At 36.5% G+C, this 72,089-nt stretch overlaps 4 protein-coding genes and 4 pseudogenes across 4 annotated transcripts in view; 1 reads left to right on the top strand and 7 right to left on the bottom strand.

The window, feature by feature from the left end:
* The window catches only part of LOC116599876 (olfactory receptor 4A5-like), a 993-nt gene extending 39 nt beyond the window's left edge, over positions 1 to 954 (bottom strand). Inside the window, 1 exon segment of the mRNA XM_032359828.1 lies at positions 1 to 954. This exon segment is cut by the window's left edge and continues 39 nt beyond it. Within this exon segment, the coding sequence (XP_032215719.1) occupies positions 1 to 951 (951 nt within the window). The 5' untranslated portion in view covers positions 952 to 954.
* Positions 955 to 16,297: 15,343 nt separating this feature from the next.
* Positions 16,298 to 17,215, bottom strand: LOC116599056 (olfactory receptor 4A47-like). Its single transcript, XM_032358706.1, has one exon. The coding sequence runs from the start codon at positions 17,213 to 17,215 to the stop codon at positions 16,298 to 16,300; it is 918 nt and encodes a 305-aa protein (XP_032214597.1).
* A 2,603-nt stretch (positions 17,216 to 19,818) lies between these two features.
* LOC116599875 (protein SET-like) lies at positions 19,819 to 25,368 on the top strand. The gene is made up of 3 exons (XM_032359827.1): positions 19,819 to 19,914; positions 20,613 to 20,743; positions 24,906 to 25,368. The coding sequence occupies exons 1-3, from the start codon at positions 19,819 to 19,821 to the stop codon at positions 25,351 to 25,353; spliced, it is 675 nt and encodes a 224-aa protein (XP_032215718.1). The 3' UTR covers positions 25,354 to 25,368.
* A 2,704-nt stretch (positions 25,369 to 28,072) lies between these two features.
* LOC116599403 lies at positions 28,073 to 29,081 on the bottom strand (annotated as a pseudogene).
* Positions 29,082 to 35,719: 6,638 nt separating this feature from the next.
* Positions 35,720 to 36,643, bottom strand: LOC116599400 (olfactory receptor 4A15-like). The gene has a single exon (XM_032359215.1). The coding sequence runs from the start codon at positions 36,635 to 36,637 to the stop codon at positions 35,720 to 35,722; it is 918 nt and encodes a 305-aa protein (XP_032215106.1). The 5' UTR covers positions 36,638 to 36,643.
* Positions 36,644 to 42,536: 5,893 nt separating this feature from the next.
* On the bottom strand, positions 42,537 to 43,483 carry LOC116599391 (annotated as a pseudogene).
* A 19,947-nt stretch (positions 43,484 to 63,430) lies between these two features.
* On the bottom strand, positions 63,431 to 64,465 carry LOC116599390 (annotated as a pseudogene).
* A 1,039-nt stretch (positions 64,466 to 65,504) lies between these two features.
* On the bottom strand, positions 65,505 to 66,433 carry LOC116599392 (annotated as a pseudogene).
* Positions 66,434 to 72,089: the final 5,656 nt, after the last annotated feature.

Raw genomic sequence — 72,089 nt, 5'->3', positions numbered from 1 at the left:
GGGTTCACTGTGACACATTCTTATTCTTTCTTTGGTTAAATTGTTACACCAGAATTTTTTCATAGCATTTTTCATCTCTGAATATCGTAAAGTGTATATTAAAGGATTTAACGTGGGAGTGATCACTGTATAAACCAGAGTTACAGATTTATCAATGGGAAAGTTGGAAACAGGTCTAACATACATGAAAATGCAGGGAATAAAAAAAAGGACAACCACTGTGGTGTGGGAACTGCAAGTAGACAAGGCTTTATGCCTCCCTTCCAGACTGTGGCTTTTAAGAGAATTGAGAATGACTCAATAGGAGATGAGTAGAAAGATAAAGATGACCATGCAGATTGTTCCACTATTGACAACCACAGTGAGGCCTATCACATAAGTGTCAGTGCAGGCAAGTTCTGATAATGGGTACATGTCACAGATAAAGTGGTTGATGACATTGGGGCCACAAAATGGGAGGCTATACACAAAAAGAAGCTGAAGCATAGAGTGCACAAGACCTCCAATCCAGGCTGCCACTAACAGCAGGATGCAAACCTGTCGATTCATAACAGTCAAGTAATGCAGTGGCCTACAGATGGCCACATAGCGATCATAGGCCATGGCCACCAGAAGGAAGACCTCCGAACCCCCAAAGAGGTGTTCTAGGAAGAGCTGGCCCATGCAACCTGGGAAGGAAATGGTTTTTCTGTCCCAGAGTAAGTCTATAATCAGTTTGGGTGAGATGACAGTGGAATAAACAGCATCCATAAGTGACAGGTAGGCGAGGAAGAAGCACATGGGGTAGTCCAGAGAGGGGCTGCCAAAAACAGTCACCAAAATGAGTAGTTTGTCCACCATTGTCACAATGTAGATGAGGAAAATAATGACAAATAATGTGTTCTGTCCCTCAGGATCCTGAGTGAGGCCAAGAAGGACAAATTCTGTCACATTATTATTATTATTTCCCATGTGCTCTTTCTATAAGGACTGTTTCAGGAACGAGAGCTCAGGAGAACAGGACCTGTAATGAAATCATAAACCATAAATATGTCCATTGTTAAGAGAACATCTTCATCATTATGTCATTTTCTATAGCAGTTCACATACAATAAATATTTAATGATATCTATTGAGTTCTTCCTCCAAAAAGCTCATTACACCTTCCCTTGACAACCCTATTTTTCTTCAGATGATATTTTTGGCTGGCAAGTAAGTTCTTTCTCTAAGTCTTAAAGGAGCATCTACAGAAAAGAATAATCAAAAGCCCAAATGTAGTAATAGATTTACATTATATATTTATATTAATTGAATTGATATTTATTTATATTATATTTTTATTTATATTATTTTATGTATAATACATACTATTGAAACTATGTCAGTTTTTGGCACAGAAATCAGCAGTCACAACCAAGGACATGATTCCTGCTCTCCAGAAATTTACTTTTGGTAATGGCAATAAACTACACAAATCAGCATAGAGTCAGTCCTTTGAGGCAGTAGTATTTGCAGTAAGTACCTTTAGAATGTGATTTATCTAGCACCAAAAGTAGCATCTTCTCTGGGACAATTCATTTAATACTATGCTATCCCAATACTAGATGTTCAGACTAGACTTTGACATAACAACTAGACTGAAGAGTATCCAACAACTACAAAATTATTTAGTACATCATTCCCTTTCACAATGACTTGGTCTGATTCTCTATCAGCTTTTTAAGGAGTTGGAAGTTCTTTCCCTTTAATTTTTGCCTACCCCACAATTTTCAGCACACATACACTATCTAGATTTTCAGCAAATATATTTGAACAAAGATGAACTGACCTGCAATTTTCACAAATTGGTACATCAGTTTCTGGTATTTTTTTTTTAATTCTTTGTGTAAGCAAGGTAGTGAGGGAGGAAAAATAGATCCTGAAATCAGAGGCAGGGGACAATGCGGCATTGTTTTATTTATAATGCTTCTTAGGTACTGACAGCACTCAAAACTAGAACTTCAGAGGTGCCTGGGTGGCTCAGTCGGTTAAGCATCTGACTTTGGCTCAGATAATGATCTCAGGGTTCTGGGATAGAGCCCCACCTGGAGACCCACCTTGAAACCCACCTAAGGCCCTGTGCTCAGTTGGGAGTCTTCTTCTCCCTCTCCCCCTACCTGTCCCCAGCCCTCATGCGCTCTTCCTCTCATAAATAAATAAGTAAAATCTTAAGAAAAAAAAGAACCTCAATGCCCAGTTTGCAAAAAAACGGCACATTGAGGGGAGAAGTCTAAGCCCAGGGTAAGAAGGCATGTGTTTGAGTCATCTTCTAAATGTAATTACAAGCCTGTCTCAGTCTGCTCACTGGAAAATAAAGTGATTGAACTAGGTAATCTCAGAATCCTTTCCAGTCCAACTATTTGTGATACTTTTCATGCATCCCCACCTCTTCAATTATATGACATTTTAAACAATTTTTATTTTGTTCAGTTAATTAACATATGGTACTTCATTAGTTTTTAATGTAGTGTTCAACAATTCATTAGCTGCGTAAAGCACCCAGTGCTCATCACAATACATGCCTTCCTTAATACCCATCACCCTGCTGACATTTTTTCTCTTTTCATATTTTTATAATTAGATAAAAATTTCTGAGCTTATCACTGTTACTTAAAAAATGCTATTCAGTGGCAAATGGGATTTAATCATTGCAAAGACAAGATAATGATTATGAGTCTCTTATTCAGTGTACCTATTTAAGACCCAAAACAACCTTGTAGAAAGAACATAGCACAGTGGCGAATAATATGGTCTCTGGAGCTGCACTGCCTGTGTTGGAATCCCAGCTCCACCACTTCCCATCTAAGCGACCTTGGGCAACCTAACCTCTCTGGGTCTAAGTTTCATGATTTTTAGAATGGGGATGACAACAGTTTCTACCTCCTAAGACGATTGTTTTATTACAAAGAAATCACCTAGAACATGCCTGGCACCTGGTAAAAGCTCAGTAAATTATAGTATTATTAATGTTCTTGAATCTTTCACTATTAAATTGCATCAGAACAAATCATCTGGATTTTTGTCAGTTTGACAAGAATTATAGACAACATTGTCTCGATAAAAAGAGAATAGTGCATCCATAGCTCATGAACCCCTTTTCTGTGCATAGGATAAGGTTTTATGCTGTAGGAATTACCTATTTTCTTGCATATGTGTAGTAATAATTATCTATGATGAAATGTATCTTGACTAGATGCAAACATAAATCTAGAGGGAAAAAAAGAGAAGAAGTATCAAATCAGGAAGGAAAAATTATATTTAAGAAATGAATATCCATAGGTAAAAAAAAAACTATTAATGTGATAATTATATAACCTTACTATTCTTTGAAAAATCTTATTCAGAAAGATCTCCTTTAGTGAGAGAATACTAGAAGCTAAAACACCAGAGGCTTACAGGGGTCACTCAGGAGGCATTTGGGGGAATCATAACAATTCAATGCACAGTACTTCTCAGTAAAGGGCGGGGGAAGGAAAATTCAAAAAGAATAAAAACACTCTTTTCCCAGAGACCCTACATCTGATAGTAAGGACAAAATTAAAAGAGAAAAGAATTGTACAGCTACAGATACACCTAAACTTTTGGGTTATTCAATGGTCAGGAAAATTGCAGAATTACTAAACCTTAAATATTGATAAGTTGATTCTATTCCCATGGCCATGTGCTGGAGAAGATTGAGCTTTCCTTACTAGTCACATATGACGAATAGTCCACATGCCTCATTCACATGGCTATTCCATTTGGTTTAAGAGTTCTATCACTGTTGAAGCTGTAGATTGACAAAGCCACACCTGTTGAAGAACATAAGGTTATAAGGCAGTCTATATCCAGTTATTATTTTTCAGTCCTTACTTTCTTCAGGAAATAGTGTTCTCTTGTTAATCACCGATGTTGGATTTCACCAGAATAAATCTTCTATTAGTCAGTTAAATTATTTACACGTACAAACTAGGTATTCAAACTATTCTCCACAGTTTATGTCATCGAAGATTTGATACTATAAAAACTGACAGATGGTGTTCCAGGACTTTAATAACTAAAACCACTGAGTTAACATGGCTCTATTTTAAAAATATAATTTACATAGTTTCTTACAGATATGCCTTTAAAAAGATCAGTTAAAATCCCATGGTACAAAAATAATATAGTACTTTCTAATTACAGCTTTATGTCTAAGTAGCCAAAACTTACTTCCCTGAACACGAGTTTCTTCATGAATATATACAAATATGGTTTCTGTAATAATTTTAAGATTCATATATAACAGCCCACATCAAACGTCCAGAAGAGAATATATTTTCCTTTATATTCCAACATACTTGATATGATATACAATTCTTAAATAATCTAAGAGTAATTATAAATATTGGCATATTATGTAAAATACATCCCATGAACCAAGGTTATTTATAAATCCATTAGTTCACTTTAAACTAAAATAAAGTCTGTTTGAGGTTCTCTCCCTTCATCCCCCCACCAGTGTGCTCTCCCTTTCTCTCTCTCCCTTTGTCTCTCTCTCGAAATAAATAAATAAAATATTTTTTAAAAATGTTTTGCCTGGGACACCTGGGTGGCTCAGTTGGTTGGACAACTGCCTTCAGCTCAGGTCATGATCCTGGAGTCCTGGGATCAAGTCCCTCATCGGGCTCCCAGCTCCACAGGGAGTCTGCTTCTCCCTCTGACCTTCTCCTGGCTCATGTTCTCTCTTGCTGCCTGTCTCGCGATTAATAAATAAAAATCTTTAAAAAATAAAAACTTAAGTGGGTAGGAGAAGAATAAATGAAACAAGATGGGATTGGGAGGGAGACAAACCATAAGTGACTCTTAATCTCACAAAACAAACTGAGGGTTGCTGGGGGGAGGGGGTTTGGGAGAAGGGGGTGGGATTATGGACATTGGGGAGGGTATGTGCTTTGGTGAGTGCTGTGAAGTGTGTAAACCTGGTGATTCACAGACCTGTACCCCTGGGGATAAAAATATATGTTTATAAAAAATAAAAAATTAATTTAAAAAAAATTTAAAAAAAGAAAAAAATAAAAACTAAAAAAAAAATTTTACCTTTTCCCCTTTGTTATTTGTCAAATGGACAATAAACATCTGTCAGGCTACAATAGTAAAACCAAATACATTTATATACACTGGCTAATTTCAGTTTTGCTAGCTTAATTCAGAATTCCTCCAATGAAAATATATGGTATATAAGACACTACCTATAGTTAAGTAAATCACATGAATTTTCATTGAGTATACCTTGGCTGTTTTAAGGACTAACTTCTTGGGTCTTTTCTTTGGTCTTTAAAATCAGTGCTTCTTTCAATGTGGATAACTGTAGATACTTTGCATATCTGTGTGTGACCATAGAACATATAATAATGCATGGTTAATCAGTACATCTAGAAATGGTTCCAAGTGGTCACATTTTCCACATTTCCATGCAGGCTTCCCATCATCTCAGTCTTTCAGATGAGTGCAAAACTACCCATGTGGATGTCTAGAATATAAACACACTTAAATACAAAATATATTTACTGTGCAAAGATAGCTGAACTACCCGTTTTCTGGGAAAATGTCATCAGAGAAAGAAAAAGCTGCTATGTTTAAAAACTATGCAAAAAATTGGCCTAATTAGTAGAAGTAAACTTGGCCAAGCCCTTATCTGCCAATACAAAAACCCTCAATTTTAAAAATAACCTTAAACTAGTTACTTGAATGAATCTCTTATTAGGCAGTTATGGTGAGGTAACCAAAAAATTATTTCATTCATGTGTTTGGACATTAATATGTCTCTGTCGATCAAAATTCCACTGGTATTCTTCAAAGAGCTGGAGCAAATAATCCTAAAATTTGTATGGAATCAGAAGAGACCCAAAATCGCTAAGGAAATGTTGAAAAGCAAAAATAAAGCTGGGGGCATCACCTTACCTCATTTCAAGCTTTACTACAAAGCTGTGATCACCAAGACAGCATGGTACTGGCATAAAAACAGACACATAGACCAGTGGAACAGAGTAGAGAGCCCAGATATGGACCCTCAACTCTATGGTCAATTAATCTTCAACAAAACAGGAAAAAATATACAGTGGAAAAAAGACAGTCTCTTCAATAAATGGTGCTGGGAAAACAGGACAGCTATATGTAGAAGAATGAAACTCGACCATTCTCTTACACCATACACAAAGATAAACTCAAAATGGATAAAAGACCTCAACGTGAGACAGGAATCCATCAGAATCCTAGAGGAGAACATAGGCAGTAATCTCTGTGCCTAATAAAACGAATTCTGGAATTTGCTTCCCAGAAGATCAATGACTGAGCAATGTCTCACATAGAAAGAGAACTCTTTATCTATTCAGTCATTCAAAACATATTCCTAAGGCTGCTTCCATAATGAAAGTCATGTTTCTACCTTTCCCCAGCTTCATCCCAGAGAACCAGAATCTCCCATATGTTTGCACAAGCAATGAGGGATATCTATGCACAGGAAAATATATCAAGGAAACATCTAGGGAATGAAGAGAAACTCCAGCCTAGGCAGATATTTGAGTTCTCTGAAATCTCTTGGGCCATTATACCAGGAAAATAGTCCTTCCATTTATATGTGCAGACACAACCTAGAGCTTTACACATCACTACTGTTTTCAATGAAAGAGAATGTAAGACCATTATAGATTAGCTTATTAGAATATTGGGAACAAATTCAAATACAGTAAACTCCTCTGGACAGTTTTCTTTGCAGGGCAATCCCTAGAGAAAAAAAAGACTAAGTTTTTGCCAAGGACGATTAGTGAGGTAGTAGTGGTTAAGCAATGGCCTTTGGCTCAAGTCATGATCTTGGAGTCACAGAATGGAGTCCTGACTCCCTGCTTAGCAGGAGTCTGCTTCTCCCTCTGCCTCTCAACCCACATGTGCTCTCTCTCATTTTCTCTCTCTCAAATGAATAAAAATATATTTTTTTAAAGTAGCAGGCAGTCAAATATGTGAAAAATCTCTAATTTGAATAGAAGAAAAAATTAAACAAATAATAAATTGTGAGTTTCATATAGCAAAACTAAGTAAGGCAAATCACATTTAAGCCAATGTGAAAGGATAACCAGTGTTGGGTTCACTAATCCAATCATGTCCTCAGCCAAGAAAGTCCTATCTCTAGCTGTTAGCATCTCTACTCAGAGGCCCTGGTGCTGAGGCAGAAGGCCTTAGGATGAGGGAATCTGCTGAGGTCGAAATTGAAACTCATTAAAAGGTAGTCACAGTTCTGTAGGTCTGTGTTGGAATGGATGCAGTTGACCAAGACCTGAATCTATGTCAACTAACACTGTAATGATTTTCAGTTCATTAATTCAATCCTTTAATTTTAGTTCAATATCCACTGAATGTTTATACAAGAAACAAATTATTTTCCAACAAGAGCCTGCCTCTACATCAAAACTCCGGGGGCTTCCACTCTAATTTGTTTTCTCACAGCTTACAATGAGCTCCAATGAGCATCTTCATCTCCACATGTCTTGAGTTGTGAACTGTATTTTCTATGTCATAAGAATCATTGATAATGAGTGATTAAATACCTGTATGAATCAGTTGAAGATCTTCCTTACATGCTAAACCAAACAACAAGTTGCTTATTTCAGCTTACTTAAATTTATGGAGAGCTTTATACTTATGCTAAAGATAAAACTTTAAAAGCAACTACACCTTTAATTTAAGAAGTTACAAAAAGAGGAATAAATTAAAGCTGGGGAGGGAGGGGGATGTAATGAAAGAAAGATCAAAAATTAATACAATAGAAAACATAAAATAAACAAAATAGTCAAAAGTTGATACTTTCATAGTACAATGATAAATTTCTAGCAAAAGTGATCAAGAGAAAATTACCAATATCAAAAATTAAAAAGCAGATGAAATCATACATATGCTTTAGTGTTTTTTTTTTAATGTTTAGATAGATCTTTATTGATTGATTGATTTTTTTGGTGGTGTGTATTATAGAGGGCACAGATTGCATGGAGCACTGGGTGTGGTGAAAAAATAATGAATACTGAATATTATGTTGAAAATAAATTTAAGAAAAAGTATATGCTTTAGTTTTTGAAATGGTAATAAATGGTTCTTATGTAAAACATAATTGTAATAAATTTGATACCTTAAGAAAATGGGTAAAATAAAGGAAAAACACAAACTTCTGAAAAAAGACTAAAAAATAAATCAAAAAGTTAAATACTCCTGTATCTTTCCAAGAAAGGGACTGTTATATTTCTGAAGATTTTATTTATTTATTTGACAGACAGAGATCACAAGTAGGCAGAGAGGCAGGCAGAGAGAGAGGAGGAAGCAGGCTCCCCGCTGAGCAGAGAGCCTGATGTGGAGCTTGATCCCCAGGACCCTGGGATCATGACCTGAGCCAAAGACAGAGGCTTTAACCCACTGAGCCACCGAGGTGCCCCTGTCCAATTTTTGTAAATGGGATTGTGTCATAGAAAACCCTAAGGAATCTACACAGATTACTAGAATTAATAAGTGAATTTAGTCAGTTTTAGGATACAAGATCCAAATAAAATATTAAATTACAAAAACTACTGGATTCAAGTATAAAACTGGCTCTCATTCCTAGCCTCTCCAAAAAACAAAAAGCTCTGAAAATGAGAAATGGTACCAAAATAAATATAATCTCAAAGTTGTAGATATAAGACCCTAGTGAACACTTCAGAAAGATTTAAGGTATGTCTACTAAAGTCTCTTAACCAGTAAAAAAAATATGTCTAAGATTTAAGGGTGTTAATCCACAGACTTCTTTCAGCCCAATCCTGAGAGGAACCAGTCTCAAAAGTATTTCTGGGTGAGGCACTTTTATAAACTTTAATGAAAACATATAGAAATTTTTAAGATAATTGCACAAAAGGAAGCACATGGACTTTCCTTGTAAACCAATACCCTTGGTTATATTGTCCACCCTCAAATTGTATGTAGGGCATATGGAAGAAATAGCATGTTTCTAGTTTATAGAGTTTCTTTTTCAAGTCATAAAATATAATTTTATTATTTATTTATCTTTTATGTGCTTATTTATTTATTTATGTTTTCCCACCTTTATTAAAATAAAATTGATATATAACATTGTATAAGGATATGATGTACAACATAATGATCTGATATATGCATATATTGCAAAATGATTACCACAATGAGGTTAGTTGATACAACAGCACCTCACAACTAGAATTTTTAGGTGGAATGAAAGCACTTAAGATTCACTCTCTCAGCAACTATGTTTATAAAAAATTGTTGTTCACTACTGAACCCTGCTATATGTTAGCTCCCCAGAACTTACTCATCTTATAGCTAGTACTCTTTAAGAAATATCTCCCATTTCCCCCCACCCTTCAGTTCTTGCCTTCTATATGTCAGATTTTTTAATTCCACACATAAATGAGATCATAGAGTGTTTGTCTTTCTCTGTCTGACAATTTCACTTCAAGAGAAAGCAAAGAAAAAGAAGTTGCTGTGGCTGATATCGAAGAGATTACCGCCTATGTTCTCCTCTAGGATTCTGATGGATTCCTGTCTCACGTTGAGGTCTTTTATCCATTTTGAGTTTATCTTTGTGTACGGTGTAAGAGAATGGTCGAGTTTCATTCTCCTACATATTGCTGTCCAGTTTTCCCAGCACCATTTATTGAAGAGACTGTCTTTTTTCCACTATATATTTTTTCCTGTTTTGTCAAAGATTAGTTGACCATAGAGTTGAGGATCCATATCTGGGCTCTCTACTCTGTTCCACTGGTCTATGTGTCTGTTTATATGCCAGTACCATGCTGTCTTGGTGATCACAGCTTTGTAGTAAAGCTTGAAATGAGGTAAGGTGATGCTCCCAGCTTTATTTCTGTTTTTCAACATTTCCTTAGCGATTTTGGGTCTCTTCTGATTCCATACAAATTTTAGGATTATTTGCTCCAGCTCTTTGAAGAATACCGATGGAATTTTGATCGGAATAACATTAAAAGTATAGATTGCTCTAGGCAGTATAGACATTTTAACAATGTTTATTCTTCTGATCCAAGAGCATGGAATGGTCTTCCATCTTTTTGTGTCTTTTTCAATTTCTTTCATGAGTGTTCTGTAGTTCCTCAAGTACAGACCCTTTACCTCTTTGGTTAGTTTTTTTTTTTTTTCATTTATTTATTTTCAGCATAACAGTATCATTATTTTTTACACCACACCCAGTGCTCCATGCAATCTGTGCCCTCTATAATATCCACCACCTGGTACCCCGACCTCCCACCCCCCTGCCACTTCAAACCCCTCAGATTGTTTTTCAGAGTCCATAGACTCTCATGATTCACCTCCCCTTCCAATTTGCCCCAACCCCCTTCTAACTCCCCATGTCCTCCATGCTTTTTGTTATGCTCCACAAATAAGTGAAACCATATGATAATTGACTCTGCTTGACTTATTTCACTCAGCATAATCTCTTCCAGTCCCGTCCTTGCTACAAAAGTTGGGTATTCATCCTTTCTGATGGAGGCATAATACTCCATAGTGTATATGGACCACATCTTCCTTATCCATTCATCCTATGAAGGGCATCTTGGCTCTTTCCACAGTTTGGCGACCGTGGCCATTGCTGCTATAAGCATTGGGGTACAGATGGCCCTTCTTTTCATGACATCTGTATCTTTGGTTAGATTTATTCCCAGGTATCTTTTGGTTCTTGGTGCTATAGTAAATGGAATCGATTCTCTAATTCCCTTTCTGTATTTTCATTGTTAGTGTATAAGAAAGCCACTGATTTCTGCACATTGACTTTGTATCCTGACACGTTGCTGAATTGCTGTATGGGTTTTAGTAGTTTGGGGGTGGAGTCTTTTGGGTTTTCCATATAAAGAATCATGTCATCTGTGAAGAGAGAGAGTTTGACTTCTTCATTGCCAATTTGGATACCTTTTATTTCTCTTTGTTGTCTGATTGCTGTTGCTAGGACTTCTAATACTATGAAAAAATAATGAATACTGTTTTTCTGAAAATAAATTAAGTAATAAAAAATATTTTTTAAAAAATTTTAAAAAAAAAGAGAAAGCAAAGAGAGAGAGAGATCTCAAAGTCTCTCGTGGTGTTGCAGTTGGTAGGATTGTCTTCTTTTTGATAGCTGAATGACTTTCTCTTATATTCTCTTATATACACTTTTTCTTTTTCCATTCATCCATCATTGGATGGTTAGGTTGTTCCAATATTGGCTATTGTGAGTAATACTACCATGAACTTAGGAGTGCAGATATCTCCTTGAGATGCTGATTTCATATGCTTGGATATACTCACAGAAGGGGCATTTCTGGACCATATTGTGGTTTTATTTCACTTTATTGAAGAATCTCCATGCCATTATGCACAGTGGCTGAAAAACTTTACATACCCAACAACAGTGAACTAGGGTTCCCTTCTATCTACATCCTCTCCAGCACATTATCTTGTAATTTTTTGTAACATCCATCCTAACAGGTATATCTCATTGTAGTTTTGATTTGCATTTCTCTGATGATTAGTAACATTGAGCACCTCCTCATGTTCCGCTTGACTATTTGTATGTCTTCTTTAAAAAATATCTATTCAGACCCTTTGTCAATTTTTGACCAGTTTCTTGTTTTTATTTGTTTTTTTCCTATTTAGTTGTATAAATTCTTCATACATTTTGGATATTAACTCCTTATAAAATAAATGACTTGAAAATATTTTCTTCCATTCCACAGATTGCCTTCCTTTTGGTGCAGAAGCAGTGTGGATTTAGAACTTGAGATCCTGAACTTCAAGATCATGTCAGGATGAGATGAGTCCTTAACTGGCCTAATCCCTTCTGTGTCTTCCCTCTGGAAACCCTGAACTTTTACAAGTCTCACATACTTACTGGAAAGACAGACTACATGGGGAAGGAGAAGGAGCCAGAATATACCAGGCTTCTCACCATCCCTGCCAAGGCACAGCTCACATGAGTAAAGTCATCTTAAACACTCCCTAACACCCCCTAATCAGCTGAATACCAGAGAAAAACCTCAGTCCATGCTACATGGAACAGAATTGTTCTATCAAGTCCTCAACAAATTCATATCGCTCAGATACAGACCTTTATATAAAAAAGCCCTGTGTGTAGATAAATACAGGCCCGTGTATGATCATATCAAACACACACACACACACACACACACACACACACACACAAACACATATAAGTTCTGTATTCCTATGGGTCATCAAATACTATGCCTAATGTTGTCAGATATACACCTCTGTATGTTCACATGTGTCTTTTGTCTGTATTCCTATGGGTCATCAAATACTATGCCTAATGTTGTCAGATATACACCTCTGTATGTTCACATGTGTCTTTTGCCTCGCTCCAGCCATTCCTTGGGACAGTCATGCCAGTTTGCCAAGTGTCATGAGGTCCATTTTCTCAGTGCTTCCCAGGTGCTATATTACACTTCACCTTCAATATTGATGGTACATTGTCTGCCGGCAATCAAACATTTGTCCTTTTGTAGTTGACTTACTTTATGTGTGCCTTATTTTTTCCAATGGCAGCTTTTAAGCATATCTATTCTTAGTAAAACTTTATACTGATGTATTTGCATATGTATCCTTTTTCATTCTTCTACTGAGCTTTTGGGGGACACATTTCATTCTGAAGATGTTAATTTGGGGGGACTCTGGGAAATGTATATGTTTTTAATTCCTCAGTTGTGTCCTTTTTCAGGTACTGGATTCAGTTTTTCTGGGATGGATGTTGGATGCCTGGTTTGGTGCTTCGTGTCTTTTCTTTCATGTTTTGTATCCTTTTTCTTTTGTTCCATGTATGTTCACATATAGACACATATATGAAGTTGGATACAGACCTTCAGATCATTGACTATGTACCTACATATGGTTATACAGAGCTACATGAGGTCAGATACAGATCTCTGTGGTTGGATACATACTTGTGTATTGTCGAGTGTAGGCTTATGAACATTTGCATGCAAACAAACACCAGTGCCTACAAAAACTGTGCTCTAACTCATTCCAGCAAAGACATGGAGCCCTTTCTTATTATCTCACTGAAAATGTGAATCAAATGTAAATAAGACAAGCTCCTTCTTAAATAAGGAATTCAACAGGCAAGATTTATATATTCTATGGAAATTATTGCAATTTTTATTGAGACATTGATCAAGCCTTCACAATTTATGTCTCATTCTGGATGGGGAAAACAAGATATGAAAACATGCCAGTTTCCTTAAAATCAATGTGGAGTGTCATATAAAACTAAATATAGCTTTATGGGAGGATTTCAAACTTCACAAAATATTCAAAAAGTTTATAAGGAAAAATTAATATTTAGAAATTGCAAAAGACTTAAAAAGGCTGAGTAATTTAGGGAGATTATCCCTACCCGGTATAATACACGTTAAAATCCTTGGCTATTGACATAGAATGTTAGTCGTAGGAAAATACACCAAAAGAAAAGGAAGAGGAGGAGGAGGAGAGGGAGAGACAGCAGCAGAGGAGGAGAGGAAATGGGACCCAAATCAAACATACTATTGTATAAAATTTGACATGTTAAATAGAAAAATTTTAAATTATTACTGAAATTAATAACTTTAGCAGATTATTTTTCCTGTTAGAGGAAAACAAGCTTAGATATGCCCTCATCACAAACAAAAATAAATCCTAGATTATTTGAAAAGAAAACTTTTGGGGGAGTTATTTTTTTTTAAATATTCAAATTTATAAGTTCACTGAATGACAGTAAATGACATTTCCCAAGTGATGTGCTAGAAGAAATCAAAGTAAAAGAATGTTAAAAGATGACATCCTTATATAAAACACCCATAGTTATAACAAAACAACATACTGTAGCAAATATCAAAGAAGATGAAATGTTTGTTGCGAATGTATATAATAAAAAAAAAGACTCAAAATTCTCACTCCAGTAGTTTTAGAATTTGAGAATGCAAGTAACTGACAAAGTTCATGGAGTGGATTCTATGTCCCAGACATTCTGTAAATACAGAGTACAAAGACTGTTAAGTAACATTCTCTGCCTTAAGGGAACTTACAGACTGATGATCAGAGACAATTAACCAGGATTTTTTTATCTCAGTACTTGAAATAACAATAAAAATTTGGAAATTAACTAAATGTCTATCTAAGTCCATTTGGGTTGCTATAGCAGAATACCATTGATTAGCTTCAGTATCGTTTATTTCTCATGGTTCTGGGGTCTGCAAGTGTCCTGAAGTCCAAGATCAAGACACTTGCAGATCCTACCATCTGGTGAGAGCCTGCTTCCTAGTTCATAGATTACTACCTTTTTTCTGTTTCCTCACATGGGAAAAAATAACAAAAGGCAAGTGAGGTCTGTGGTGTCCCTTTTTTACTCATTTTTTAAAGATATTACTTATTTGTTTGAGAGAGAAAAAGAGAGAGAATAAGCAGCGAGAACAGCAGGTAGACAGAAAAGGAGGCTCCCCCGCTGAGCAGGGAGCCAGATGTGGGGCTCAAACCCAGCCTGGGATCATGGCCTGGGCCAAAGGCAGAGACTTAACCCACTGAGCCACCCAGGTGCCCCGGGGTATCTCTTTTTATCTTTTTTTTTTTTTTTAAGATTTTATTTATTTATTCATGAGAGACAAAGAAAGGGGCAGAGAGAGAAGAAAAGAAGGTAGTGGAGTCCCATGAGGGATTCAGTCCCAGGGCCCTGAAGTCAGGATCTGAACTGAAGGTAGACTCTTAACAGACTGAACCACCCAGGTATTCCTGTGGTATCTCTTTTTTAAGGAGACGTTAGACCCATTCATGAGAGCTCTGCCTTCATAACTTAATCACCTCCCAAACCCTCCACCTCTAAATACCATGTACTATATAGGATTTACCTCCTGAATTGCGGAGGGAACAAATATATTGAGTATATAGCAACATCCAAAACATGATGACTTCATTATACAACTTCTGATAAAATCAAATGTTTACTATCATTTAATGAATAACGTCATGTTTGGGAAGACTTTGAGATGACGTGAAGTATCTCTAGGTAATACTAACTGGGATAAAAACTGGGATATAGAGTTTTTCATACACGGTGACTTAACAGTGAAAGGCTCCATTCCCCAAAGCCTGAGTACCTCATGAATCCAGACTAAATAAGGGAGGCAAAGCCAGGAGTTTCTTTGACTGCATGCTTCCTACATTTTTAGAGGCAATTAATATTGTCTCTCATACCTCATTCAGAGGGAGGGATGTTTAAGAAAGAGGTCTCCATTACGGAAATCAATATATATTATGGCCTCTTTATTGCCGAATAATCTGCATTCCATCCACAACAGAGGTAACAATGGTTAGCCATGTTGTCAGCATCTTTCTGACAATGATATCATCCAAAATATCTGTCAAGCTCCATATTGCATATTTGAAGGTCATGAATTATGCATTATGGTAATTCCTCATAGGAAAGGAAGGGTCTAGGTCCTTAAAAAATACTATGAAACACTGTAAGCAGAAGAAGAGATGGGGATGCTAAAAAAATGACAGAGATATTATCAGATATTCCAAATGATCAGGGAGTGTTAATGGGTCATCTCAGTGAAAATATAACACCAAACAAAGTTTCTCCACATGAGGAGATAATAGGATTCCTTCCTCAGAAAAATAAGTGCATCTAACCTATTACATCTATGTATTTTTTTCAATTTTTTTTTCTTCACTGACTTTCTTTATGATTAATATTATAACTTGGAAACAGCATTCCCTTTCAATCTTATATGCTAAGCAATGAACAAAATTACACAATTAAATATCTTGCAAATACAAAAATAAGACATATACCTCAAGTATTAATAGGATTGTCTTTGTAAAGAAGGAGTAAACCAAGTGCTAAGGTCCCATTCTTAAAATGCTTCTCAGAAATATGTAATGAGCACTACTAATTCTGAAAAAGAACAACTGGGCAAAAGAGAAGCAAGTGAAAATTGTCCAGTAATGAAAATAAAGGTACAGTATTAACTATAGCATAACTTACCACATAGAACCGAAACCCATAGTTTCAACAAAGACATTTCATACCCAAAAGCTAAAGACTTATTTTCCTAACAATTTATGAAAGTCTTAGAAATCTTTTTTGATCACTGTAAATATTTACACCTTAAATGTTTTCATCATACACAAGTTCATTAAACCTGAAGAGAAATTCATTACAAATAAATAATCCTTTCCTGGATGGAGCAACTCTTCATTGAAAAGAGGTGACAATTTCTCTTCAGCATCATTTTCTTCTTCGGGTCCACAGCTTTTTCATGGCATTTTTCATTTCTCCATTTCTCAAAGTATAGATCAGAGGGTTTAACATAGGGGTGATAACTGTGTAAAACACAGTCAAGAATTTATCAATGGGTAAGGTGAAAGGAGGTCTCACATACATAAAAATGCAAGGGACAAAGAAGAGGACCACCACTGTAATGTGAGAGCCACAAGTGGATAAGGCTTTGTGCCTCCCTTCCTGACTAAGAGTCTTCAGGGAGTGCAGAATGACCCCATAGGAAATGAGTAAGACTGTAAAGATGCCCACACAGATTGCTCCATCATTGGCAACTACAGTGAGGCCAATAATGTAGGTGTCAGTGCAGGCAAGTTTTAATAATGGATACATGTCACAGCCAAAGTGGTCGATGACATTGGGACCACAGAAGGGAAGGTTGTAAACTGAGAGAAGTTTAACAACAGCATGGAGAAAACCTCCAACCCAGGCCAACAGCAACAACAGAACACAAGCCCTTTGATTCATGATTGTCAAATAATGCAAGGGTTTGCAGATGGCCACATAGCGGTCATAGGCCATGACCACCAGGAGCAAAATCTCAGCACCACCAAATAAGTGCTCTATAAAGAGCTGGGACATGCAAGCTTGGAAGGAAATGGTTTTCTTCTCATAGAGTAAGTCTATAATCATATTTGGTGTAATTGTAGTAGAATAAACAGCATCCATAAATGATAAGTAACCAAGGAAGAAGTACATAGGGGTAGCCAGGGTTGGACTGACTGCCACAGTCACCACAATGAGTAGGTTGCCCACCATCGTCATGATGTAGATGATCAAGAACACAACAAATAGTATTTTCTGACCTTGGAGACTCTGGGTGAGCCCCAAGAGGACAAACTCAGTCACATTGTTCCTGTGTTCCATATGTTCTTTTGCATCTCTTTATTTCACAGTTCAAGAAAAAATTAGCTATAAATGTGATAATTAATTACTGGTGACTTCCTGAAATCTAACACAATCTGTTTATTCATTTACCTAATAGGCATTGTAGATTCTTATATTCCGGTACTTTCAGAAATTATAAGAATACAAGGTGGATGAAAACATTCTCCCTAACCTCACCAGTTTTGCTGACTTGGGCAGAGATAAGTCACTAAAAACACTGTGGGGAAAGGATACAGTAATAAATAAATGGAGGGGCACAACCAACTTTCCAACTGGAAGCTAGTAAAATTGTACATGTAATGAACTCTTCATATACAAATTTTTAAATTCATTGATTTAATGAAAAACTACAGCAAGATTTGTATTTACTTCCCAGCTAATGCAAGAGATGACTTTCTAACTTCTGGAATCCTCTTAACTCATAAATGAAATTGGTACATTTTATGATATCAAAACATCTCAAGGTCTTTAAAAGGATACCATGACATCAGTAGATAAAAGTAGATGGGGGGAAAGACTTGCATTACAGAGGACATACACAGAGTTAATATCAAAATACACTCAGAGTAAGAAACCAATGGCAAGTGGGTAAATCATATAAAGAAGCATGTATAGGAATAGCCAACAGACATATGCCATGATACTAAACTTAAAAGTAAACAGAAACATAGGATCAGAAGTAAGAGCTTGATTATGAAAGTGTCACCTTGGATTCCTCAAAATCACTCATTCAAGTCTGAGGATGCTACACCATATTCTAAACTTCCATAGATCAGCAAACAATGCTCAGAGAACATATCAATTGGGATCATCTGTAGAGTTAGAAATATCTGTCCCATTAAAAATATCCTTAAGCCTGAAACTAGTTTCTAAAAATACTGATGTTAGAGATGTTAGAGAAAGTACATTTATTCTGTATCTTTACATATGAAAATAACCAAAAGCAGTATTACAGAACTGAGCTAATTCCCATATATTCTAAGAACCATAAAGAATCGCTAATATGGCTGATTATGAGATTCACACAGCAGGAATTTTAAAAGACTGAATCCCAGCACCACCAAGATGTAAAATATAAAGTCTACTTTGGAATCTTACAACTAGTTACAATTCCTGGGTTACCTGTTCTGAAACTCCTTTCAATTCAAGGTTGCAGTCCCTTGTCCCTTCTCTTTTGTGCACTGATACCATCTCTGAGCACATAGACCAAGAAAACACATGCATCATCACAGGATCTTTAACTATTTCCATGTGAACAACACTTTCTATGTTTGCATAAATTCTTATTCACTTCAGTCTTTCAGAAAAAGGTTACCTCTTAAATTTCTGGGATTTTCAAAATGAATAAAAAGTCCCTGTAATCTAAAAAAGTCTGAACATTGGCTATGAACAAAGAGAACCAAAATCTTCATTGTTAGCCTAATTTGCCATAATGCAAATGTTAAACCAACATCTTGATGACAAAAAAAAAAAAAAAGCCACTTTGTCGGAGAAAAAATTGTGAATTTCTTAAATAAAGATTGAGTGGTTTATTTTTCATGTCAATATAAATAAAATAGTGAAATATCCTTTATGACTTTATGACAGTCACTTCTCAATAATTTATCCTGGTCTATCTGCACAAAGCATAGTTAAAGTTTGGATTCCCTGAATGATGGAAAATAAGTTCTAGGTGAACTTAGTGAAGTTCTGACTCCATCATTTGATTCCTGAAAAAGCTAGTCATATGAACATGGATCCAAATACACATTGAGATCCAGATAAAGGTCTGTAAACACTTTATCTTCATTTGAACCACAACAAGCGTTATTGAGTCATTCCACTGGTGCATCTCCACGAGTCATTCTTCCCTAATTAAATTCATTGGGACTCTCATCATAATTTTGAGGGTAGACCTGCATCTCCAGAGATGCCACCAGGATAATTACCATGTACAACAGGACTTGAAGAAACATGTCCTCTGGGGGCTGGAGGGGGAGGATGTAGAATCCCCAAAGAACAACTTAAGATTGAATCACCAAAGGAGAAATGTCCAGTGTGGACAGAATTAAAATATGTAAAATTTCTCTTCTTTCAAGCATGACTTTCAAAATAGGCAAAGCTATTTCATTTAGGTTTAAGCTATGTCTTTGCACATGGACACCTAGAACTGACTTTCAGAACATCATGAGAGCAAATTTCATACTACCCATTTTAATGTTGTCTCAAATGTAGTAAAGCAAGTTTCTCATGCAAGGGGAAGAATCTTGATTTTGTCACATAGGGGCACACAGGCAAGTAGATAGAAACTGTGTTAGTATGGGAGAGGGGAGGAAGAAAACACTGTGGGAGGAGTCCACTTACCTCAGAGAGCTGAGAGACAACACTTAGCCAAAAAAAAAAAAAAAAAAAGAAAGAAAGAAAAAGAAACAAAACAAAACAAAAAACATAAAAACAAAAAACAAGTTGCAATGCATTTCAAAGGACTTAAATCATACAGAATATATATATAGTGGAATCCAACCCCAATATAACGGTGTTTCCCAATTATTTAAAGGAGTGTGTAGAATGGAATTAGTGGCTTTAGTGACAAGTATTAGGAAATGAGAGATATTGTAAGAAATGAGTTAACATTTCATCTCAAGAAGCTGGAAACAGAAAAGCAAAATACACCAAGAGAACACTGTAGAAAGGAAGTAGTAAATAAAAGACAGAAATCATTGAAATTTAATTTTATTGAAAAAAAGAGAAAATACATAAAGCCAGGATTGGCTCTTCGAAAGATTTACAAAATTAATATTCCTAGCAAAATGGGTGAAGAAAAACTAAAAGAACAAATGATCAGAATCAAGAATGAAGACATTGTTAACAATGTATTCTACATATCTGAAAAAGAAAAATAAATAAAAAATAATAAATAAAATAATAAATAAATAAAAGAAAAGAAAATCAACAATGAAATTTATGACAATATACTTGCCTGTTTAGAAAGTGGAGCTCTGTTATGAAAGACATAGATTTCTGAAGAGACAGAAAAATAATTAAAACCTGGAATTACCTAACACTTTTAAGTAAATAAATCATTTGATATATTTCTTCTCTTTAAACAAAATTCTACTCCCATATAACATTATCAATGATACTACATAACAATTAATCAAAATGTAGTACCATACATAAATGGCTCAGGGCTGAGGAGAACTTGAAATACTTCCTGACTCATTTTGTGCACCCAGCATAACCCTTAAACCAGAATGAAACAAGAGCATCACAGGAACAATAATCAGACCAATCTCTCATGTTAGCAGAAACATAAAATTCTAAACACATTAGTTTCTCTTGGATGTTTTCCTTGGAAATTTTTTCTTTATTCTTACTGTTATGGTTTATTCGACAGGTTTGGAACAGTGCTCAGTTTAGGGACAATTGTGTCCCATTACTGACGCAAGATCTTCCTAAGACCTCAGCCAGTGCCCCGCCCTGTGATCCAGAACCTGCTCAAGTTGTCCAGCTGAAAGACAGGCCACTGTGACTGACGCAGGGAGCACTGGGCAATCCTCCCTAATGCAGCCAGGTCAATCACCACCCAGTCCCAAGCAGTTTCCTCAAATGCACATGCACACACTGATCGCTACTCTGATGAACAATCTAGGAGGATCCTTGCAGCTCTCCAGCACTGATTCTTTCCTTTTCTTTTTCTCTCTCCTGTTGTCTCTCACATAGTCTCACTAATCTCTCATGCTCTCTCTCAAGTCCCCTCTCATCTCTCACAAGTTCCCTCTAATATTCTCTCTTATTCTCTCTCCCCTTTCTCCCTCCTTTTTTCTCCCTCCTCCGTCCTCTCTCTCTCCATTCCCCCCTTCCTTCTCTCCTCCTCCTTTCCTCTCGCTCTCCCTTTTCCCTCCTCTCCCTCACTTCCTCCCTCTTCTTCCCACTCATTCTTCCATTCTCTGTCTCTGTCTCTCTCTGTCTATCTCTCTCTCAATCTCTCTGCCTTGGTAGCTCTATCATCTCCAGAATATCACCCTCTGCTGCTAGCTCCCTTGGTGCCTTGCTGTAGGACTCTCAGTTCCTTGCCCTCAACTCAAAGGCTGTGCAGGATTTCCTAAATATTCCTGTCTGTGCTGCAGCATGAAAACTTTTCAATGCAAAGCTGGGACAATCCTAGGACTCAACTTGTTTTCTTCTCATCTCTCAGTGATCACTCCTTCTGATATCTAGTCTTGAAAACCAGTATTTTGCATATTTTCCAAACTTGTTTGATGTTTTAGGCAGAAGGGTAAATTTAGACACTTTTGCCCCTTCTTGTGCTGAATGAACCTTCCCAGTACAATGATAATTATATATTTTTAAATTTACCTAGATCAGATGAAAATAGGTCAAGGAAAAAAAAAACACATGATTGTATTTATAAGCTCTTAAAAATAGTTAATTAATTCTATCTCATAGTTAATTAATTCTATCTCACTTTCTAAAAGAGTGGCAATTCATAGTGTCTGGCTAGATAATATTTAATAAACCCATGCCTCCCTGGATCAGACTAGTAGAAAATCAAAGAAAGAATGTCCAGACAACTGGGCACTAGGTTTTGGGGCTTGGTTTTTTTTTAAGGTTTTGGGGCTCTAACTAACCAGATCCTCATTGTAGCTCAATGCACTCATCCAGAGATAAATGCTTGATTTAGGAGAAGCACTTATCTTTGGAAGTCACATGCTCCAGGCACTCCCTATATGCATGTCCATCAGGAGCACAGCTTGTTCTATTCACAAGATAAACTCCCAATAGCACTGTCTGGATTATTACAGCTTCCCATTCCCTCCTTCCTTTCTTATTCCACTATTGTCTTAATAACATTCACAATAAAAGTGGAAGAAGTCTGGCCTGGGAGCTTTTGCCCCTAAAGTGTCTGCTTCCAGGCCCTCTCCTTTCTCCTACTAAGGTATCTGGAGCAATCTTATTTGCTGCTTCAGAGTTTGCTGGCCAAACCCGACAAAATGTACTGTTATATTATGAGCATAGATGGGTATTTCCTAATATGTAATAAAAGTGTAAGTCTTAAATCCAAAATCAGTATTATGCTGAATAAAGTAATCCTAAACCACCTCACTTACTTCATGGTGATTTTAAAAGCAGAATTTTCTTCCTCTTTATGTGATGCTTTATGGTATAATTGAAATACAACATACAGTGAGAATAAGAATGTTCAAGGCTAGGGGCGCCTGGGTGGCTCAGTGGGTTAAGCCGCTGCCTTCGGCTCAGGTCATGATCTCAGAGTCCTGGGATGGAGCCCTGCATTGGGCTCTCTGCTCAGCAGGGGAGCCTGCTTCCTCCTTTCTCTCTGCCTGCCTTTCTATCTGCTTGTGATCTCTCTCTGTCAAATAAATCAATAAAATCTTTAAAAAAAAAAAAAAAAAGAATGTTCAAGGCTACCTCTGACCCTTGCCGCAGAGACTAGCTGAAAATAGTGAAGAAAAGACATGAATCCTAGCCAAGAAGCAGAATCGGAGGCATCATGATGGCTCAGTTGGTAGAGTGTCCAACTCTTGATTTCATCCCAGATCACGATCTCAAAGTCATGGGGTCAAGCATTGTCTCAAGTTTGCTCAGTGTGGAGTCTGCTTGGGATTCTCTCTTTCCCTCTCCCTCCACCTCTCCCCACACTTGCCCCAAATACATACATACATACATACACACATACATACATACATACATAAATCTTTAAGACCAAAAAACGATTATCAGGTGAATTCTTGCAACTGTCGGCATGATGTTACTGCTTTCACTGTGGGAGGTGAGGATGGGGCTCATTCTTAATTCCTGCAGGGCTCCTGTCTCTTCTCTGGCCAACATCTCTGCCAGAATTTCTAGCACTCACAAAGTGCATGGTACACACAACTGCCCGTCCTGTTATTTTACAGTGCTCAAGAGGACATTTGACTCTTTGGGGGAAAATGTCATTTGAAACTAGAGAAAGATAACACCTTGGCTGTCCAAATTTGAAAATCCCTTGACCCTTTACAAACTTCTCATTCATATTTTGGAATAATCAGGGCTGTATAAGTTTGAAATTATGCCTAACTTACTGTTTATAAATTTTAAAAATTATAAATATCACTACAGCACAGTAAAAAAATGAATCACCAGATACAAATTACTCAATTTATGCAAATAATGGCAAGAACCTGAATGAAATGGACAATTATCTAAAGAAACATAATTTACTGGAACTAACAATGGCTGAGAAAGAAATATCAATGGATTAATATCTTTGAGAGAAATCAGTAATGTGGATGAAAAACTAACGATCAGCGATGTTTCTAGGAAGAAGTTACTGTGGCTAAGGTTGAAGAGGTTGCTGCCTGTGTTCTCCTCAAGGATTTTGATGGATTCCCATCTCACAATGAGATCTTTCATCCATTTTGAGACTATTTTTGTGTGTGGTATAAAGAAATAGTCCAGTTTCATTCTTCTGCATTTCTGGGCTCCCTTTTCTGTTCTGCTTATCTATGTGTCTGTTTTTGTCCCAGTACCATACTGTCTTTATGATGACAGCTTTGTAATAGAGATTAAAGGCTGGAATTGTGATACCACTTGTTGATTTTCTTTTTCAACATTCATCTGACTATTCAGGGTCTTTTCTGGTTCCATATAAATGGTAGGATGATTTGTTTCATTTCTTTGAAAACATGGATGGGATTTTGATAAGGATTGCATTAAACGTGTAGATTGCTTTAGGTAGCATAGACATTCTCAAAATATTCATTCTTCCAATCTATAAGTGTGGAACAGTTTTCCATTTCTTCGTATCTTCCTCAATTTTTTTTCATGAGCATTTTATAGTTTTCTGAGTTCAGATTCTTTGCCTCTTTGGTTAGTTTTATTCCTAGGTATCTAATGGTTTTGTGTGCAATTGTAAATGGGATCAACTCCTTAATTTCTCTTTCTTCTGTCTTGCTACTGGTGTATAGAAATGCAACTGATTTCTGTGCATTGATTTTATATCCTGACACTTTACTGAATTCCTGTCTGAGTTCTAGCAGCTTTGGGGTGGAGTATTTTGGATGTTCCACATAACATATCATACAATCTACAAAGAGTGAGAATTTGACTTCTTCTTTGCTGATTTGGATGCCTTTTACCTCTTTTTGTTGTCTGATTGCTGAGGCTAGGACTCCTAATACTATGTTGAATTGCAGTGGTGATAATGGACAGTCATGCCATGTTCCTGACCTTAGGGGAAACGCTCAGTTTTTCCCCGTTGAGAATGATATTCACTGTGGGTTTTTCATAGATGGCTTTGATGATACTGAGATATGTACCCTCTATCCTTATACTGTGAAGAGGTTTGATTAAGAAAGGATGTTGTACTTTGTCAAATGTTCTTTCAGCATCTATTAAGAGTATCATATGGTTCATGTTCTTTCTTTTATTAATGTATTGTACCACAATGATTGATTTGCAGATGTCAAAACAAAGGCATGGGAAGCAAGGGCAAAAATGAAATATTGGGACTTCATCAAGATCAAAAGCTTTTGCACAGCAAAGGAAACAGTCAACAAAAGCAAAGACAACCAACAGAATGGGAGAAGATATTTGCAAATGACATATCAGATAAAGGGCTACTATCCAAAATCTATAAAAACCTTGTCAAACTCAATACCTAAGGAACAAATAATCCAATCAAGAAATGGGCAGAAAACCCTTACTTCAAAAATAAAGTTTTCTCCAAAGAATTTCATCTGAATGAGAGTGGTGATCCATCTTCAAATTCCACTGAAATCAAATGGAAATCTGGAAAGGATTTGATGAAACATTCAAGTCAAACACAGAATAAATCCAGCAGGAAGAGACAGCATGAGGAACCAGAGAACTTCTTCACCTGGTTTACTGACCATTCTGATGCAGGTGCAGATGAGTTAGGAGAGGTCATCAAAGATGATATTTGGCCAAATCCATTACAGTACTACTTGGTTCCCGATATGGATGATGAAGAAGGGGAAGGAGAAGAGGATGATGATGATGATGAAGAAGAAGAAGGATTGGAAGATATTGATGAAGAAGGAGATGAGGATGAAGGTGAAGAAGATGAAGATGATGAGGGGGAGAAAGGAGAGGAGGATGAAGGAGAAGATGACTGATGGAACACTGATGGATTCCAGCCTTCCTTTTTTAATTTTCTTCAGTCCCTGGGAGCAAGTTGACGTCTTTTTTTTTTTCCTTTTTCTTTTTCTTTTCTCCTCTCATGCTCATTTGCCCTGTTTTTTGAAGTCTACTTTTTTTTCTCTCCCTTTATACCATGGTTCTCAGCTTATTTTGGGGGGAAATACCTTGAGCAGAATACAGTGGGAAAAGAATCTCTACCTCTATTTGTTCCAAATTCATTTTTGTCCCTTCCTGTCTCAACAAAAACAAAAACTTTATGAAATCAACACCACCATGCTCTGTGGGAAAAAAGAAAAACCTTCTGCTCCCTTAACTCTGCTGGAAGCTGGAGGGTGCTAGGCTCCTGTGTAGTAGTGCATAGAATTCTAGCTTTTTTCCTCCTTTCTCTGTATATTGGGCTCAGAGATAACACTGTGTCTCTATGTGTATATGGACAGTTAGCATTTACCAACATGTACCTGTCTACTTTCTCTTGTTTAAAAAAAATAAAAAATTTTTTAAAATGGGGTTATAGAAGGTCAGCAAAGGGTGGGTTTGAGATGTTTGGGTGTGTTAAGTGGGCATTTTGACAACATGGCTTCTCCTTTGGCATGTTTAATTGTGATGTTTAACAGACATCCTTGCAGTTTAAGATGACACTTTTAAAATAAAACTCTCTCCTAATGATGACTTGAGCCCTGCCACTCGATGGGAGAATCAGCAGAACTTGTAGGATCTTATTTGGAATTGACATTCTCTATTGTAATTTTGTTCCTGTTTATTTTTAAAATTTTCTTTTCGTTTCACTAGAAAGGAAAGATGATGCTCAGTTTTAAATGTTAAAGTGTACAAGTTGCTTTGTTACAATAAAACTAAATGTGTACAAAAAAAAAAAGAAATGGGCAGAAGACTTGAACAGACATTTCTGCAAAGAAGCCATCCAAATGGCCAACAGATACATGAAAAATTGCTCAACATCACTCGACATCAGGGAAATACAAATAAAAACTGCAGTGAGATACCACCTCATACCAGTTAGAATGGGGTAAAATTAACAAGTCAGGAAATGACAGCTGTTGGTGAGGATGTGGAGAAAGGGGAACCCTACTACACTGTCAGTGGGAATGTAAGCTGGTGCAGCCACTCTGGAAACGGTTGAAAGCAAACTCAAAAAGTTGAAAATAGAGCTGCCCTATGACCCAGCAATAGCACTACTGAGAATTTACACTAAAGATACAAATGTAGTGATTCAAAGGGGCATGTGCACCAGAATGTTTATAGTGGCAATGCCCACAATAGCCAAACTATGGAAAGAACCTAGGTTTCCATTAACAGATGAATGGAAACAGAAGATATAGTGTATATATATATAATGGAATACTATTCAGCTGTCAAAAAATGAAATCTTGCCACTGGCAATGATGTGGATGGAACTAGAGGATATTACACTAAGTGAAAGAAGTCAATAAGAGAAAGACAATTATCATATGATCTCTCTGATATGAGGAACTTGAGAGGCAGGGCGAGTGGTTTTGGGGTAGGGAGGGAGAAAAATGAAACAGGGTGGGATTGGGAAGGAGACAAACCAAAAGAGACTCTTAATCTCAGGAAATAAACTGAGGGTTTCTGGGGCAGAGGGGGTGGGTATGATGGTTGGGTTATGGACATTGGGGAGGGCATGTGTTATAGTGAGTGCTGTGAATTGTGTAAGACTGATGAAAGACCTGTACCCCAAGCAAATAATACATTACATGTTAATAAATAAATAAAATCAGATAAGAAAAACTAACCATCAAGGAAACACCAAACCTGAGATGCCTTTGTGAGAGAATTCCACCAAAGAAGCAGCTGTAGAGATGTGATTAGTAACGTAGGCTTAAGTCTGGGGATTGACTTTGGCATTGACACTCTCACAATGTGGTGGCCATGGGGAAGCTACTTAACCCCAATGAACCTCCATCAGTACAATCAAAAAATGGGTCCAAGTATAGAATCAACCTCATAGTGTCTTTAAGGAACAGAAGAATAAACACACATAATGTGTTAACAAAAAATCCCCACAAAAAAGATAAAGAATAAATTCTAGGTGCAATTTTACTCACAAAATTTCAAATACAATATCAGAAAAGGTAGAAGAGAAAGAGAGATATCAAGAAACAGACTCTTAATCTTTGAGAACAATCTGATGGTTACCAGAGAAGAGGGGGGGTGAGTTAAATAGGTGATGGAGATAAAGGAGTGCACTTGTTGTGAGCACTTGGTGAGGAATAGAACTGTTGAATTATAATATTGCACACATGAAGCTACTAAAGCATTATATGTTAAAAAAAAAAAGGCAGGAACCCAACTAAACATGAAAATAATAGTGAGAAAATAAGTAATAATACTAAACATAGCAATTAATTAAAATTAATGTAACTACAAAAATTCATCAATATCCAGCCCATATGGAGATTAGGAGTTTACTCATGGTGACCACTATGTGTAGAACTGTTTTAAATCGTGCTATTGTGTATATGACAATAAGAAAACACTATATATTAATTTTACCAGAATGAAAAAATTAAAATTAAATAACATTTCATGTAACTATAAAACTGCATTGACTACTTCATTACAAATTATTGACTCAGACTGTAAAGGCATTTACACTAAAATGGACTTTAACATTGAGAAGATTGGCTCTAATGATAAACTATGATCTTGACAATGTATTTATTTGCTATTTGATATGATGTTTCTCTTCCAGAGCTTCTTCATGGCATTTGTCATCTCAGAATTTCTCAGTGTGTAGATCAGTGGATTCAACATGGGGGTTATGACTGTATAAAACAGTCAATGATGTGTCAATAAGGAAGGTCTTAACAGGTCTTGCATACATGAAAATACATGGAACAAAGAAGAAGACCAACACAGTGATGTGGGAACCACAGGTCTGGAGGGCTTTCTGCCTGCCTTCTGAACTAAAGTTCTTTGGAGAGTTCAAGATGACACCATAGGAGATGAGCAAGAGCACAAACAATACTGCAGATAAACTCTTCATTGGCCACCACTAACAGGCCAGCCACGTACGTATCAGTACAGACCAGTTTCAATAGGGGGCACATGTCACAGAAAAAATGATCAATGACATTGGGGCCACAGAATGGGAGCCCATAAATAGTGCTAACCTGAATTACTGAATGCAGAAAACCTCCCACCCAGGACATTACCAGCAGCACAACACACACCCATTGCCTCACAATCACCAGATAATGCAAGGGCTTGCAGATGGCCACATAGCGGTCATAGGCCATCACTAGCAGAAGAAATAACTCTGAGCCACCAAAAAAATGATCTATAAAAAGCTGGGTCATACAAGATTGAAAGGATATGGTACTTTTCCCAAAGAAAACCTCTGAAATCAATCTGGGGGAAATACAAAAGGAATAAATGACATCCATGAAAGATAAGTTAGCAAGAAAAAAATACATAGGTGATGCCAGGATCTTACTGACTCTTAAAGTTACCACAATGAGCAGGTTTCCTACCACAGTCAAAATATGTATGTATGAATATACATAATATGAAGGTATGTCAACTAACACCATAATAATCTTCAGTTCATTAATTCAATCCTTTAATTTCAGTCCAGTAAGAACATAACAAAAAGGATCTTTTGTTCCTTTTAATCCTGGGTGAGCCCCAAGAGGACAAAGTAAGTTACATAGTTTGGTGGTTCCATCTAGTCTGCATAGGAGCTGACTTCTCATATTAGAATCAGGCTGATCTATAAAACAAGGGAGAAAACTTTTAAATACATTATAAAATTAATCTTTTATTGATTCATTCGATTTAAAAACGTGGCAGGAGTACCTGTTTTTGTCCAATGTTTCATAGCAGTGATTCCCAAATTGAATTTGGATTTCCTAAATTCAGTGATAGCATACCTAATAATCACCAGCGTTAAAAGTGTCAGTATAAAAAGAGTTGCACAATGTAAAGTTCAGGGGTAGGAATATGTCAAACTAACAATCAGAGAAGACTTCCCAGAGGAAGAAATGCTTCCACTGAGTTTTAAAGAAAAAGTGGAGAGACAAGAAAAGTGGGCAAGAGAATTCCATGAAAAGGTAAACAGTTTTTAAAGTCACAAAAGGGAAATACTTGAGACTGATTAAAGGTAACTGCCATTTTCAAACTGAGTGGCTCAAATTAGGAGTGAAAGATCACTACCCTGGATTGTCTCCTCCCTCACTGAGACTTCTTTCTTGAGATCTCTGGCTGGATATGCCTCCTTTTTCTGACCAAAAATGTGGAACCTTTCCAATGTTGGGTCTCTCCCTTAATTTTTGAACTTCACATATGTAATATCTCTGACTCTGAACATCTCTAATTCAATATTAATTCAGAACTAATAAGACTAAAATTTTAATTTTCAGCAACAAACACAGGTGTTTCCCATCTCACTAAATGGTACTACCTTCCAAGTCATTACTCAGACAAGAAATGTCATGATGTCTTTCATGCCTTTCTTGCTCTCATATCACATATTGATACTTTTAACAAATCGTATTAACCCCCATTTAAAACAGTTCACAAACTTGATCATTTTTCTCCAACTACCAATTCTCCAGCCCACTAAACTAACCTCCTGCCACATTTCTTCCCTTTCATTCTGGCCTCCATCAATTTATTCTCATAAGGAAGCTCAAATGATCTGTTTATAAGGATGATTGGAATCACTCCACTGTTCACAATGCCTACAGTGGATTCCAATCACACACTCACAACTAAATGAATCACATTTGGTATTTACAGTAAGAAGAGCCATAATCTTCATTACATAGTTGAACAAACTTCAGTTCTGTGTTGGAATGGATGCAGTTGACCGAGGCCTGAATTTATGTCAACTGACACCATAATAATTTTCAGTTCATTAATTCAGTCCTTTAATTTCAGTCCAGTATCAATTTAGTGACTACTTCTACAAGAAACAAATTATTTTCCAACAAGAGCCTGTTTCTAAATCAAGTCTCTGAAGGTTTCCACTCTTACTCATTTTCCCACAGATTATGATGAGTTCCACTGAGCATCTTCATTCCTACATTTGGTCGTATATTGTATTTTCTAGGTCATAAGATTCATAGATAATAAGTCATTAAGTACCTGTAGTAACTAGCTGAAGATCTATTTGATGTGCTAAACCACACAAAAAGTTACTTGTCTACAATTTACATAAATGCATGCATAGCTTATGCTTATGTTAAAAATAAAGATCCTAAAGAGCTAACCTCTTATCTTAAGTTAAATATAGAGGACTAAATCAATGTCAAAATTAAAAAAAAAAAAACCAAGGATGTAATGGAAAGATTAAAAAAAGAACTATACAATATAAAATATTAAACAAAATAAACTACAACAACCAAAACTTAGTACCATTATTCTACAACTGGTGAATTTCTAGCAATGGTGATCAAGGTAAAATACCAATATAAGAAGTTGAAAAGGAAATAAACTCATACAGATGCTTCAGGCTTTAAAGGGATAATAAATGATTTTTCTGGAAAAAAATTATTCTATTACATTTAATACCTTAGATAAAATGGTAAATTTTCTTCACAAACTTCTGAAAAAGACTCAAAAATAACTTGAGGAGGAAAAGCAAGATGGTGGAGGAGTAGGAGACCTAAATTTCATCTGGTCCCAGGAATTCAGGTACATAGTTTTCAAACCATTCTGAACACCTACAAACTCAACAAGAGATAAAGAAAATAATAGCACGATTCTATGAACAGAAAAGTAACCACTAACTGGAAGGTAGGATCTTTGGAAAAGTGAATCCAAGGCAATATTTGGGAAGATAGACTGCAGTGGGGGAGGGTCGCAGAAGAAGAAAGACAAAGGCAGAAGATATATTGGAGCAAATTATAACAGAGAACTTCCTTAATTTGGGGAAGGAAGCAGGCATCAAAATCCAGGAGGCACAGAGAACCTTCCTCAAAATCAATAAAAATAGGTCAACACATCATCTAATAGTAAAATTTACAACTCTCAATGACAAAGAGAAAATACTGAAAAGAGCTCAAGACAAGAGGTCTGTAAAATACAACTGTAATAATATTAGATTAACAACAGACCCAACCACAGAGAAAGAACTGGTATGATATATTTAGAGTACTAAATAAGAAAAATATGCAGCCAAGAATACTATACCCAGTGAGGCTGTCAATGAAAATAGACGGAGAGATAAAAAAAAAACTTCCAAGACAAACAAAAAATAAAATAATTTGTAAACACCAAACTAGCCCTCCAGAAAATATTGAAAGGAGTTCTCTAAGCAAAGAGACAGCCTAAAAGTAACATAGACCAGAAAGAACAGAGACAATATACAGTAACAGTCACCTTACTGGAAATACAATGGCACTAAATTCATATCTTTCCATAGTTACTCTGTATGTAAATGGGCTAAATGCCCCCAATCAAAAGACACAGGGTATCAGAATGCATTAAAAAAACAAGACCTATTGATATGCTGTTTGCAAGAAACTCACTTCAGACCCAAAGACACCTCCAGATTTTAAGTGACATAGTGGAAAACAATTTAACATCTAGTGGACATAAAAAGAAAGCTGAGGTGGCAATCCTTATATCAGATAAACTATATTTTAAAATAAAGACTACAATAAGAGGTGAGGAAGGACACTATATCACACTTAAAGGGTCTGTACAACAATTAGACCTAACAATTTTAAATATCTATGCCCCTAATATGGGATCGGCCAATTATATATACCAACTAATAACCAAATCAAAGAAACACATCAACAATAATACAATAAGAGTAGGGGACTTTAACATACCCCTCACTGAAATGGACAGATCATCTAAACAAACGATCAGCAAGGAAATAAAGGTTTTAAATAACACACTGGATAAGATGGACAGATATATTGAGAACATTACATCCCAAAGCAACAGAATACACATTCTTCTCTAGTGCACATGTAACATTCTCCAGAATAGATCACATCTTGGGTCACAAATCAGATTTCAACCAGTACCAAAGGATTGGGATCATTTCCTGCATATTTTCAGACCACGTGCTTTGAAACTAGAACTCAATCACAAGAGGAACGTTGGAAAACGTTCCTCTTGTGATTAAGGAAAACCCAAATACATGGAAGCTAAAGAGCATCCTATTAAGGAATGAATGGGTCAACCTGGAAACTAAAGAATTTAAAAATATCATGGAAACAAATGAAAATGAAAACACAACTGCTCAAAATCTTTGGGATGCAGCAAAGGCAGCCCTCAGAGGAAAGTATATAGCAATACAAGTCTTTCTCAAAAAACAAGAAATGTCTCAAATACACAACCTAACCTTACACCTAAAGAGATGAAGAAAGAACAGAAAAGAAAGCCTAAACCCAGCCGGAGAAGACAAATAAGAAAGATCAGAGCAGATCTCTGATCTCTGCTCATAATATGTTCTTATAACTGTATTCCTTTGGTGTTGGTTGTGATTGCTCCTCTTTCATTCATGATTTTATTTATTTGGGTCCTTTCTCTTCTCTCTTTGATAAGTCTGGCCAGGAGCTTATCAATCTTATTAATTCTTTCAAAGAACTAGCTCCTAATTTTGTTGAATTGTTCTATTGTTCTTTTGGTTTCTTTTTCGCAGAAGGTTGCCCCCTGGGGGTTGCCCTTTCTCCACATTCTTGTCAACATTTTTTGTTCCCTGTCTTGTTAATTTTAGCCATTCTGACTAACATAAGATGGTTTTGATTGTGGTTTTGATTGGCGTTTCCCTTATGATTAGTAAGGGAAACCTTACTAGAAGAACAAGAAGAACAACCTTCCATGTTCTTCTTGGCCATCTGTATGTCTTCTTAGGAAAATATCAATTTAGGCACATTGTTCATTTTTTAATCAATTTTTGTTTTTATTTCCATTTGCTATTTAGTTGTATAAATTCCTCATACATTTTGGATATTAAAACCTTATGAGGTATATGATTTGCAAATATTTTACCTCATTGCATAGGTTGCCTTTTCCTTTGGTGCATAAGCAGTCTGGATTTAGAATTTGAAATCCTGAACTTCAAGATCATGTCAGGATGGAAGGAGATCTTAACTGGCCCAGTCCCTTCTGTTTCATCCTTCTGAGAGCCCAGAACTGTCATTTTACAAATCTGACATACTCACTGGAGAGATAGGCTACATGGAGAAGGAGAAGTAGCCAGAAGATTCCAACCTTCTAGCCATCTCTGCCAAGGAACAGTTCACATGAGTAATGTCATCCTAAACACACCCTAAAATCCCCTAATCAGCTGAATACCAGAGAGGAACCTCAGTCCGTGTCACATGGAACAGAATGATTCAGTCATGTCCTCCCAAAATTAACATAATTAGACAAAGACTTGTGTATGGCAAGATATATCCCTGTGTGTACTCAGATACACTGTGTGTGATCATATCAAATAATCATGTATACACATATACATTCATATGTGTAGTCAGATACTTATCCATATGTTTTTGGAAACAGACCTCTCTGTGTTCACATATAGACACATATATGAAATTGGATATATACCTACAGATCACTGAAAAATGTACCTATATATAACCTGTAATTATACAGAGCTACATGAGGTCAGATAGAGATCTCTGTGGTTGACTACCTACTTGTGTATTGTCAAATATAGGCCTATAAAATTTTGCATGCAAACATACACACATGCTTTTGAGTATTGTGCTATAATTCATGCCAGCAAAAGACACTGAGCCCTTTTGATCAGCTCACTGGAAATGTTGAACAAACTGAGGGTTATGGAAGGGGACGTCAGTGGGGGGGTGTGGTAACTGGGTGATGGGCATTAAGGAGGGCATGTAATGTGAAGAGCACTGGGTATTATATGCAAATGATAAATACATCTGAAAATAATGATGTACTTTATGTTGACTAATTGAATTGAAATTTAAAAAAAGAAAATGTGAATCAAATGTAAATAAGACAAGCTACTATTTAATTAATAAAACCAAAAGATTTATGTACATTCTATGGAGATGATTACAAATTTACTGAGACATTGATCAAGACTTCACAATATATGTCTCATTCTGGATGGGAAAACAAGACATGAAAACATGCAATTTTCCTCAAAATCAATGTGGAGGGTCATGAAATTCTAAATATAGATTTATGGGAAGGTTTCAAACTTCACAAAATAATCCTAAGGTTTATCAAGAAAAATAAATATTGAGAAATTTCAAGAGACTTGTAAAGGCTGAGTAATTAAAGGAGATTATTCCTACAAGGTATAATACACCTTAAAATCCTTGACTACTCACATAGAATGATACTGGTAGGGACATAAACCAAAGTAAAAGGAGGAGGAAGAGCAGGAGGAGAAGGGGGAGGAGGAGGAGGAGGGAGCAGCACATGAGGAGGGGTAATGGGCCACAAATCAAACACATTAATTATATAAAATTTGATATATTAAATAAAAAATTCTAAATTATTACTAAAATTAATAATAACCTTGGAAGATTATTTTTCCTATTTAAAGAAAACAGGATTAGATTTGTACTTATTATAAACAAAAATAAATCCTAGATCCTTAAATCCTTAAAAAGAAAACGTTTTTGGGAGTTATTTTTATATTTTAAGCAGACGATAACATTTATAAATTCACCAAATGAAAGTAAATGAAATTTTCCAAGAGTGATGGGATAGAAGAAATCAAAATTAAGAGAATATGGGAACATAATTATAGAAAAACGCCCATAATTACAACATAAATAAGAAAAATGTTTTGAGCAAATATCAAAGAAGACTACTGTAGCAAATGTATATATTTATTTTAGAAAGAGTTCATGAAAATTCATCAGTAAAAACTCTTCAAGAGATCAAGAATTCAAGAACAAGTAACTGACAAAGTTCATGGAGTGGACTCTATGTCACACATTGTTCAAATACAGAGTATAAAGACAGTAAGTAACTTTATGTCCCATTTCTTCTAATCTTTCTCTGAAATATATAATGAACACTATTAGTTCTGAAAAAGAACAATTGGGTAAAAGAGAAGCATGTGAAAATTGTCCAGTAATGAAAACAAAGATCAGGATTAATTATAGCAAAACTCATCACATAGAACACAAACCTATAGTTTCAATAAAAAACATTATGCCCAAAACCTAAGACCTACTTTCCTAACAATTTATGAAAATCTTAGAAAACTTTTTTGATCATTATAATATTTACAACTTAAATGTTTTCACCACACACAAGTTCATTAAAATTCATTACAAAAAAAAATAATAATCCTTTCCTAGGTGGAGTAACTCTTCATTGAAAAAAGGTGACAATTTCTCTTCAGCATCATTTTCTTCTTCGGGTCCACAGCTTTTTCATAGCATTTTTCATCTCTCCGTTTCTCAGAGTATAGATCAGAGGGTTTAACATAGGGGTGATAACTGTGCAAAACACAGTCAAGGGTTTATCAATGGGTAAAGTAGAAGGAGGTCTCACATACATAAAAATGCAAGGGACAAAGAAGAGGACCACCACTGTAATGTGAGAGCCACAAGTGGATAAGGCTTTGCGCCTCCCTTCCTGACTGAGAGTCTTCAGGGAGTGCAGAATGACCCCATACGAAATGAGTAAGACTGTAAAGATGACCACACAGATTGCCCCATCATTGGCAACTACAGTGAGACCAATAACATAGGTGTCAGTGCATGCAAGTTTTAATATCGGGTACATGTCACAGATAAAGTGGTCGATAATATTGGGACCACAGAAGGGAAGGTTGTAAACAAAGAGAAGTTGAACAACAGCATGTAGAAAACCTCCAACCCAGGCCAAAAACAACAACAGAATAAACACCCATTGATTCATGATTGTCAAATAATGCAAGGGTTTGCAGATGGCCATGTAGTGATCATAGGCCATGACCACCAGGAGCAAAATCTCAGCACCACCAAATAAGTTCTCCATAAAGAGTTGGGACATGCAAGCTTGGAAGGAAATGGTTTTCTTCTCACAGAGTAAGTCTATAATCATATTTGGAGTAACTGTAGTAGAATAAACAGCATCCATAAATGATAAATAACCAAGGAAGAAGTACATAGGGGCATCCAGGGTTGGGCTGACCACCACAGTCACCACAATGAGTAGGTTGCCCACCATCGTCATGATGTAGATAATCAAGAACACAACAAATAGTATTTTCTGACCTTGGAGGCTCTGGGTGAGCCCCAAGAGGACAAACTCAGTCACATTGTTCTTGTGTTCCATATGTTCTTTTGCATGTCCTTATTTCACAGTTCAAGAAAAAAAATAACTATAAATGTGATAATTACTGTTGACTTCCTGAAATATAACACAATCTGTTTATTCATTTACCTAATAAGCATTGTGATTTCTTATGCTCCAGTACTTTCAGAAATTATAAGAATACAAGGTGGATGAAAACATTCTCCCTAACCTCACCAGTCTTGCTGACTCAGGCAGAGATAAGTCACTAAAAACATTGTGGAGAAAGGATACAGTAATAAATGGAGGGGTACAATCAACTTTCCAACTGGAAGCTAGTAAAATTGTACTTGTAGTAAATTCTTCATATACAAATTTTTAAATTCATTGTTTTAATGAAAAACCACAGTAAGACTTGTATTTGCTTCCCAGCTAATGCAAGAGATGACTTTCTAACTTCTGGAATCCTCTTAACTCATAAATGAAATTGATACATTTTATGATATCAGAACATCTCAAGGACTTTAAAGATACCATGACATCAATAGATAAAAGTAGACGGGGGTAAAGACTTGCATTTCAGAGGCCATACACAGAGTTGATATCAAAATAGACACAGAGCTCTAAGCAAATAAAATATAGAAGACAAAGAAACCAATGGCAAGTGGGTAAATCATTTAAAGAAGTATTTATAGGAATAACCAACAAGTATATGCTATGATGCTGAAACATACCTATAAACAGAAACATAGGAACTGAAATAAGAGCTTGATTATGAAAGTGTGACTTGGGATTCTACAAAATCACTCATTCAAGTTTGTGGATGCTACACCACCCTCTAACTTGAACAGATCAGCAAACAATGCTCAGAGAACATATCAATTGAGACCATCTGTAGAGTTAGAGATACTTTGCCCATTAAAATATCCCTAGGCCTAAAAGTAGTTTCTATAAAAATACTGTTAGAGAAAATACATTTATTCAATATCTGGTAACAACCAAAATCCCTATTAATTGAAAAAGGGATAAATAAACCTCTCAAATAGCCATAGGATGGAATAATATTCAGCAATAAAAATGAATGAACTATTGATAAACACATGATGCATAAGTCTCCAATGCATTATAGTAAAAGAAAGAAGCCAGATTTAAAATACTACATACTGGACATGATCTTATATATAAATAACCCTAAAGTCTCCACCAAAAATTGCTAGAATTAATTTTTTAAAAACTCAGCAAACTTACAAAATACAAAATCAACATACAAAACCATATTATACATACATACATTATACATAATAACAACAAATTAACCAGAAAAGAAGTTAAGAAAATAATTTCATTTACAATGCCATCAAAAAGAATAAAATATGTAGGAATAAGTTTAACCAAGGAAATAAAAGATTTTCACCCTTAAAATCATATGACATTGATGAAAGATGCTAAAGATATGAATAAAGGGAAAGATATAACCTGTGTTCATGTATTGAAAGAATAAATTTGTTAAAGTTTCCATACTATCCAAAGTATCTACAGATTCAATACAACCCCTATCAAAACATAAATGGCAATGAAAAAAAAATTCATATGGAACCAAAAAAGACCCCAAATAGCCAAAACAGTCTTGAAAAAGGACAAAGCTAGCAATATCGCAAAATACATTTCAAAAGCAGAGTAATCAAAAGGTTATGATTCTGACATAAAGACAGGTTTGTAAACCAATGGAAGAGACTAGAAATCTCAGAAATAATCCCATGTACATGCAGTCAACTAACCTCTGGAAAGGGCACCAAGAATAAACTATGGAGAAAGAAAAGTCACTTTGTTGTGCTGGAAAACTGGATATCAATGAGCAAAAGAGTGAAATTGGACCTGAGCTATTGTTTGAATGTTTGCATACCCCAAAATTCATATTTTCATATCTAATGTCTGATGTAATGGTATTAAGAGGTGTGCCTTTGGGAGGTGATTAGATCATGAGGGCATGAAATAAATGCTCTTATAAAAGAAGTGTGTTGGTGAAGACATAGAGAAGTTAAAACCCTTGTATGCTGATGGTGGGAACGTAAACTGGTGTGACCACTAGGAAAAACAGTATTGAAATTCCTAAAATAGTTAAAAGTAAAACTACTCTATGATACAGCAATCCTAATTCTAAGCATATATCCAAAGGAAGTGATAGCAGTATTTTGAAGAGATATCTGCACCCAATGTTCTTTGAGTATTTTTCACAATAGGTGTGCTGGGTGGTTCAGTGGGTTAAGCCTCTGCCTTCTGCTCAGGTCACAGTCTCAGGGTCCTGATATCAAGGCCCACAGCTGAAAATAGACAAGATAAAAAAAAAAAAAATACCACCTCTCTGTTGATGGGTGAACGGACCAAAAAATGGGGCATTTATAAGTAATGGAATATTATTTGGCTAAAAAAAAAAAGAAAAAGATGCTTTCTGAGACATCAGTGAAGGAGAATGTTAAGTGAAATAAGCCAGATACAGAAAGGCAAATACTACATGATCTCAGTTATATGTGGTAGCTTAAAAAAAAAAAAAATCAAATTCACTGAAGCAGGGAAGAGAATGATGATTACCAGAGAAATGGAGAAATGTTCAAAACCTACCAACATTCAGTTATAAGATAAATAAGTTCTGAGGCACCTGGGCGACTCAGTCAGTTAAGCCTCTGCCTTTGGCTCAGATCATAAACCCAGGGTCCTGGGATCAAGCCCCTCATCAGGCTCCCTGCTCAGTGTGAAGTCTGCATCTCCCTCTCACTCTGCCCCTACCTACCCCCTGCTCATGCTCTCTCTCTCTCTCTCTCTTGTGTTCACTATCTCAAATAAATATTTTTTTTTAAAGATGAAAAAGTTCTAAGGCTCTAATATACAGCATGGTGGCTCTCCTTAATAATACAGTATTGTTTACTTCAAATTTGCTTAGAGTACATTTTAAGTGGCCTTCATGTAGAAAAAAAAAATTATGAGAGGTAATAGATATTCTCATTAGCTTGGTAATAGTAACCACTTCACAATGAATACATATATCAAATCATCACATAACGCATCTTAAATATATACAATTTCAATTATTCAATTATACCTTAAAAAGCTAGAATTAAAAAAAGAATTTTATACTGTATGATTCAATTTATATAACATTCTGGAAAAGATAGAATGATAGGAATAGAAAGGCATCAGCATTTGTCAGCATAGGGTTAGAGGCTAGGGTAGAAGGGGAGTACAATGATGCATGGGGAATTATTTGGGGTGATGAAATGTTTTTGCATTGGTTGTGATGTGGTTACATAACTGTATGTCTCAAAATGTACAGAACTTAGGCTAAAAAGGATGAATGTACTGTGAAGATTACAACTTATATAAGAGTGGGAAAAGGCAGATTTTCTACACTGAAACAACAGACACTTAGAAAGTAGAAGATAAGATTCTATTTGCAAAACAACATAAAATAAGTTTATTCAAAAAGACTAAATTCACAAAGAAACATGCTGGGTCTTTATGAACACCAAAGAAAGCTTCTTAGGTGAATAGAACTACCCAGTTTTTGGATGAGAATTCTTAATTCTCTAAAGCTAGTAACTATTCCTAAATCAAATCATCCTGAAAACACAAACTAAACATAACTTTTACTACAGTGGCCTATTAAAATTTTATTTTCAAACATAAATATGTTTAAAGAATAAATATGGTTCTGATAAAGAATGGTAAGAAGGAGTACTAAGCTTATCAGATATCTAAGTGTCTTCCAAATTAAGTGTAATTATATTACATCTTAAATGGCAGGACAAAATAAGATATATCTCTACAAATGCCCACCTAGAAAAATAAGTAAAATTTAATCCCTAATCGAGAACTTACATCAAAATGTAGATGGATCAAAAATTTAGTATATAATATAAAACCACAAAACAATTGAACAATTAAATGTTTAAAATCATGTGGAAGAATATTTTTTAACATTGAAATAGGGAAGTCTTTCTGAGAAAGATACAAAGGTCAAAGAAAGTATTAATAGATTTGATTATGTATATGTAAAAATACTTCTACATGGCTAAAGATATTCTGCACAAAATAAGAACATCCAAACTAAATCATAGGCTAAAAATTACTTACACAATGGTGAAAAGCATAATGTCTTTTGTGCATGATTAAGTCATAAAAATTCATATGGAAAAGAGCAGCAATCAAACAAGACATGTAAGTCAATAATAATTCACAAAAGAAGAATACAAATAATTTTAAATATGTGAAACAAGTTCAATTATATTTACTGAATTTCAATTACAGTAAACAAATGAAATACAATTTTTTTTAGCAACCAGAATCTCAAATACTATAAATATTCATCAAGAACTTGTTGTTGAGAATGTGCACAAACTCTAAATTGAGGGAAGTAGCATAGTTTGGTATAAGCTTATGGATGGCACTTGGGCAATGACTATGAACATCAACAATTTTAAATATACCTACCAATCGATCAAAAAATTGCACTGCTAAAAACTCATAATTAGAAAATCTCTAAAAGACTTCACTACAAAGCTATTTATCATTGGAAAAGATTCAGGAAAACAGGACAAGTACTGGAAATATTAATGTAGCTATATCTTTATTAAGAATTTTTAGGCAGTAGGAGGAACCTAAGAATGAGTTACATCTGTATACTGGTATAGAAAGATCTTCAGGAAGCCTAGTAGTAATTACAAAATTTAGACACAAAGACAAACACATACATGAAAATAAGATTTTTTTATTAACAAAGATTATTAATTGAACAATCTTAAGAACAATAACAATCTTACTACAATGATGCATATGGAAAAACAGGGAGACTCTGGTGAGGGACAGATAGGATGTTCATTCCACATCATTTGCTCTTTGTAAGGATTCTATTTTTAATATTTATTTTATCTATTTTTTGCTTAGGTATATCTTAAAAGTAAATGTTACACAAAAACTTCAAATGAAAAGTAATTAGAGAAGATAGTCTATATAAAAGAAATATTTTAACAATGAAAAGAAAGAAGATAAAAGACAAGAAACTGACCAGAAATAGAATTATGAATGAGACTAAAAGTAACAAAAGTAAACATAGGTATTAATTATGAATTAGTATAACTCAATAAATATTTAACTCTTTCATTTAACATTATTGGTTGACTATGACTGTAAATGCATTTACAGTAAAATGGACTTTAACATTTGAAGATATCGACACTAATGTTAAAATGCTTCATTCATGATAGATGATGCACTTACTTACTTCACAGCATTTGTCATCCCAGAATTTCTCAGAGTGTAGATCAGTGGGTTCAGCGTTGGGATTATGACTGTAAAAACACACTTGTCATTGGGGAAGTTCTTAGCAGGTCTTATGTACATGAAAATACATGAAACAAAGAAGACCACCACAATGATGTGGGAACCAAGGTCTGGAGAACTTTCTGCCTCCCTTCTGAACTAAAATTCGTTAGAGAGTGCAAAACAACACCATAAGAGATGAGCAAGAACACAAACACAATAGTGCAAATCATCCCTGCATTGGTCAACATTAATGGGTCAATGACATATGTGTCAGTACAATCCAATTTCATTAAGGGGTACATGTCACAGGCATATTGAAAATGCAGACTTATGAAAGCTTAAAATAACCATATAAAAATTTCATCACTAATTCATTACCTATTGTTGAATCCTTGCTATAAAGGCATTACATCCTTAAATGAAGTCTTACAAGGTATCATGAACCTGACATTCTAGCAGGAAGGGAAACTGTTATTATAATACAATCATCCAGTTCAATCTTTAATTTATAAATAACTTAATTACTTTGGAAAAAAAGGGAACTCAGAATCATTTGAGGAATACTTCTGCATTCTCATAAAATGGACCCAATGTAAAGGGATTCTTCTTGTGGTAGATAATATACTTATCTACTAAAAGATATAACATTTCTACTCCAGAACTTCTGCATAGCATTTGTCATCTCAGAATTTCTCAGAGTGTAGATCAGTGGGTTCAGCATGGGGATTATGACTATAAAAAACACACTCAGTGTCTTGTCAATGGGGAAAGTCTTAGCGGGTCATACATACATGAAAATGCATGGAACAAAGTTTAAGACCACCACAGTGATGTGAGAACCACAGTGATGCGAGAACCACAGGTCTGGAGGGCTTTCTGCCTCCCTTCTGAACTAAGATGCTTTATAGCGTACAAGATAAAACCACAAGAGAGGAGCAAGAACATAAACACAATAGTGCAGATCACCCCTCCATTGGCCACCACTAATAGGCCAATGACATATGTGTCAATACAGATGAGTTCCAGTAAGGGAAACATTTCACAGATGAAATGATCAATGACATTGGGACCACAGAATGGGAACCCATAAATAGTGCTAACCTGAATTAGTGAATGCAGAAAACCTCCAGCCCAGGACCCTACCAGCAGCACAACACACATCCATTGCCTCATGATCACCAAATAATGCAAGGGCTTACAGATGGCCACATAATAGTCATGGGCCATCACTAGCAGAAGAAAGACCTCTGAGCCACCCAAAAAGTGCTCTGTAAATAGCTGAGTCATACAAGATTGGAAGGATATGGTATTTTCTGAAAACAACAAACCTGAAATCAATCTGGGGCAAATGCAGGAGGAATAAGTGACATCCATAAAAGACAAGTTAGCAAGAAACAAGTACATAGGTGAGCCCAGGGTCTTACTGACTGCTATAGTCACCACAATGAGCACGTTGCCCACCACAGTCAAAATATAGAAGAGCAAGAACATAACAAAAAGGACCATCTGTTCCTTTGAATCCTGGGTGAGGCCCAAGAGGATAAAGTAAGTTACATTGTTTCTTGGGTCCATATAGTCTGGATGGGAGTGACTTCTTGTATTAGAACCAGGTGATCTACAAGACAGGCAAGAAAGCCTCTAAATGCATGATAAGGTTAATCTTTTATTGATTCATTCAATTAAAAGATTGGGTAAAGGATTGTGGCAGGAGTACCTATTTGTGTCACACACAGTGTGATTTCCAAGTTGAACAAGTCATGGTTTTTTTTTTCACTCAGTGATAGTATACATAGTAATATTCAAAGAAATAAGTGCCAATATAAAGGTAGTCACACAATGCAAAGGTCAGTGGTAAGGATATATCAACCAAACAGCAATCAAAGAACGTTTCACAGAGGAAGCACTCCTTCCTGAGATTTAAAGGAGAAGTAGAAGGACAAGAGGGCAAGGGATTCCATGCAAGGGTTCACAGTCTATAAGTCACAAAAGTGAAATACTTGACACCCATTTAGGGTAACTGACACATTATAAGTGAGTGAAACAAATTAGGAATAGAAAGTCACTGCCCTGGATTGTTTCTTCGTCACTGAGACTTCTTTCTTAGGGTCTTTCGTTAGATATGCCCTCTTTCTTTGACCAGTAAATGTGGAACCTTTCCAATGTTGGGTCTCTTCTTTAATTTTTAAACTTCATATAAGCAGCATCTCCAACTATGAACATCTCCAATTGGATATTAATTCAGAAATTATAAAACTAAATTTCTAATTTTCAGCAACCACTGTAGATGTTTACTGTCTGACTAAATGGTATGACCTTCCAAATCATTTCCCAGACAAGAAATATCACCGTGCCTTTCATGCCTTTCTTGCTCTCATATCCCATATTGATACCTTTAACAAATCTTATTAGCCCCATTTGAAATAGATCACAAAGTGGTTATTTCCCTTCCCTCCCCACTTCTAGCCCACCACACTAGACATCTACATTCTCTCTTCCCTTTCATTCTGGCCTCGACCAATTTTTTTTTTTTTTTCCCTAACATAGCCCAAGTGATCCTGTTTAAATCTGATAGTGATCTGATCAGCCCACTGCTCACAACATCTGCAGTGGATTCTACTCACTCACTCACTCACAATTTAATGAATCACATTTCATATTTACAGTAACAGAAACTGTAATCCCCATTCCACAGTTGAACAAACAGATTCTGAACATCTATTTTTCCCAAGTTCACCCATTTTGAAGTGGCGAAACTAGAATTAGAACCCAATTGTGCTTTATCTCAAAGTGATCTAACTTTTACATAATGAAGGTACTCACACAATGGCAAAGCCTTGTTTCCACTTTACTGTTAGTCTTACCTTAGGAAGACAAGTCCACAATCTGAAGGTACACTTTTTACTCATTCACAAGAACCTAGAATTCTTTTGTCGTCCAGTTTGACAAGAGTGGACAGAAAGCTGCATTGTTATTTGAGGACATATTTTATTTCATTCAATTGTCTGTGCATTCTCTCTGTGGAGTCTTCCAGTTATTCAGAAGGTTGCTTTTATTTATATTGTAGATTACTTCCTAAGAATTCCAGGTTCCACGGAGAAAAACAAAAATTTAGCACAAAAATTTTGGATGATTTATCAAAAAAAACAAGGAAATCCTATCCTTACATAAAAAGATAGCAACCAGACATTTCCAATGGAGATTTTTCTCAAGTAATTATTTTTATACTAATTTCTCAATAGGAAAATATCATTCAACTCTTTATTCATCTTTACTCTGTCCTTTTGCTTAGCTCAGATTGGCTGACCTGGTATTTTTAAGAAACATTTCTGTGTTTTTCATTAGATAATGCTTTAAACCTAACAGAAACCTCCTCAAAAATGTGTACCAGTTTTTAGGAACATAGCATATTCTTCCCAATATGAACAAAGAACACTGGGCATTTTATCCCTTCTAACCACATTCCTCATTAGGCCTAGAATTGGTAAGTGTCCAAGACTGTCTCTTCCTTAATTAAATTCACTAGGAATTTCCACAAAAACTTAAAAAATATATCTCTATAAAGATAATAGGAGTCCAAATCACATAATTAGGGTCAGAAAGATGTAACATAAAAATACAGCTTTAGAACCATTGTAAGACTACTGCCAGTCAAGAATAAAATTTTAGCCCAGTCTTACTGTATTAGAGAAAAATTTTTTCATGTATTCCCCCACATGTCATAGTAAGTTTTTCTTTCCTTTCATTTAATAGTAAATTTATTCTGCCTTAAAGTTGGTTAGATGTTCTAGATATATGTTTATATATAAAATGACTATTAAACTACTAATTTCTTTAATTTGGAGCTCCAATCTATTACCAGAAACCATGCTATGAATGGTGATACAGTAACTAAAGAAATAGGAAAATCATGTAAAAGTTCCTTCATGCATGGACCTTATATTCTTATAATGGAGTCAGACAGTAAATAAGGGGACAATTTACTAAACTAAATATAGTCTTCACTATGGCTAATACCAGAGCAAACAAAGTATACGCAGGGAGATTACTGCTATGGAAAAGGTGACCAGGGAAGGCCTTTCTTCAAAGGTCATGTTAAAGCTGAGACGTAAAGTTATTAGCTACCATCAGAAACACTATTTTAGGTAGGAAAATTAAATGAACATTCTAAGTAATGTGTTCTCACTTCACTGATGACATGACCTATGTGTAGAAAAGGCTAAAAATTTTATAGGGATTTTTATTCCAATGTTATTGTGAAATGGAGTGGTGAGCAGGGACACTCTTATCTTTTCCTTGATTATAGTGGAAAATCTTTCAACCTTTCCCTGCTGAGTGTGATGTTAGTTGTGGCTCTGTCAGATATATTACCATTATTATATTGAAGTACATTCTTTCCATACCCAATTTTTAGAGAAGTTTTTTTTTTTTAAATCAAGAAAATAAATTGAATTTCTGTGTGACCATTTAATAATCCATAGAGGATTAAGAAAACAATTTCTTTTACTAAAACATAAAAAAGAACAAAATACTTAAGAATAAGCTTAAACAAGGACCCAAAATTCTTCTACACTGAAAAACGGCACAGTGTGGTTGAAAGATCTTCTAGAAATCACAAATAAAAGGGAGGAAAGACATTCATGAATTTATATGGTTCATGGTGCTAAGTTGTAGTGTTAGCTAAAGCAATCTACAGATTCAAAGAAATTCCTACTAAAATAAAAAAGAAGTGTTTTTGCAGAAATAGAAAAATCTATCCTAAAATTCAGGTGGAAACTCAAGGCATGCCAAGCAGCCAAATAACCCTGGAGTAACAAACAATTGGAGGACTTCCTGGTTCTAAAACTAACTACAAAGGTACAGGCATCAAAACTCAGTGATACTGGCATAAAGGTAGACACAACAATAGAATAAAATACAGATCCTAGAAATAAACCAATGCTTTTGCATCCAAATGATTTTCACAGGTGACAGAGCATTCATTGGGAAAGGACAGATGATTCCAAAAATAGTACTGTGAAACTGGATATCCACATGCAAAGGAATGAAGCTCAACCCTTAATCACATATACCATACACAAAAATTGAATCAAAATGGATCAGAAACCTAAACTACCACCTAGAACTATGAAACTCTTAGAAGAAAACTTCATAACTTTGGATTTGGTAATGATTTCTTGGGTAGAATACCAAAACCACAAACGAGAAAAGAAAAAAACACATGAATTACACTTTATCACATTTAAGAACTTTTGTACATCAAACACACTATCAACAGAAAGAAAAGCCATCTCACAAATGAGATAAGATATCTGAAATTTATTTATTTGATAATCTGCTGGTATCCAAAACACATAACAAACACACCTCTCAAAAACACACATTAAAAAAAAAAAAAAGCACTGATTAAAAATGAGCAAAGGACTTCAATAGGCATTTCTCCAAAGATATGTGATACCATATAAGCACATGAAAAGATGCTCAATGTCACTAATCATTAGGGAAATGCATTCAAAACCATAATGCAGTACTACTTCACAACCAGCAGGAGAGCTATGACCACAAAATGAAAAAATTATAACACATGTAAGAGACTGGAGAGATCAAAATGACTCTCCATTGCTGGTGGGAATGCACAATGATGTAGCTGCTATGGAAAATGCTATGGTACTTCCTAAAAAGATAAGCAAAAAAACATCATATGATCCACAATTCCACTTTGGGCTATATACACAAAATAATGGACACCACAGTCTCAAATAGGTATTTCTATACCCATTTTCATGGCAGTATTATTCATGATGGCCAGAAAGAAGAAGAAGCCAAAGTGTGTACTAAGTGTGATAAATGTATGAACAGAATGAGGTGTATGCACACAGAGGATTATTATTCATTCTTAAAAATGAAGGAAATTCATGTTAAGACATTGATATCCTGCAATTCACTCTGACAAGTGAAACAGACAGTCACAAAAAGACAAATACTGTATGATTCCATAAACACAGGTACTTAAAGTAGCCAAATTCATAAGAAATAAGAAAACAGAATGGTGGCTGCCTAAGGCCCAGAGAGAGGAAATGGAGAGTTAATGTTTAATGAATGTGGAATTTCAGTTTGGGAAAATGAAAAAGCTCTGGAGGTGGGTGGTGCTGGTACTTTCACTACAAATGTCTATTTAATTAATTAACCATCATGATGATGTAAACTGACTCAATGTCACAGAACTATGTTCTTACAAATGATTAAGACCCTTAAGTTGGAGTACCTGGTATGGCAGAATAGTAGGAGGACACTAAATTCACTTCATCCATGGAACATAGCCATATAACCTTCAAATCATTCTGAATGCCCAAGAAATTGACCTGAGGACTGATAGAAGAAATCATACACAGCTGAAGGGTGAGAAGAAGCCTTTTAAAAAAGGCAGGAAGTGTGAAGACATGATTCATGCAGAAAAGGATTCCAGGTCCTGCGGAGGGGAGGGAGTGCTGGTTGCAGGGAATGGTGAGAGAGAGCAGAGCACACAGGAATACATACAAGAAGAACTCTTCCCCAAAACCACTGGTAAGGAAAATGAGAGTGGCTGATTTTGGTAAGTTTTTGCAATCATTGGGCCTCAAACACTGGAGTTTCAGAGGTCCCTGGGCTTGGCTAGGACAGGGATCTGCGTATGTTGGCCAACTCCTAAAGAAGAGGCAGGCAGGTAACCAGGCTGGACAGCACAATCTGAGGATCATATACAGGGCATGGGGAGACACTATTTTTACTTTTTTGTGCACATCTCTGAGAGGTTGCATTGCTTTTCTGGGGACAAAAGACTCTGCAGCCTCAATTTCCTTAGTCCACCCATCAACAAAGGCACAGAGACACCTGCTAGATGTGGCTACACTGGACACTGGCTATTTAGCCTGCATTTCTCCAAGTCCCATGCCCATGCATTCTGTCACGATTGCCCTTCTGGATCAAACCTGCAAGAGTCCCAGCACACTGACACCATACTCCAGAAGACAAGTGAAGTTTCCCACCACTCCAGGTTCTAAAAGTTTAGAGTTTCAAAAGATGGGAAAGCTTGGCTGAGCTAGAGCCGAAGGTGAATTGTGCTCCCCAAGCAGGCAAGCAACCCAGAGACAGAGTGAAATGGGAGATCTAGAAAACACTGGGACACATGAGGGAAAATTTTTTTTTCTTCTTAATGTGCTTTTGTGAGAGCAGCAAGTATGGACTCCCCTCTCTGGGGACAAAGAGCTTGCTAGTGCCATTTCCCTCCCCCACCTCTCAGCATTGACCAGCTTCAGTAAACAGCACATTGCCAGCACTGACTGCCTAAACTGCTTACACCAAGTCTCCCTCTTCTGGACTTGCCACTAATACTTTTCCTGGATAAGTGTACCTAAGGACTAGTGCAGCAGGACCCTTCCCCAGAAGACGACCAGAAACCCCTGCCTACTGACCACAGAGTTATTCAAAGCTTCACTTATAGTGAAAATATAATCAGGTCTCCTTTAACAAGCAGACCAGATCTTATCTAGTTAAAACTCGCCACACTCTGAACAAGGACCAAAGAGTCCCCTTGGCAGGCAAATAGAACCTTTACATACAATTGACCTGAGAAACAGAGCAGCCAAAACACAGTAGCAGAGTACATGCAGCACACATCAAAAATACTTCCTGAAGCACTAGACCCTGGCCGTTATTTGACCTCTTCTACTTAAAGCCATTACTCTCAGGAACAGGAAACACAACAGACTTTCCTAACACAGAGAAGAAACAGAGACCTACTCAAAATGCCAAGATGGGGAAATTCATCCCAAAAGAACGAACAAGAAATGTCACAGCCAGAGATCTAATCAAAACAGATATAAGTAATAGGCCTGATGCAGACTTTAAAGCAATAATCATAAGGATACTAGCTGGGCTTGGAGAAAAGCATAGAAGACATCGGGGAGACCTTTACACCAAATATAAGAATGCTAATTAACCATCAGGCAGAAATGAAAAATGCAGTAACTGAGAATCACAACTGATTGCATATAATGGCCACAAGAATGGAAGAAACAAAGACATGAATAAATGATATAGAAGACAGAATTATGGAAGATAACAAAACAATAAAGGAAAGAAAAAGAAAAATGTTTGGATCATGAGCATGGTCAAGGAATTCAGACTCCATCAACCATAGCATTCATATCATATGAGTCCCAGAAGAAGAAGAGAAAGAAAGGTAACAGATTGTTTATTTGAGAAGATTGTAGCTGAAAATTTCTAGCGAAATTTCTAGCTGAAAATTTCTGAAAAATCTAGGGACAGAAACAGGCAGCCAAAGTCAGAAGACATAGAGAGCCTCCATCTAAACAAAAGCAAGCCAATACCAAGATATTGCAGGTAAATTTGCAAAGTATTGAGATAAAGAATAATCCTAAAAGCAATGAGACAAAAGAAGGCCCTAACTGATAATTGGAGAGGCACTAAGTTAACAGCAGTGCTCTCCACAGAAACTTGGCAAGACAGAAGAGAGGAAAATGCTATATTCACCATGCTGACTGGGGAAAATCTGCAGCCATGAATACTCTATCCAGCAAGGTAATCATTCAAAACAGAAGAAGAGATAAAGAGTTTCCCAGACAAACACCAAAGCAGTTAATGACCACTAAACCAGCATGTGAGAAAGATTAAAGGAGACAATTTGACTGGGAGAGAAAGACCAAAAGAGACAAAAACTAGAGAAAGGAAGAAATTCCATAAACAATGACAAAATAAGATATAAAATAGCATAATACATATCTATCAAAAATTACTCTGTATGTAATTGGATTAATGCTCCAAACAAAAGACATAGGCATCACCATTCACAAAGATAAACTCAAAATGGATAAAAGACCTCAACGTGAGACAGGAATCCATCAGAATCCTAGAGGTGAATATAGGCAGTAACTTCTTCAATATCAGCCACAGCAACTTCTTTCAAGATATGTCTCCAAAGGCAAAGGAAACAAAAGCGAAAATGAACTTTTGGGACTTCATCAAAATCAAAAGCTTCTGCACAGCAAAGGAAACAGACGACAAAACAAAGAGGAAACTCACGGAATGGGAGAAGATATTTGCAAATGACAGTACAGACAAAAGGTTGATATCCAGGATCTATAAAGAACTCCTCAAACTCAACAGACACAAAACAGACAATCATATCAAAAAATGGGCAGAAGATATGAACAGACACTTCTCCAATGAAGACATACAAATGGCTATCAGACACATGAAAAAATGTTCATCATCACTAGCCATAAGGGAGATTCAGATAAAAACCACATTGAGATACCACCTTACACCAGTTAGAATGGCCCAAATTAGCAAGACAGGAAGCAACATGTGTTGGAGGGGATGTGGAGAAAGGGGAACCCTCTTAAACTGTTGGTGGAAATGCAAGTTGGTGCAGCCACTTTGGAAAACATCGTGGAGATTCCTCAAGAAATTAAAAATAGAGCTTCCCTATGACCCTGCAATTGCACTACTGGGTATTTACCCCAAAGATACAGATGTAGTGAAACGAAGGGCCAATTGTACCCCAATGTTTATAGCAGCAATGGCCATGGTCGCCAAACTGTGGAAAGAACTAAGATGCCTTTCAGCAGACGAATGGATAAGGAAAATGTCGTCCATATACATTATGGAGTATTATGCCTCCATCATAAAGGATGAATACCCAACTTTTGTAGCAACATGGACGGGACTGGAAGAGATTATGCTGAGAGAAATAAGTCAAGCAGAGGGAGTCAATTATCATCTGGTTTCACTTATTTGTGGAGCATAAAAAATAGCATGGAGGACAAAGGGAGTTAGAGAGGAGAAGGGAATTGAGGGAAATTGGAAAGGGAGATGAATCATGAGAGACTATGGACTCTGAAAAACAATCTGAGGGTTTGGAAGGGGCGGGGGGTGGGAGGTAGGGGGAACCAGGTGGTAGGTATTGAAGAGGGCATGGATTGCATGGAGCACTGGGTGTGGTGCCAAAACAATGATACTGTTATGCTGAAAATAAATTTTAAAAAATTAAAAAAAACATAAGGTGTCAGATGGATTAAAAACAAAACTAAACAAACAAACAAACAAACAAAAAAACCATAAGACCCATATATGTACTGTTTACAAGAGACTCATCTTAGACCTAAAGACACCTCTAGATTCAATGTAAAGAGGCAGAGAACTATTTACATGCTAATGGACATCAAAAGAAAGTTGTAGTAGCTATCTTTATATCAGACAAATAGATTTTAAACCAAAGACTGTAACAAGAAAACAATGACACTACACAAAACTAAAGGGTTGTATTCAACAAGAAGATGTAATGATTCTAAATATTTATGCCTCCAACTTAGGAACAGCCACATATGTAAACCAATTAATAATAAAATTAAAGAAACCCATTGATGATAATACAGTAATAGCAGGGGACTTTAACATCCTATTCAAGGAAAGGACAGATCATCTAAGCAGAAGATCAACAAAGAAACAAAGGGGCCTTGAATGACACACTGCACCAGATGGATATCACAGATATATTCATTCAGAGCATTCCATCTTGAAACAGATGGAATTCTTTTCAAGTGCATATGGATCATTCTCCAGAATAAATCACATACTGGGTCAAAAAGGGCCTCAACTGATACAATAAGACTGAGGTAATACAATGCATATTTTCAGACCACAATGCTAGGAGACTAGATATCAACCACAAGAAGAAATTTGGAAAGACCACAAATACATGGAGGTCAAAGAGCATCCTACTGAAGAACAAATAGGACAACTAGGAAATTAAAGAAATTAAACAAATACATGGAAGCAAATGAAACTGAAAACACCACAATTCAAAACCTTTGGGATGCAGCAAAGATGGTCCTAACAGAAAAATATGTAGCAATACAGGCCTTCTACAAGGAGCAAAAAAAGTCTCAAATACACAACATAACCTTACAGCTGAAAGAGATAGAAACAACAGCAAATAAAGCTTAAATCCAGCAGGAGAAGAGAAATAATAAAGATTAGAGGAGAAATCAATGAAACAGAAATTAAAAAACAAACAAACAAACAAAACAGAACAGTGTTTGCTAAAGCCCAAAGAGAAGGATTGTGAAATCAATGTCTAATGAATGTGGAATTTCACTTTGGGAAGATGAAAAAGCTCTGGTGACAGATGGCATTGGTGTCTGCATTACAAATGTCAAATAACTTACTTAATCATCCTATCAATGTGAATTGACTCAATGCCACTGAAACTATGCAGATACAAATGATTAAAACTTCAATTTTTGTTATTTTTATTTTACTACAAGTTAAAAACTACATTTAAAAACTAAGTTGAGTGACACGTAGGTGACTCAGTGGGTTAAGCCTCAGCTTTTGGCTCAGGTCATGATCCTAGTGTCCTGGAATCGAGCCCCACATGGGGCTCTCTGCTCGGCGGGGGCCCTACTTCTCCCTCTCTCTCTACCTGCTTCTCTGCCTACTTGTGATCTCTGTCTGCTTAATAAATAAATAAATAAAATATTTTTAAAAATAGGGTGCCTGGTTTGCTCAGTGGGTTAAGCCACCGCCTTTGGCTCAGGTCATGATCTCAGGGTCCTGAGATCGAGTCCCGCATTGGACTCTCTTCTCGGCAGGGAGCCTGCTTCCTCCTCTCTCTCTCTGCCTGCCTCTCTGCCTACTTGTGATCTCTCTCTGTCAAGTAAATAAATAAAATCTTAAAAAATATATATTTAAAAAAATAAAAAAGAAAAAGAAATACTAAGTTGACTTCATTAATAGGTGCAAGCTGTCAGCATAAACTACAGCACAATGGCTACAGTATATCACATATCACTGACTTTAAACATACACCTGTATATAAAGTAGGTATGCCATCTAACAACAAAACTGGTAAATTAAAATCTCCAGATCTTTGTCTTGAAAATCTGCTTTATACAAAAACTCTAACTAATACTCCCAGCACACTGAACTTTGACCATCAACTGGATAATACATAAACTAAAATAGGATACTTGTATAATGGTAAATGATTTATTCCCTAGAACTTTCCTCAAAGTGTCCATATATCAAAATAAACATACTTTGGACAAATAGTGATCCTGGGCCTCTGTACCAATTATCTTCTTTTCTCTATTCTATTTAATATACAAATTTATTTTATAGAGTGCTGGATATCTCTCAAAGTTACCTTTTCTACCCCAGAACTTCTTCATGGCATTTTCACCTCCAAATTTCTGAGTGTGCAGGTTTAATTTTAATAAGGGAATTACAAAGCTATACAACACAGTCACACCTTGATCAGTGGAGAAGGTGGTGATTGGGTGCAAATATACAAATATTCAGGATGCAATATTAGAGCCACCACACTGACATGAGAGACACAGGTGGACACAGCTTTGTGTTTCCCCTCCAAACAACAGGTCCTCCATGAGCATATGATAACCAACTAGGAAACAATCAAGAGGAAAATTTTCACAGGCAGATGAACCCACTTTTGACAGCAACAGAGACACCAAGGGTATGAATGCTCATGCAGATGAGTTTCAGCCAAAGATTGATGTCATGCACAAATGGTCTATGACAGTGGAGCCACACACAGGTAGCCACACTGTGAAGAGGACCTGAATGGTTGCAAGGACAAAGCCTCTAGTACATGTCATCTGAAAGAGGAAGCCATATCCCTGCCACTCTTTATGATTTCATTGTACAGGGGTTTGCAGATGCCTACATGGATGCTCAGCAAAGACTTCAGTCACACACTCCCTGAAAGAGATGGTTTTTCTTACAACAAAGTTGCCAAACAGCATTTTAAGGGTCATGGATGAGGAACAGCAGATATCTAGAAGGGATGAGTTACATAGGCAGAAAATGAAAGCAGTACTCAAGGTCATGAAAGATGACTTGTTGAATGAAAAGACCCACTCATGGATAACAGTTCTTATTACTAGAAAGCTTTCTAAATTAGGGGTGTCTGGGTAGCTCAGTCAGTTAAACATCTGTCTTTAGCTCAATCGTGAAGCCCACATGAGGTCAGCATGGCCTCAGGTCCTGCAGGTTCACAGAAGGATCCGGGGTGTCTGAGTGTCACAGAGCTTGCAGGTTTTAGAATGGGGAAGCTGGCTACAGAGACAGAGCCGAGGAGTGAGCTCTCATCTTGGGGTTACCTTGAACCAGTCACAGGCTCGGTGAGCTCAGAGCACGGCCGGAGGCCAGGGAGACGGGAGTAATTGGGCGCTATTCTCTGAGGGCACACTGACGAGTGGGGCACCGAACTCTCGGCTCCACTGGGCCAGAGACTGGGAGGCTGCCATTTTCATTCTGATCCTCTCAACGTCTACAGAAAGCATTCAGGGAAGAAAAGCTCCTGAAAGCAAACCTGAGCAGATTACTCAGCCTGGCCCCTGGTAAGGGCAGTGCAATTCTGCCTGGGACAAAGACAAATACAAAGACTTGAGAATCACTACAACAGGACCCTCCCCTGGAAGATCAACAAGCCAGGACCAAGTTCACCTACCAAGGATTGCAGGTTCAATACCAATGAGAGCAGCAGAATTCCAGAGGAGGAGAAAGCAAAGCACGGAACTCATGGCTTTTAGGAACTCATGATTCTTTAGTCTTGCAGTTAATTTAATGCTTTTTATATTTTTTTTCTTCTGCTGCTAATTTTTTTTAACTTTTACCCTTTTCTTTTTTAACGTTTTTTAACTAGTTATCTAATATGTATATATATATATATATATATATATATATATATATATATATGTGTGTGTGTGTGTGTATATATATGTATTTTCTTTTTTATACTTTTTCTTTATTTGTTTTCTTTTTTTAATTGTTTCTTTTTTTTTCTGAACCTTTTTTTATCTCCATTCTCCGCCCCCCACCTCCACGATTTGGGATCTCTTCTGATTTGGTTAAAGTGTATTTTCCTGGGGTCTTTGCCACCCTTTTAGTATTTTACTTGCTCCTTCATATACTCTTATCTGGACAAAATGACAAGGTGGAAAAATTCATCACAAAAAAAAGAACAAGAGACAGTACTGAAGGCTAGGGATCTAATCAGTACAGACATTGGTACTATGTCAGATCTAGAGTTCAGAATGATGATTCTCAAGGTTCTTGTCAGGCTCAAAAAAGGCATGGAAGATATTCTAGCAACCCTCTCGGGAGATATAAAAGCCCTTTCTGGAGAAATAAAAGAACTAAAATCTAACCAAGTTGAAATTTAAAAAGCTATTAATGAGGTGCAATAAAAAATGGAGGCTCTCACTGCTAGGATAAATGAGGCAGAAGAAAGAATTAGTGATATAGAAGACCAAATGACAGAGAATAAAGAAGCTGTGCAAAAGAGGGACAAACAGCTACTGGACCACAAAGGGAGAATTCAAGAAATAAATGACACCATAAGATGAATCAACATTGGAATAATTGGGATTCCAGAAGAAGAAGAAATAGAGAGAGGAGCAGAAGGTATATTGGAGAGAATTATTGGAGAGAATTTCCCTAATATGGCAAAGGGAACAAGCATCAAAATCCAGGAGGTGCAGAGAACCCCCCTCAAAATCAACAAGAATAGGTCCACACCCCGTCACCTAATAGTAAAATTTACAAGTCTTAGCAACAAAGAGAAAATCCTGAAAGCAGCCTGGGAAAAGAACTTTGTAACATACAATGGTAGAAATATTAGATTGGCAGCAGACTTATCCACAGAGACTTGGCAGGCCAGAAGGAACTGGCATGATGTATTCAGAGCACTAAACAAGAAAAACATGCAGCCAAGAATACTATATCCAGCTAGGATATCATTGAAAATAGAAGGAGAGATAAAAAGCTTCCAGGACAAACAAAAACTGAAAGAATTTGCAGTCACCAAATTAGCTCTACAGGAAATATTGAAAGAGGTCCTCTAAGCAAAGACAGAGCCTAAAAATAGTAGATCAGAAAGGAACAGAGACAATATACAGTAATAGTCACCTTACAGGCAATACAATGGCACTAAATTCATATCTCTCAATAGTTACCCTGATTGTTAATGGGCTAAATGCCCCAATCAAAAGACAAAGGGTATCAGAATGGATAAAAAAAACAAAACCCATCTATATGTTGCGCATAAGAAACTCATTTCAGACCCGAAGACACCTCCAGATTTAAAGTGAGGGGGTGGAGGGGTGCCTCGGTGGCTCAGTAAGTTAAGCCTCTGTCTTCGGCTCAGGTCATGATCCCGGGGTCCTGGGATCAAGCCCTGCCTTGGGCTCTCTGCTCAGCAGGAAGCCTGCTTCCCTTCCTCTCTCTCTGCCTTCCTCTCTCTCTGCCTGCCTCTTGGCCTACTTGTGATCTTTCTCTGTCAAATAAATAAATAAATAATTCTAAAAAAATAAAATAAAAAAAATAAAGTGAGTGGGTGGAAAACAATTTACAACGCTAATGGACATCAGAAGAAAGCAGGGGTGGCAATCCTTATATCAGATCAATTAGATTTTAAGCCAAAGACTATAATAAGAGATGAGGGAGGACACTATGTCATACCCAAAGGATCTGTCCAACAAGAAGATCTAACAAATTTAAATATCTATGCCCTAACATGAGAGCAGTCAACTATATAAACCAATTAATAACAATATCAAAGAAAAACATCAACAATAATACAATAATAGTAGGGTACTTTGCACTCCCCTCACTGAAATGGACAGATCATCCAAGCAAAAGATCAAGGAAATAAAGGCCTTCAATGACACACTGGACCAGATGCACATCACAGATATATTCAGAGCATTTCATCCCAAAGCAACAGAATACACAGTCTTCTCTAGTGCACATGGAACATTCTGCAGAATAGATCACATCCTCAGTCCTAAATCAGGTCTCAACTGGTATCAAAAGATTGGGATCATTCCCTTCATATTTTCAGACCACAATGCTCTGAAGCTAGAACTCAATTACAAGAGGAAATTTGGAAAGAACCCAAACACATGGAGACTAAACAACATTCTTTTAAAGAATGAATAGGTCAACCAGGAAATTAAAGAATTGAAAAAATTCATGGAAGAAAAGGATAATGAAAACACAATGGTTCAAAATCTGTGGAACACAGCAAATATTGAAATATTTTCCTGAGAGGAAAATATATAGTGGTACAAGCCTTTCTCAAGAAACAAGAAAGGTCTCAAGTACACAACCTAACACTACACCTAAAGGAGCTGGAGAAAGAACAAGAAAGAAACCCTAAACCCAGAAGGAGAATAGAAATCACAAAGATTAGAGCAGAAATCAATGAAATAGAAACCAAAAAAACAATAGAACAAATCAACGAAAATAGGAGCTGATTCTTTGAAAGAATTAATAAGATTGATAAACCCCTGGCCAGACTTATCAAAAAGAAAAGAGAAAGGACCCAATTAAATAAAATCATGAATGAAAGAGGAGAGATCACAACTAACACCAAAGAAATACAAACAATTATAAGAACATACTATGAGCAACTCTAGGCTAAAAAGTTTGACTATCTGGAAGAAATGGATGCATTCCTAGAGGCATATAAACTACCACAACTGAACCAGGAAGAAATAGAAAACCTGAACAGACCCATAACAAATAAGGAGATTGAAACAGTCATCAAAAATCTCCAAACAAATAAAAGCCCAGGGCAGACGGCTTCCCAGGGGAATTCTACCAAACATTTAAAAAAGAACTAATTCCTCTTCTCCTGAAACTGTTCCAAAAAAATAGAAATGGGGCGCCTGGTCGCTCAGTGGGTTAAGCCGCTGCCTTCGGCTCAGGTCATGATCTCAGGGTCCTGGGATTGAGCCCCACATCGGGCTCTCTGCTCAGCAGGGAGCCTGCTTCCCTCTCTCTCTCTTTCTCTGCCTGCCTCTCTGCCTACTTGTGATCTCTGTCTGTCAAATAAATAAATAAAATATTAAAAGAAAAATAGAAATGGAAGGAAAACTTCCAAACTCATTTTATGAGGCCAGCATCACCTTGATCCCAAAACCAGACAAGGATCCCATCAAAAAAGAGAGCTATAGACCAATATCCTTGATGAACACCAATATGAAAATTCTCACCAAAATACTAACCAATAGGATTCAACAATACATTGAAAGGATTATTCACCACGACCAAGTGGGATTTATTCCAGGGCTGCAAGTTTGGTTCAACATCTGCAAATCAAGCAATGTGATACAACACATTAATAAAAGAAAGAACAAGAACCATATGATACTCTCAATAGATGCTGAAAAAGCATTTGACAAAGTACAGCATCCCTTTCTGATCAAAACTCTTCAAAGTGTAGGGATAGAGGGCACATATCTCAATATTATCAAAGCCATCTATGAAAAACCCACTGCAAATATCATTCTCAATGGAGAAAACTGAAATCTTTTCCGCTAAGGTCAGGAACACGGTAGGGATGTCCATTATTATTACTGCTATTCAACATAGTACTAGAAGTCCTAGCCTCAGCAATCAGACAACAAAAGGAAATTAAAGGCATCCAAATCGGCAAAAAAGAAGTCAAACTATCACTCTTCACAGGTGATATGATACTATATATGGAAAACCCAAAAGACTCCACTCCAAAACTGCTAGAACTTGTACAGGAATTCAGTAAAGTGTCAGGATATAAAATCAATGCACAGAAATCAGTTGCATTTCTCTACAGCAACAAGACAGAAGAAAGAGAAATTAAGGAGTCAATCCCATTTACAATTGCACCCAAAACTATAAGATACCTAGGAATAAACCTAACCAAAGAGGCTACGAATCTGTACTCAGAAAACTATAAAGTACTCATGAAAGAAATCAAGGAAGACACAAAGAAATGGAAAAATGTTCCATGCTCTTGGATAGGAAGAACAAATATTGTGAAAATGTCTATGCTACCTATAGCAATCTACACATCTAATGCAATTCCTATCAAAATACCATCCTTTTTTTTTTTTTTTCAAAGAAATGGAACAAAGAATCCTAAAATTTATATGGAACCAGAAAAGACCTCGAATAGCCAAAGGAATATTGAAAAAGAAAGCCAAAGTTGTTGGCATCACAATTCCGGATTTCAAGCTCTATTAGAAAGCTGTCATCATCAAGACAGCAGGGTACTGGCACAAAAACAGACACATAGATCAATGGAACAGAATAGACAGCCCAGAAATAGACCCTCAACTCTATGGTCAACTAATCTTCGACAAAGCAGGAAAGAATGTCCAATGGAAAAAAGACAGCCTCTTCAATAAATGGTGTTGGGAAAATTGGAGAGCCACATGCAGAAAAATGAAGTTGGACCATTTCCTTACACCACACATGAAAATAGACACAAAATGGATGAAGAACCTCAGAGTGAGAAAAGAATCCATCTAAATCCTTGAGGAGAACACAGACAGCAACCACTTCGACCTCAGCCGCAGCAACTTCTTCCTAGGAACATAGCCAAAGGCAAGGGAAGCAAGGGCAAAAATAAACTATTGGGATTTCATCAAGATCAAAGCTTTTGCACAGCAAAGGACACAGTTAACAAAACCAAAAGACAACTGACAGAATGGGAAAAGATATTTGCAAACGACATATCAGATAAAGGGCTAGTGTCCAAAATCTACAAAGAACTTAGCAAACTCAACACCCAAAGAACAAATAATCCAATCAAGAAATGGGCAGAAGACATGAAAGACATTTCTGCATAGAAGACATCCAGATGGCCAACAGACACATGAAAAAGTGCTCCACGTCACTCGGCACCAGGGAAATACAGGAAAGGAAAATCAGGGAAATGTGGTTTTGATAAACCACAATGAGATATCACCTCACACCAGTCAGAACGGCTAAAATTAACAAGTCAGGAAATGACAGATACTGGCGAGGATGCAGAGAAAGGAGAACCCTCCTACACTGTTGGTGGGAATGCAAGCTGGTGCTACCACTCTGGAAAACAGCATGAAGGTTCCTCAAAATGTTTAAATAGAGCTACCTTATGACCCAGCAATTGCACTACTGGGTATTTACCCTAAAGATACAAACGTAGTGATCCAAAGGGGCACATGCACCCGAATGTTTATAGCAGCAATGTCTACAATAGCCAAACTATGGAAAGAACCTATATGTCCATCAACAGATGAATGGATAAAGAAGGTGTTGTATATATACACAATGGAATACTGTGCAGCCATCAAAGGAAATGTAATCTCGCCATTTGCGACGACGTGGATGGAACTAGAGGGTGTCATGCTTAGAGAAATAAGTCAATCAGAGAAAGACAACTATTATATGATCTCCCTGATACGAAGAAGTGGAGATGCAACATGGGGGGTAAAGGGGGTAGGAGAAGAATCAATGAAACAAGATGGGATTGGGAGGGAGACAAACCATAAGTGACTTTTAATCTCACAAAACAAACTGAGGGTTGCTGGGGGGAGGGGGTTTGGGAGAAGGGGGTGGGATTATGGACATTGGGGAGGGTATGTGCTTTGGTGAGTGCTGTGAAGTGTGTAAACCTGGTGATTCACAGACCTGTACCCCTGGGGATAGAGTATTATGCCTCCATCAGAAAGGATGAATACCCAACTTTTGTAGCAACATGGACGGGACTGGAAGAGATTATGCTGAGTGAAATAAGTCAAGCAGAGAGAGTCAATTATCATATGGTTTCACTTATTTGTGGAGCATAACAAATAGCATGGAGGACATGGGGACTTAGAGTGGAGAAGGGAGTTGGGGGAAATTGGAAGGGGAGGTGAACCATGAGAGACTATGGACTCTGAAAAACAATCTGAGGGTTTTGAAGGGACGGGGGGTGGGAGGTTGGGGTACCAGGTGGTGGGTATTATAGAGGGCACGGATTGCATGGAGCACGGGGAGTGATGCAAAAATAATGAATACTGTTATGCTGGAAATAAAAAATAAAAAAAAATAAAAAAAATAAAAAAAAAAAAGAATTAGAACAATAGTAGAAGTTAAAACAGAGCACAGCACGTCTGATTTTTCCATTTCTCTATATAGGCTCCCTATACTGAGTGAAAGTATAAAGCTCAACATTCACAGGGAGAATTACATCTTCAAATGTAACACATGAGTGTTCTTATTTGAGCCTTCCAAAAACAGGATGAGGTATGCAAAACATGTACAAATAAAAATAAAGTAAAACCAAAAAAAAAAAAAAAATAAATAAATTCTAGATGGATCAAAAGTTTTAATGTAAGATATACAAGCTCAACAAAGCTTTAAAATTAAGGGCTAAAAAAGCAATTGAAGAATATTTTGGTATGAATGAAATGGAGAAGTCTTTTTAAGGAATATATATAAGCCAAAAATAATTTCATATTAAATTAATAAGGACATTACTCACATGCCAAAAGCATTCTATAATGTATACAAGTATTAAAACACATCATGAGTTTAATTACAGAAAAATAACAAATACTTATACAACAGTGGAGGAGATAATTTCTTCAATAAAAGATAGCACTCACTAGTATCAGTATGGAAAAGATCAACAATTACACAAAATAGAGAAAAAGAAATAGATGATTTATTAAACACATGAAAAGATACCCAAACTCAATAATATGAGTAAGATTGCAATTTTTCTGGTTGCCTTATACCATGAGCATGTATCTGCGAGTGGTTGTTGAGAATATGGACAGAAGTACTTTCACAGACTGAGCAGGAGGGTAGCTATTAGTACAATCTTAAGGACAACAGTTTGGCAATAACTATGAAATTCAACATTTAGCTATCTGACCATTGACTCAAATACATTCCTAACAAGTCCTCTCCTAAGAACTCATATTTGCACATATTCACAAACACACAATTATAAAATTCTTCATTACTGAAAAAAGTAATAACATGAACAGGAATGGAGATATTTATTTTATTTATAAGTGAGTAATATGGAGTATAAGAAAAATGAAGAGATCTATATGGACTAGTATGGCATATCTTCAAGACGTTACAAAAGATTTCACTTTTATGTGGCATTTGATCAACACACCAAAACAAACAAAAAACAAAAACAGACTCATAAATACAGAGAACAATCTGCCTGCTGCCAGGGGGAAGGGAGTGGAGGGATCAGGGAAATAGGTGAAGGGGCTGAAAGGTACAATAATGGGGAATAAAATAACTCACAAGAATGAAAAGTACAGCCTAAGGGGTATAACCAATAATATTGTAGGGACTTTGGCTGGTAACAGATGGTAACAGATGGAAGCTACACTTTTCATGATCAGCATTCTGTAATGTATTTTTTGGTTTATTGCGTCCCAGGTTTCTTTAAGAACAAAGTGATGAGTGATGCAGGTATTTAAAAAAGAGCATCCTTGAACTTTGACTTCCCTCCAAATAATCCCCCCAAACTCCCAGCCCCTACATCTTTTGTGTTCCCAAATCCTTTATCAGTGAATGAAGAACTTGATCCCAAAACCCTGGGACAAAACCCAGGTATCTGTTCCTTAGGTCCCCTCTCTCCTCTGTCCCCCACCCCCATTCTGGGGAAGGACCAGCACCTCAGTTTGAATGCATGGGAGAGCCCAGAGTGGTGACAGACACTGAGGGAAAGGCTCCAATCTCAGGAAAGGAATCAAGAAGTATAGGGTAGTGAAGTGGGGGTCCCATAGCCTGGCGTACCTAGCTGGGCCCTGGTGCTGAAAGAAAGGATACAGATACCCCTGAAAAAAGAAACCCAGCAGCCTCAAAATCCTCTCCTGGCCAGTAGTCCCTGTTGACGACCATTGCAGAAGTACACTCAGACCACATCCTTCTCATGCCCCAGCTGCTGGGCAATGGGGCTGATCTGCACCAGGGTGGGTTTCAGGCACTACAGGAGCATGTTCTCCAGGTTACCTCAAACAGTTCTCCAGACTTGTTCACTTGCACTTTCAGGCCTGCGCAAGGGTCCCTGCTATGTATATCTCCTGCAGATTTTCGTTGTTGTCAGCTTCCACCACCCACTTGTGCACAGGGGCCACAGCTTCCATGTGTTGTAGAAACTGAGGTGCTAAGGCTCAAAGGGTCAGATAAGGTTATTTGGTGAAACACCTTCCCAAAAGAATCTTCAGGGTGAGCCCCACATGGGCCTGGGTATATCCTAGAGAGATTCTCTTCTGTCTCAGGGGCTTGGCAATTTATTCCAGGTCTTTCTACAGAATTTTGATGTCCTGGGACTCTGCAGGGTTTTGCCCCAGCTTTTCCTCTGCTCAGGGAAAGCGTCCTTAGAGCTGACTTTCCACTTCAGCTCCTAGCCTGCCCTCCCCCTGAGAGGTCTCCAGGTTGCCTTGGAGCACCTGCTCCACCCCAATCTAGTGTCCACAGTATGCTGTCCTTCTGCAGAACTCATATGGCAGGGAGACATAGGGAAATCCCCCATAATTCCATATCTGGCCACAGCCCTGATTCAATTCTTGACCCACCAGGAGGGTAACATACGGTCAGCCAGGTGAGAGGCTTAACCCAGTAGTGTTTTAGCCCTCCTGGCCCATCCCTTCAACCCCCATCGCCTTGTGGATACAAGAATGCCAAGTCAGAGGGCAGGCATCCTGCCATGGGGAACAGAGGGAGCCTAAGCCAAGGGGTCTGGAAAAATGAGGGCTCTCCAAGAGACTGTTCAACACCTCTCTCCCTCCCTAATCCCACACACTATCATGTGTACTTAACTGTTGAATCATGATGATATAAACCTGAAACTAGTGTAATATTTTATGTCAGCTATATTTCAATTAAAGATAAATCAATACGGGTTCCTGGGTGGCTCAGTGGGTTAAGCCTCTGCCTTCTGCTCAGGTCATGATCCCAGGGCATCAGTCTCTTTGCTCAGCAGGGAGCCTGCTTCATCCTCTCTGTCTGCCTGCCTCTCTGACTGCTTGTGATCTCTGTCAAATAAATAAATAAAATCTTTTAATAAAAGTTCTATAGTAAGGCATTTACATACACATAGAAGACTCACACATAGATATTTACACTTGAATTTGTACAGATTATTACCTGAGGAGCTTAAAGATACAGATCAAGCAACTGCCTCTGGGGAAGAGAATTGGAAACAATGCTGAGAGTTAAACAGAACTTTTTTCTATACTTTATCTCTTTCTGTAAGGTTTTCAATATTCTTATTTTTATCTATTACACTTCAATTTTTCTTATGTAAGCTAAAAGTATTAGTCTAAATAGGTTTATCTAAAGCAACCAAAAATTAATAAGGAATAATCTACATAGCATTATTATAAATAATACAATAAAAAGGATAAACTTAAGTGATAGACTCTAAAAAAATAATACTCTCAGAAAAAATGTTTTTAAAAAATTTTTAAATAACTAAAAATTAATGTAATCATAAAAAAAGTCCTCAGTGATTCATTACATAGTATGCATTCCTTGTTATAGAGGCATTACACATTTCTATGTGAAGAGATTGACAAGGTGTTATGGACCTTACATTCTAGCCACAAGGGAAACTCTTAGTACTTTAATTATAATTTACTTAAATTCTTACAAATAAAGAAAGTCAGAATCAAACTTAAGAGGACTTCTGCAATCCAAAGATATGGACCCTAATGTCAAATAATTCTCTTCATGGTGAATGATACATTTATCTACTCAAAGATATAAAATTTCTTCCCCAGAGCTTCTTCATAGCATTTATCATCTCAGAATTTATCAGGGTATAGATCAATGAGTTCAGCATGGGAGTTATGACTGTATAAAACACACTCAATGATTTGTCTATGGCGAAGGTCTGAGCAGGTCTTATATACATGAAAATACATGGAACAAAGAAGAAGACCACCACAGTGATGTGGGAACCACAGGTCTGGAGGACTTTCCACCTCCTTTCTGGACTAAGGTGTTTTAAAGAGTTCAAAATGACACCATAAGAAATGAGCAAGAGCACAAACACAATACTACAGATCAGCCCTCCATTGGCTAACACTAACAGGCCAATGACATACGTGTCAGTACAGACCAGTTTCAATAAGGGGTACATGTCACACAAAAAATGATCCATGACATTGGGACCACAAAATGGGAGCCTACAAATAGTGATAACTTGAGTTATTGAATGCAAAAAACCTCCCACCCAGGACACTACCAGCAGCACAACACACACTCACTGCCTCATGATCACCAAGTAATGCAAGGGCTTGCAGATGGCCACATAGTGGTCATAGGCCATTGCCAGCAGAAGAAAGACCTTTGAGCCACCAAAAAAATGTCCTGTTAATAGCTGAGTCATACAAGATTGGAAGGATATTGTATTTTCTGCAAACAGCAAGTCTGACATCAATCTAGGAGAAATAGAAGATGAATAAATGATATCCATAAATGATAAGCTAGCAAGAAAAAAGTACATAGGTGAGTCCAGGGACTTACTGACAGTTATAGTCACCACAATGAGCAGGTTTCCCACCACAGTCAAAATATAGAAGACAAGAACATAACAAAAAGGATCTTCTGTTCCTTTGGATCCTGGGTGAGGCCCAAGAGCACAAAGTAAGTCATACTGCTATTTGGTGCCATCTAGTCTGCATTAGGAACTGACTTCTCATATTAGAAGCAAGTGATCTACAAAACAAGGGGGAAAACTTTTAAATGCATTATAAGATTACTCTTTTATTGACTCATTCAATGAAAAGATTGTGACAGGAGTACCTGTTTATGTCACATGTATCACAGACATTGTGATTTCCAAGTTGAATAAGCCATGGTTTTCAACACTCAGTGATAGCATACATAATAATCACCAATGTAATAAGTGATACTATGAAAATAGTCGCACAGTGTGAAGGTCACAAGCAAACAGCAGTCAGAGAAGGCTTCCCAGAGGAAAGCCTTCCTCCCAGAGGAAAGCTTTAACTGAGTAGCAAAGGAAAACTGAAAAGACAAGAAAAGAAGGCAAGGGAAGCCCATGCAAAGATACACAGTTTATAAAGTCATAAAAGTTAAATACTTAAGGCCCCTTTAAGGTAATTGACATATTTGAAGTGAGTGGATCAAACAAGGAATGGAAGTTTGCTGCCCCGGATTGCATCTACCTTGAGACTTTTTTCATAGAATCTTTGGATGGATATGCCCTCTTTCCCTGACCAGTAAATGGGAAAGCACTCCAGTGTTGTATCTCTCCCTTAATTTTTAAACATATATATATATATATATATATATATATATATATATATATATATGAAGTTAAAAAAATATATATATATACATATATAATCTCCAACTGTGAACTTTTCCAGTTGGATATTAATTCAGTACTTTAGAAACTAAATTTTTAATTTTCATTAAGAAACAGGTTTCCCATCTAATTAAATGGTACCACCTCCCATACCATTGCTCAGACAAGAAATATCGCCATGTCCTTCATGCCATTCTTGCTCTTGTATAGCTTACTGATACCTTTAATAAATCTTATTCACCCCATTTAAAATAGATCACTTACTTGATCATTCCCCTCCCCGCACCACTTCTGGTCCACTGCACTAGCCTCCCACAACATCCCTCCCCTTTCATTCTGGCTTCCATAAGTTTGTGGCCCTGATGCAGTCCAAATGACCCTTTTAAAATCTGATTCTGATCTGATCATTCCACTGCTCACAACAACTACAGGGGATTCCATTCACAGGCTCACAACTTAAGGAATCACATTTCTATTACAGTAACAGGAACTATAATCCTCATTTCAGAGTTGAAAAATGGAGGCTCAGAACATCTAGTTAATTTTTCCAAAGTCATTCATTTTTAAGTGATAAAGCTAGAACTGTAATCCAAGTTTGCTTTATCTAAAGTAATCTTTAACACAATAAAGATACACAATTGCAAAGCCTGGTATCCACTATGTACTGTTATTCTTACCTTAGGAAAATACGTCCACAATCTGAAGGAACACTTTTTACTCAATCACAGGAACGTGGACTTCTTCTATCATCCAGTCTGACAAGAGAGGGTAAAAAGCTGCATTATTACTTGAGGACATATTTTATTTCACTCAACTGCCTGTCCATTCTCTCTGTGGAGTCTTCTGGTTATTCATAAAGTTGATTTTATTTGTACTGTAAATTACTTCCTAGGACGTCCAGGGTCCACACAGAAATCAAAAATTTAGCAAATTAGGAGAATTCATCAAAAAGACAAGGAATTCCTATCCTTATTAGTCAACTTCATTCTGTCCTGTCAGTTTGCTCAGATTAGCTGACTTGATATTTTAAGAGACATTCTTGTGCTTTTCTTTAGGTAATGCTGTAAGCCTAACAGAACTCCCCTAAAAATATATATATCAGTTGTTAGGAGCATAGTATCTTCTTCCCAACACAAGCAAAGATCGCTGAGCATTTTATGCCTTCTAACCAAACACCTCATTAAGTTCTAGAATTGGGAAGTGTCCAGGACTAATTCTTGCTTAATTAAATTCGCTGGGAATTTCCACAAACACTTTAAAAAAAGTATCTATAGGAAGAAGTATTAGGTCAGATCACATAGTTAGGGTCAGCAAGATGTTACATAAAAAGAAATATATCATGAGAACCATTGTAAGACTACCACCAGTCAAGAATAAATTTCAGGGGCACCTGGGTGGCTCAGTGGGTTAAAGCCTCTGCCTTCCGCTTGGGTAATGATCCCAGGATCCTGGGATCAAGCCCCACACTGGGCTCTCTGCTCAGCAGGGAGCCTGCTTTCTCCTCTCTCTCTGCCTGCTTCTCTGCCTACTTGTGATCTCTGTCTATCAAATAAATAAATAAAATATTAAAAAAAAAAAGAATAAATTTCAGCCCTGCCATATTGTGTTAAGGAAGATTAATTTATCATGCATTTCCCTAATTGTCATAGCACGTTTTTCTTTCCTTTCTTTTAATAGTCAATTTATGTTACCTTGAAGTGTGGTTAGATGTTCTGCATATTTATCACTGATTTAGACATAATAGTTACCCAATTTTTTTTTTATTTTTAAATTTAAAATTTTACTTTTGGAGCATTTATTTACTGCCAAGAACCCTGCTATGAGTGAGGACACAGCAGTTAATGAAATAGGCAAAAAATATGCAAAAGTGCCTTCCTCCAAGGACCTTATATTCTCATAATAGAGTCAGACAATAAATAAAGGGACAATTCAACATACGAATCATAATCTTTTCAGTGTTAATAAGAAGACAAACAAGGTACTCAGGGAGAATTCTACTAGGAAGAATATGATCAGTGAAGGCCTTTCTTCAAAGATGATGCTTAAACTGAGATAGTTGCTACCATCAGAAACACTGTCACAGCTAGTAACTATAAGTAAAATTTAAGTAATTAAGTAAAATGATCTCACTTCACTGATGGCCTAATCTATAGTAGAAATTGCTAAAAATATCACGGGGATTTTTTTTTCCAATGCTTTTGGGAGAAGGAGGGGTGAGACTGGGCACTCTCTTCTTATTCCTGATTGTGGTGGGAAGGCTTTCAACATTTGCCTGCTGAGTGTGATATTACATGTGGATCTGTCATATATGGCCCTTTATGTTGAGGTACATTCCTTCTTTACCCAATTTTTGAAAGGTAACTTTTTCATGAAAATACATAGAACTTCTCTCTTACCAGTGAACAATCCAGAGAGGATTAGGAAAATGATTCCTTTTACAACAATATTAAAAGAAATAAATATTTAAGAATAAACATAAGTAAGGAGGCAAAAGTCTTCTATAGTGCAAAACTATAAAATGTTGCTGAAAAATAATCTGAAAGACACAAATAAATGGAAAGACTTTCATGAACTGATATAGTTCATGTCATTAAGATGTTAATGCTAATCTGATTTTTGATTCAGTGTAAACCCTATAAAAATCCAAATAAAATAAAAATAAATTATTTGAGAAATAGAAAAATCCATCCAAAAATTTACATGGAATGTCAAGAAGCCCAAACAGAGAAAATAATATTGGCAAGAAAACAACAACAACAACAACAACATCAACAACAACAATGGAAAACTTCCTGGTTCTAAAACTTACTACAAAGTTATGATAATCAAAAGAGTATGATATTGACAAAAAAAAGACAACATAATGAAATAAAATTCAAGCCTAGAAATAAATCTTTGCATATATATTCAATGATTTTCAACAAAGATGTCAAGAGTAGTCATGGGGTAGAGACAGGTGGTTCAAAAAATGGTGCTGTGAAACTGGATAACCATATAGGAGGAATGAAATTGAACCCTTAATGCATATCATATACAAAAATTAACTCAATATGGATCAAGACCTAAAATCTAGCTAAAAGTATAAAACTCTTACAAGAACACATAGAAGAAAAACCACCACCTTGGATTTGGCAATGATTCCAAAAACACAGGCAAAAAGAAATAGATAAATTGTACTCTATCAATATTAAGAACTTTTGTGCATCAAGCAACACCACCAACAATGTGAAACAACAATGCACAAATGTGGAGAAAATATTTGCAAATACTATATTTGATAAGGTATCAATAGCCACAGTACATAAAGAATTTCTGCATCTTAAAACAAAATGAAGGGCATCTAAGAGTTGACTCAGTTGTTTGAGCATCTGCTTTAGGCTTGGCTCGGGTCCTGGTCCCAGGCTCCTGGGATTGAGCCCAACCTCAGGCTCCCTGCTCAGTGGTGAGTCTGCTTCTTGCTCTGCTTCTTCCCCTAGTTTGTGTATACACTTTCTCTCTTTCTCTCTCTCTCTCAAATAAATAAAAAGACTTTAAGGAAAAATTTAAAAAAATAAAAATACAGTAAAATAAACAGCCAGATTAAAATGAAGGACTTGCATAGACATTTCTCAGAAGAAAATGTATAAATGGCTTGTGGGCACATGAAAAGATCTCAATATCACTGATCATTAGAAAATGGATTTTAAAACCATAATGAAACACCACTTCAGACTTACACAGATAACTATTAAAGAACACACACACACACACACACATAAATGTAGGAGAGAATGTGGAAAACCTGGAATAACTGTGCATTACTGTTGGGAATGTCAAATGATATCGCTCTATGGAAAATGTTATGGTAGTTCTCAAACACTTAAAGAATTATTACATGACCTAGCAATTTCACTTCTGGGTATATACCCAAGGTGATGGAAGTCAGGAATTCAAACAAATATTGCTACACTTGTTTTCATGGCAGTATTCACTATAGCCAGTAAGAAGAAGCAACCAAAGCACTTACTGGCAGGTAACTGTATAAACAAAATGATGTGTATACACATAGTGGAATACTATTCAGTCCTGAAATATAAAGGAAATTCTGACACACGCCAAAACATACTAACCTATAATAGATTCTGTTAAGTGAAATAAGGCAGTCACAAAAGGACAAGCACTGTCTGTTCCCACTTACAAGATGTACTTAGCATATCAAATTCACAGATCATATGTAGAACGGTGGTTGCCTGGGCCTCAGGGAGAGGGAATGGCAATTAGTATTTAATGGGTGTCTGGTTTCAGTTTGGGAAAATGAAAAAGTACCAGAAACACATGGTGGTGATGTTATTATAATGTAGTGAAGAAATATAATGCCCCTGAACTATGAACTTACAAATGGCTAACATTGTACACTTGCCACATATAGTTTACCACAATTTAAAAGCTAAACTTGAAAACCAAGATAACTTCCATAAACAATTAAATATCTATAAAAATCAGTCAAGAGATTTGCAAAATAAAAGTATATAAAGTCTGACACCATATACCTAAAACATGGCTGGAGGAGAATAAAAATGTAATGATTCTAGAGGGGGTTCTAGCTTAAGCAACTGTTGCCTTAATATAGGTTGCTACAGGCATAAGATATTACATATAAACCTAATGGTTTATATGTAACACAAAACTAAAGCCAGTAATAAGTATGGAAAAAATAAAGAGAAGGGAACCCACATATATCACTAAAGAAAGCCAACAAACCATGAGAGAAGAGAGCAAGAGAAGAAAGGAATAGAGAAGAACTAGTAAAACAACCATAAAACAAGTAACAAAATGACAGTAAGTACATCCTCTCAGTAATCACTTTGAACATAAATGAACTAAATGCTCCAATCAAAGGACATAGAGAAACAGGCAGATTGAAAGTGAAGGGACAGAAAACATTTACCGTGCAAATGAAAGTGAAAAGAAAGCCAGGTAGCAATACTTATATCAGAAAAAAATTGATTTTTAAACAAA

Source organism: Mustela erminea, chromosome 9 (assembly GCF_009829155.1).
Source record: "Mustela erminea isolate mMusErm1 chromosome 9, mMusErm1.Pri, whole genome shotgun sequence".
Taxonomy (NCBI): domain Eukaryota; kingdom Metazoa; phylum Chordata; class Mammalia; order Carnivora; family Mustelidae; genus Mustela; species Mustela erminea.
This window is presented reverse-complemented; position numbering and strand designations above follow the sequence as displayed.

Bases quoted from the DNA above. Each gene is read 5' to 3' on its own strand.
- LOC116599400 (XM_032359215.1), bottom strand. From the start codon at position 36,637: ATGGAACACAAGAACAATGTGACTGAGTTTGTCCTCTTGGGGCTCACC.
- LOC116599875 (XM_032359827.1), top strand. From the start codon at position 19,819: ATGAGAGATATTGTAAGAAATGAGTTAACATTTCATCTCAAGAAGCTG. The intron at 19,915-20,612 runs GTAAATAAAAGA...TTTATTCGACAG, and splicing joins AACACTGTAGAAAGGAAGTA to GTTTGGAACAGTGCTCAGTT. The intron at 20,744-24,905 runs GTGACTGACGCA...AATCAAGAAATG, and splicing joins CAGCTGAAAGACAGGCCACT to GGCAGAAAACCCTTACTTCA.
- LOC116599056 (XM_032358706.1), bottom strand. From the start codon at position 17,215: ATGGAACACAGGAACAATGTGACTGAGTTTGTCCTCTTGGGGCTCACC.